The 59,900-nt window shown below is 39.4% G+C and overlaps 2 protein-coding genes across 4 annotated transcripts; one reads left to right on the top strand and one right to left on the bottom strand.

Annotated features, from left to right (window-relative positions):
• The first annotated feature begins 15,316 nt into the window (after positions 1-15,316).
• Positions 15,317-22,162, top strand: PGCKA1 (PDCD10 and GCKIII kinases associated 1). Its single transcript, XM_009992775.2, has 3 exons — positions 15,317-15,397; positions 20,104-20,151; positions 21,208-22,162. Exons 2-3 carry the CDS (start codon positions 20,120-20,122, stop codon positions 22,160-22,162), a joined length of 987 nt encoding a protein of 328 aa, XP_009991077.1. The 5' UTR covers positions 15,317-15,397; positions 20,104-20,119.
• Positions 22,163-40,688: 18,526 nt separating this feature from the next.
• Positions 40,689-59,291, bottom strand: RELL1 (RELT like 1). Of its 3 annotated transcripts, XM_086612241.1 has the most exons (7): positions 59,189-59,291; positions 58,800-58,805; positions 47,578-47,811; positions 45,730-45,801; positions 44,385-44,442; positions 41,521-41,760; positions 40,689-40,869 (listed from the first exon to the last, which is right to left on the bottom strand). In XM_086612241.1, the coding sequence occupies exons 1-7, from the start codon at positions 59,274-59,276 to the stop codon at positions 40,689-40,691; spliced, it is 879 nt and encodes a 292-aa protein (XP_086468367.1). In that variant the 5' UTR covers positions 59,277-59,291. The 3 variants fall into 3 exon arrangements, with proteins under 3 accessions (XP_086468367.1, XP_086468366.1, XP_086468365.1); XM_086612240.1 differs by lacking the exon at positions 58,800-58,805 and having other exon boundaries at positions 59,189-59,276; XM_086612239.1 differs by lacking the exon at positions 58,800-58,805 and having other exon boundaries at positions 47,578-47,820; positions 59,189-59,276.
• Between the last annotated feature and the right edge of the window lie 609 nt (positions 59,292-59,900).

The following is a 59,900-nucleotide window of genomic DNA, read 5'->3' on the forward strand; positions in this document are numbered from 1 at the left end:
AATCAGAGAGATTGGTCAGTTCTCAAAGAATTGTAAAACAGTGTTCATTCAAATGTTAACTGGTGCATGGAGATACCAGTAACCCACTGCATTACTGGTTACTGCGATCTCAGTAACCCACTTATAGAATCATAAAATGATTTAGGTTAGAAGAGGCCTTAAAGATCATGTAGCTCCAGCCCCGCTACCATGAGCAGGGACACCTTCCACTACACCAGGTTGCTCAAAACCTCATCCAACCTGGCCTTGAACACCTCCAGGGACGGGGCATCCACAACTTCTCCAGGCAACCTCTTCCAGTGCTTCATCACCCTCAGAGTGAAGAACTTCTTCCTTAGATCTAATCTAAACCTAACCTCTTTCAATTATGTTCATGTTGTTAATAAGTTCAATATTTATGAGCACAATGACAGAATTCAAGAACTAGTGTACTGATAAACATAAAGGCTTGAAAAACTTTTCAAATTCAAGAAAGACTGATACAATAACTAACCTCAACATCATTCTATTTCCTAGGTACTTTTTGTAAAGAAAACTGACTATTTATTTCTCTTCCTCTTCAATTCCCCCAGTAAACCAAGACAGCTACAATTACCTACATTTTCACTTCTCCTCATGCCTGTAGAGACTAGGGGTGAAGTGTGCAGCTTACAGTTGGAAGATTATCTCTTCACTCCAAATATTCACAGAAACAATTCAGGATTTTAAAATTCAGCTTTGATTTCACAAAACTTCTTCCTTTCATGAGCTTGCAACAGAATCTTACAGGCTTTGATTCCACTCCTAGCAAGGTCAATCACAGTTTTACTACCAACATGCAGTAGGCCTACATTTTATACAGTATTCCTCATACAAAACACATCTCAGCTTGCCTTGCGCCAAGAGCACATTAATATAGCCATATGTAAACAATTATAGTAGTAAAACACAGAAATACAAAAAATGCATGGAAATCAGAGGTTTGTTCCACTGAAATTTGAATTGAGATGAAGAACTGAACTGATCAAAAAAAGACCCCAAAAAAACTACTGGACAACAGAGTCTGCAGCAGAGAAAGTATTTGAATACCACAAAAGCACATATGGGGCAGGGCAAAGGCTATTAGAGAAGAGAAGGAAACTGTGAGGGGACTGCAAACCTCAGGGCACAAATTAAGACTACTGTTGATAGCTCAACATGTTCTGAAACTGTCGGGGACAGCATGGAGTTCTAATACTTTTGACCAACAAAGGAAAAAAAACAGTGTCTCTAACGAACTGATCTTCAGAGCAGCTTGGAAGACCAAGTTACAAGTTCTGGAAAGACAGAGTTAAACCCTGTATTGTTTGAGTAAAACATATGTTAGTTCTCTTTGATCCTTAGAGTGAGGGAGCCTTGTTGATATGAAATGTGCTGGTCTGCTTCACACAACATCAGACAACAGAGAAACTGTGTATAATGCTTGAAAACTTCAGGGTGGGAGCTCCTAATGGAGCAGGACAACAGGTGGATCAGTGTGACAACTGTCCAGTCTGCACAGAGAAAGCAGCACCTCATGCACGCTTTGAGAAGAGGACAAATGCAACTTTAAAAAACAAAAGCCTAGAAAAGGATTCAACAGCAGCACTAGAAGATAAATACGGAAATAACTGCTCAGTGTCCAAAGGGTTCATTTTGTCCAGCACAAAACGCACTCAGGGTCTGAAGTGTACTTGTGGTCTATGCCAAAGCAGGCTGAGGGTACTGCATTTAGATTTTGACTATATGACTTTGAGATAGCATGTTTTTCAGCAACTAAATGAAATGCAAAATGCAAATAAGAACTTCTGAGAGCCTAATGATTTTGTTCAAACTCCAGGTTATTCTGGAATGTGAAAACTACTTCCTGCTTGGATCCATGGCAACCATGTAGATACTATTCACTTGCTTTAACGATCTACACCAACATGGTAAGCCATATTACAAAGATGGGGTCTGAGGTCACTTGTAGTTGTGTCGCGCGAGAAGTTGGAGCGACTGTATGTGTAAGGCTCCATGTTTCCGTCTCAAAAAGAGTAATATAAAAGGTAATGAACAACAGAAGCAAGCAGGATGTGGCAACATTCCTTGATTTACAAACACTGTTTTAAACACCAGACACGTATTAAGTTTCCTAGAACATCTCAAAAGGGATGTTGCTAAGCAAAGATGAGGGTAAAAAGGGTATTTAATTAAGATGTCTGAGTGTAATTTGCAGGACTAACAGCCACATTCCAAACTATCACCAAGCAGAAGAGGAAAAAGCTCCAAATACAACGAAAGGGGATATTTTTAACTCAAGTTTAAGTACAAATATAGAATGGTTTATGCCTGATCCTGTCTGACACAGAGAAAATGAACTATTGGTTCAACTGAAAGTCAGCTTCTGCACATATTCTGTCAAACATCCAGCATTTGAGACTGAGTTTTTAGCACTCATTTTAACATTACAGGCAAATGGTTTCACTAATTCATTGCTTTTCCTTTTCTTTAAAGAAAAAATACACCCTACTTTTGAGTCAAAAGCCAGACACACGCCTCAGACAGAAGTCCACAGTAAAATCAGTTATCACTTGATATGATATAATGGGTAAGCTTATAACTTACCAATAGCTATTATTCCCATCAGCTCCCCTTTATGGCATTTTCATTTTACATTTCCAGGGAATTATAGAAACATATTTCCTAGAAGATAAAACAAGAAAAATAAACAAACAAAATGCAATTATGAATTTAAAGAAAACCCTATAGCTAACTTACTGCTTCAAAATTTGTTAAACAGAAAAAAGCAATTCATAGGAGATGAGAATGCACTGTAAGGCTTAGTTAAACAGGCTACATCTTTTGCACTTGTTAAATAAAATCTGCATCCTTTCAATGTGTGGCAAGAGGCCATGGATTTTATTTTTCATTTTATCTTCATTGTACGCATAAATGTTTAGGCCACGGCTTACGCAGAACAAATAAGGACATCAAGATAGAACTACACTGTAAGTAAGATTAATTACAGATTGGAACAAAAATTAAATGGAAGAATCTACTTGGTAATAAATAATGACAGCTGTATCAAATAAGAATAGAATTAAGGTTAAAAGAGACACAAGACGACCCCAGTAAAAGATTGCATAAAAATAGAAACACACAGTGACTCATCCTTCATAAGCTTTATTATTTACTCCACCTAAAGTACTGACAGCACCTTTAACAGATGCACAGAAACACTCTCAATGCTTTGCAACAGTATAAGAAGACTGAATAGGGCTATAAATCTCCAAAGTGCTGCACGAACATTAAGCTCAGAGAAGGATATGAAATGGTAGCATAAAAGACAAGTTAAGTGACTTGCTGTAGGGCAACAGAGCAATGAAATGAATCAATGGTTCCCAGGCTCTCCTTAGCAATGAGTCACATCAGATATCTGGGCCATCTCAGTTTGCATTTAGTTTTCAGTCATATTTCAGGCTTTTAATAGAAAATCTTCTAAATATCACCTATGGGTCAGACACAATGTATTGTTGTCTTCCTGACGTTGTAGGCCAACATCAACCATGAAGCCACCTATACAGCCAAGGGTACTTTCAGACCTGAAAGCTAGCAGTAAAATTTTATGAGAACCTTTCAGAGTTTACCCATAAATTCTGAAAAGTATAATTGCAAGGAATACGCATGCAAAGACAGTATAGCAAAACCAGCAGTGACAGGTGTCTCTCTCCAGCCCCATTACCTATGGATGCTGAATTCAGGAATGAACTGCCTTGGCTTAGATCCTAGGAAAGTTCTGCTGAAAAGTATCTCAAGGCCAGTAGAAACCTCCCTCTCTTACAAGAAAAGCCTCATAGGTTTCAAGAATGGTGCAAGCACAACTCTATCTGGATTTATAGCTTGTAATGTAAGCTGCACTGAGATTTTTCAAGTTATTTTTTAACTCAAGCAGAGAGATGCCAAGAATGAGAGAAAGCACATGGACCAAATTCTGAAATCCACAGCAAAATACATTGCCCATTTCACAGAGATAAGCTCAACTTGGTGATTAATATTCATTACAGGTTTGCGTGCACACACAGATCCATCCACACGTGGATATGCCCACATTCCACTCACCACAAGAAATACAAAAGATATTAATATTCTAAAGGAGAAAAAGCATCTGCATTGTTTCATTCTATTGTTATCTTATGAATCTGTTTGTGTCTCTGTAAACTCTTCATAGAAAACATTTTGCTGAATTTTCCATTTAGCTGAAGCGCACATATCTGAAGGAACAATAGCTTTACCAATACATAGGATGTTACTGCAATGCCAGAGGCATTTCTTAAGTTTCAAAGTTTGTGAAAATCTGAAGGAGAAAGTTCTGACAAGCATACAGCAAAGTGTTAATTGATACTATAAATATCCTGGCTCCCAGCAAAGAAAAAAAGAAATCCCGTAATACTGCATATTTGAAAATTTTCTAATTTTATTGTTGTCGTTGAAAGTACAAACACTTCACATGAGTACTAATCCACTGTAGCAGGCAAGCTCATGCTCACTTTAAGCAGGTTAGCATTCCAGTTCAGCTCAAGGGGATGAGCATACGACTCAAGTGATTTGTTTGATCATTGCCTAAATTAAAAATTCACAATGGCACGAAGAGGAGGTTGTTATATTTCCACACTGTTTGCAGCAGACAGCCTACACCTCAGAGTATTCTTCTTACTTGTGTGGGCACATGAAGAAACCACTCGCAAAGTGTTTTACTATTGCAGGATCAAGACGTTTAAACCAAACCTTTCAAGCGGTCGATGGGGTACAATCTGAAAGGTAGGATTATCTTTTTTTCATTCTCCTTGTGTAGGTTTAAAACTTACTGGCCATTCACTATTGTAACTTCAGCACTTCACAACAGAGAACATCATGGGATTATTTTTATCTCTGCAGTACTCCACCATATTTTCTAATGATGATGCTTTGCTGCTACAAGCACTGGTGACGGAACAGCTTCTGAACTGTCTTTCTTTCCATACCCCAGTATTTCCGAGGTAACAAACAAAAGCTTGCCAGTTTCCACTTTGAAATTTAGGAAAAGATACTATATGGAAGAAATACAGGAATACAAAGTTGACTCATTCTAAGTCAGTTAACACAGGTGAAAAACGGTAGGAGAAAATGTGGAAATGCAGGTACAGGAAGAGCAAGGTAAGGCAAGGGGGGAAAGAAAGAGGGGGATTTGAGGAAGGAAAACAAATTGGAAAATATAAGGACTGATTTGGCTGGAGAGGGAGAGCACACCAACTTCTAACAGTTGCCTTACAAAAAGCTGCGGGTTATTCCATCAAATGGTCAAACACAATATCCTGACAATTTTAAGAAAGCTCCTTGATCCATTTGTTGTTTGGGTTTTTTTGGTTTGGTTTGGTTTTTTGTTGTGTTTTGTGTTGGTTTTGTTTTTTTAACAGAAGAGAGTCATTGACTCATACTAACTGCTTACAGCTTTATCCAATTTTGTTTGTATTAAGAGAGGCTGATGTTCTGAGCAGTACAGCACTACCACAGAACCTGCCACTAGCAATATTTCAGATGATATAAACAAATCAGAAGCATTTGAAATATTCAGGGCAAGATGATTTTTGGGGACACAAAGCCACAATTGAATACCACAGCTGAGAACACATATCCTACCTGGCCTCAATCCTGCCTAAAGGCATATACTCAAAAAAATCCAATACCTATTTGAAGCAATCTCCATAGACATCTGAGCCTACTTTCAGAATATTTGTCTCTTAAGTAAAAACATATGGCAGACTTAAAGGATAAAGGCCTGCTAAACTCCAGCAGTGTCTCTTCATGCCCACTTCCCAAAACTCAACAGGAGAAAACAAAAAGAAACAAAGCAGCACTGAACCTATCCACAAAACTGATGCTGTGCAAACAGAAAAGTTTTCAATAAGCTAGAATGCCAACATTAGGAGTTAACTTACACCATTTAGTGCACTCTACACTTAATTGTTGTTTTCATAGGGTTTATTATTTTCTTAACCTACAAGAATTTTACGACATGTAAAACATAAGGTCTACACCTTCTCTTCTTTCCCGTCTTCATCTGTTCACAAAATGTTTCCCAGATTACGTCAAGATTCAAAGTCTTTCTACAGCAATTTCTAAAGGTTCTGCTATCTGTAGCCGACATATTGCTACAGCAAGTCAATAAATTGTTTCTGGGTTTTCACTGCTGTGCAGAACTCATAGGCAAATACAAGAGGCAACGGCTTCCAGCAGATGAAGGATCAGCGAAGAGCTTGATTTCATAGCAGTGTACAGTGTGCTGCAGTGCCAGAGTACATGGCATAATCACGTGACATAGCTGGGAACCAGTGTGGCTTGCCAAGTTTTTCACACAGACTAAATCCTATGGCAGTAGGCTGTAGCCTTCATGCTCACTGTCTGATGATTTCCATTATCCTAATGTCTCAAGTAGAATTTCTCATTGAAATCAGCATCCATAAAACTCAGAATAAAAATGAAATTATTCCAGGAGGCTACAAAAATAGCCTTTATGTATATTCATATTATATATATAAGTATATATTCAGTTGAGAAACAATCCACATCTAGAAAATACTTCTTTATTTAAGCAGGTTCATAGTCTTCAGCTGATTCTGCAAATGGAAGTCTCAGGAAAAGTGACTTCTGAGCCAGAAGACAGAAAACAAGCATCTCCAGGGCCAGTTGTGCTGACATATAAAATTCAAGTCAAAGGACTTGTTTGCTTTCCTGTCAGTGCTGCAAAGAAAATTGAACTGTGCAGTTTCTGGCTCCTTCAGCCCCAGAGTAATAAATATTCTGAGAGGCAGATTCTGTCCTTATTTGCATTCTCCCAGTCCCCTCTAGTGAGGATGCGGGAAACTAAGGCCTCTTCATGGCCAGGAGAGATTTTGCTTTGTATTCACATTGCCATGTGGATCCCACATTGCTACAGGATCTTAGGGACCACCATGCCAGTTCAAACCAGCGACCTGAGTGACCAGTAATACCCTGATTTTCAATTCAGTACCTGAGTTTAGTGCTACTTCATGTTTAGGTCCCATACAGGTATTGAGATCCCCCAGCTATGCTTCATTAGACGCTCTAATTCATCCGTTTGCTCAGCAACATCTCACACACAGCCACAAGTAAATCTGTCAAGGGCTGGATGCAACTGCAGACCCTGACATGTTGTTGTTTTCTTCAAACGTACCTTTCTGACCTCAGCATCTGCCCTTCCTCAAGTTCAGCTAAAATTTCAATCTCATCTTTCACCAGGGACAGCAACATCTTTCAACTATTGCCGTCTTTAAACAGATGTTTTGACCTCTCAGCAACTGTTGAATTTTCTCAGTCCTCAAAATTTACCAAAGCTTTTAATATATCAATGAATCAAGCTGCATGCTTCTATCTTCAATACTCTTTGAGACCGAAATTTATTGAGTCCTATAGAGTTAAGTCCTTCTTCATTACCTCCTCTTTCATACAAAGGTTGAAATCTCACTTCTTCAGCTAGCCCTGTAAGCAAAACTAGAAGCATCTGTAAGAAAGCTATCACAAGACGTTTAGTTTTTCTCATTTCCTTAATATTTTAAAGATTGGTCTGAGACACCTACCGGGGAAAAAAAAAAATCACCAGATTTTTTTAATTGTATGTAGTTTTTATGCCAGGAGAAATGGTTCAACAACTAGGAAAAAAAAGAAAGTGTAAAGAACAATAATATGCATTTAAAAACCTCAGTGTTTCCTGTGAAATAGACAACCACTCAGATACGAGTCAATGGAGGGACTCGTCAAGATTTTTTTTTTTTAAGTAAACCAAAATGTCTCCACTGATTTCAGCGTATGATTGTTTCTCAAGAAGGCACGCAGAATATGGATGCACTCAGTGTAAAAGGCTCGTGGTCCTTCAAGACGCTCAGACCAGGCCACCGAACAGGGTTGAAAATTACAGAATATCACTGAAGCAGGACAGAGCTGTTCAAACTTAGGTTTGATCCTCCAGCTAATATGACAAGGGGAAATACCTAGGACAGGCATTAGGTAACACCTCAAAGAACATATTTCCAGCAAGAACCAAGAAGCAGCCTATTGCGAATATACTATAGGAACTACATGAGGAGATAGGGAACAGAGGGATATTTTGGAGTATTCAAATATTAGGAAATTATTAGGAGCAAGTAACAACTTTTAACAGCTACACTAAAATGATGTGAACATGGAACAGAATTTCCAAATTACAGCTTTTTATTTTTACTGCAATATCTTTATAAGCTACCTCATACTCTAAAATAAACATTAAAAAATGGAACTTGGACATTTATGGCATACATCAATCACCATGCACTTTTCTTTCAGCAACCTCAAGCAACCAAGTCCTCTATATCATGTCTTCATACTATTGAGAAGTCTCTGAGGCATAAGAGCAATGACTCTGAAATTCATAACCAGGACTTCAGTAGTTGTGTTTCCAAGCTGGGGAGCAAATAATGAGACAATTTTACCAAAAGGAAGAGAAAACTGAACTACCATGGACCTATTCCCTGTTAAAGACTTTTTAATTTATCTACACGTATATATGTATGACACCTAAGGAGAGGTACATGTGTAAATACCTAAGGGGAGATAGATATATATAGAAACACAACCTTACCACCTAACCTGCCATGTCATTTCTTTATCACAAAGTTCATGGCATAAAAATGACAAGCTGTCGCCTCTTGCTGGTTCTGAGCTGGCCCGCAAGACTGGACAAAGGAGGCAAATGAGTCACATTGTTTCTCTTGAAAATATTCACTGCATCATATACATGATGGACATGAAGCCTCCGCCGTCCTCAGGGAAGAAAGTCACAAATCAGCAGCCAGTGTTCAGTTTCTACCTGTACCACTGCTATGCCCGTAGGACCCTGATTCTCTGCAGTGCAATGACTAGCTAGCAGAAAAAGAAGTTATCCACCTGGACAACCTGTCTCCAGACCCTGTTCAAGCTTCCCTAAGACCAGGGCATTTCAAATAATTTGTTATTCCAACTCCATTATTAATCGAGTTCACTCTGATACTTTTAGCATCCTGGTGACACTTTGGTGAATTTTAGGTGCCCAAGCCCAAAACTGAAATCCACAGCACTGTCTGGAAGTCGGCAGACACTGCATTTCCACTCAGGTGTCTAGCTGACTAAAGCTGTTTTGATGGACATACCAGAGCTCCTACCATCTTGACAGGTCTAAGCAAAATATCTCCTGCCAAGCTTATATGGAAATTGTAAAATAAGCAGACACTTTGTATCAAGAATCAGGAAAGGCTGTCCAGCCAAATACATGATAGAACAGGGAGTCCAAATTAAGAGCAAGGATTTATAATCAAATTTCCACATGTGTCTAAGTTAGGAGGGACAAGGCAGTTCAGCTGGATACCCAGCCAAGTCTGCTGAGAGCTTATGAACCCCTTGCCCTAGGCTGTGACTATACCAATTTCCTGTGTCCTGAAACCACACTGGGTTGCTGAGGCTCCAAAGCCTGGCAGATGCATTAAGGCCACATCTCACACAGACTAAGAGCACAATGTTCAACCTAAAACCCAGCAGTCACAGTAACTCCCAGTCAAAACTACAGGGTTGAAGTGGTGACTATTTTACATAGTATTCAAAGGGTTAGAGAATTCCCTCACAGATTAGGAGCCCCAGTTCCTCAAAGCCGTGTCTCTCAGCTGTCAAAGTCACATCCTTGATGGCACGCTGTGAAGGCGGCTGCTGAAGCCTGCCTCCAGCAAAGCATAAGTGAAGGATTCTGTGAATTGTAGCCCTGCAGCAGCACTACCTCAGCCCCTGATTCGAAGGGTCTTTCTATTTAAGTGTTTTAAAAAGACATTAGATACAACCAAGGTTTTTCAGACCAAAGGTTGGAGCCTGAGAATCCGTTCTCCAAAGTACAAAGTCACACAAGGTTGCAAAGAGACACTTCAACGTCCCGAGAGAGATGAGATTTCGGATACAGTCCCTCTTTGTTGCATAAAAATTGGCTATAGCTATTTTGAGGCTCCAGCTGTGTTCCCAAACACAGATCCCCACTTGGGCCAAGCCTAACACAATTACTGAATCAAATATAGTTTCTCTGCTGATTGCTTCCTTCACGTGTACACAACCATCTGCTTCTACCCATTTTTTTGCTTCGTCACACATTTAGACCATGCACCCCTTGGGAAGGAGCACATTTCTACGTTTGACTTTGCACAATATGGACCGAAACATGATTTGTGGTTTTAGGCCCCACTAGAGTACCAGCTATTTTATTTTATAGGATTAACAATTTTAAAAATCAGGAAATATGAACTTCAGTAACTTAAACACCAGACTGTGATGTAAGCTTGGAAAGACCAGAGTAGGGAATAAGCTGGGCTGAAGAGGAAATGAATGTTTTTATGCTACAAGCTATATTTGTTTTTCCTTTGTGCAAACTGGCTAATGATTGTGAGAGTTTTACCCTTTGCCCCACTCTTCCTTTTAATCATCAAAAATAAAACAAACATTTTGTATGGTAAATAAGGGGAGTAGGGAAATGTTCTGTGACCTAGTGCTATGAGTGATGAGGAACTAGTCAGAATGCATTTCCTCTTAAGCATCTTATAAATATTTAAAATCAATTGCAAAGAGCATAACAGGAAAAAAGGACACATTCAGATCACCTCTAAGTTGTAGCCCGTGTACCCTCTAGGGCACATTACTGCAGTAACAAAGGCCTCACAAAAAGGTCCACCTTCTCTGTGAGCTGGCTTTACTTTCTCAGAGGGGTTTACAAAAAAGCCTACAGCTACCAGAGAGATTAGTTAGTGAATGAAATAGTACAAGAATGACTTTAAAATTAGAAACGTTGGCAGAGGGGAAATAGGAAACTACAGGACTTCATATACCAACTAATACTGTCAGGAAGCCACTGGGGGTAAGTGGAAGATCTGGCTGACCTTACTGGTTTGGAAAGAAGGACATTTTGAGGAGGAGCTAGTAGGACTTAACATAGCTATGCATATTATTACCTTTTTTTTTTGAAGATCAGCTTAGGCAATAACCAACAGTTAGAACTCAAAACAAAACACCTTTTGTAAAACTGATAGCATCTACTTTTCATTATTTTCATTACCTTCCCCTTCCGCCAGCACACCTGCAAGCAACAAGTGCAGGTGTGCCCAAGCTGAACCGGCAACACTCAAGCTTCCCTGCCTTGAGACCTGCCTGTCACTGCATCTTAGTTTGGTGCAAAACAGCTGCATGAAAAAGCAAGAAGGTGAAGAGGCAAGGTGGGAACAAAAATACAATCAGGATCTGATAAAAACACAGCTAGATGCCTTGAGGCATGGGGAGGGAGCAGCTGTAAAAAGGGGGAGCAGTTTCTGATGCTGCATTTGCTTCAATTCAGATGCTCTCCATTCCAGGTGTTTACACTGGCATGTAACAACTGGCAAATATTGCCATTGCCAACTATACTGGTATAGCTTCTTGGTAGTACAACTATACATATGTAAGATAATTAGCACATATTTTTCTAGTATCAGCAGAATCAGGCTAAATCTGACCTTTTCGCAGCTCTTTGGGTGAGAATATGAATGCAAGCAGATATTTTCATTACTCTGAGCACTCTGACTGCCAGAGTCACTTCTCATCAGTTTGTAGCCGGACATCAAGCTGGCAGGATGCTCTTCCTCAGTGTTGAGAAATGCCACAGCACGCACCCACAATTAGAGGACATAATTGACTCTTGCACAGTAGTCACACCTCTCAGCTAAGAGACTGCACTCTCCCTTGGATGCTGTTATGAATAATCCAAAGAGATAACATGCAGTTCGTACTATTTCATGTACATAGTAATTAGTATTGACTGCTCATGTTGTGATCCTGGGACAAAGACCACAGTAAGTGCAAATTTTTGCCTATTACTATTATTATTATTATTGCAAATTTCCTGAATAAAAACTTAATATACACATAAATTTTTAAATGACACCATACAGATAAAGGGTAAAATAATGGTAATATTACTCCCATACACTGGTTACTCACTGAACAGGCCATAGTTTGGTGATTAGCTGATGCTGTATTGATGGTTCATTGGGCAAGCATAGTGTTTGTTATTTAGATGTTTGATATGAAATCAATTTACTCTAATCTCCTGAAAAGTGTGGTACTAAGCTAATTAGAAACAATTCTGTTTGTCACTTGGTTTGCTTTTCCCCTTGCTATGACTGCTCACATACCTTTGTTGTTTAAGGATTCTGTGATCCTGTCATGTGTTACCTTGCTGAAGCAAAAACATGTGATATCAGAGCTACTTCCTCAATAACAAAAGAACTACTCTATGTCAGAATACAAAGCATCAAAGTTTATGAAGCCATAACTGAGCAAGTCCTATGAATTCCCAGATAACAAGCAACACATGCTTCTGAGGCATGAGAATCTCCAAGTTTGATACCTGCCCTGGTTAAAGCCACTTTTCTCCCTTGAAAAAACTACGATGAGCATAAATCAGTTTCATGACTTCATCAGGAAGAAGCATAAATTATACCCCCAAGGCCCTACACACAAGACCAACCCCATACTTCATGCCTTGAATAGCATACAGAATACATCAAACTCTGCCCTTACTGAAACAAACAGCCATTGTCTTGTACACAGTGCCAGTGTGTAATATCACCCAAAACTTTGCCACTTCAGTCACAGAAGCACATAAAGAATCAGGCCATTGCCTCGAACAACACACAATCCATGGTCTCAATTCAGCCTGGCCAGGGACAAAAAAGGGGAAGAATCATTTTCAAATATATATATAAATGTTATTCTGAGCAGCTGAAGACAGTGTAAGGATTACTTGCATTCATGCAATGATGATGCTTATATGTGATCCTGTAACAGCAGATCCAGTTTGAAAAGGAACAAGCAGAGAGTGGCAATGGGAGCCAAACAGCCGAAGCTGACTACTGTAAGTCACCACTGTACTTAGGCTGTGGCTGAGGAAGTTTTATACGAGTCTTTGATGGGTCCCTCTGTGTCAACTTCTCTTATTTTCACAGTTAGCTGAACTAGAGATGCTTGCAACTCATTCAGTGGGCAAATAAGGCCTCAGTGGAGATTAAAAGCAGCTGGTAGACCTGTGCAGCTCCCCAGCTTTGTTTATAAAGTAAATGAAAAGAGCACATCTGAGGAGGAGTAACAAGGGGAAGGATAGGCAATGATAACCTTGGCAATAACCTTGTGCTGGCAGGATAGCATAAGGCTCTTTCTGGCAGACACGCTGACACTCCTTATTCCCAAATATAGAGCCTGCTTGCCTGAAAACAGGAGTTACAGTAAACCAAGCCGCGCCAGGCAAAACACTTGCAAAGTTCCCTTTCCTTGCGGAGCAATGCAGACAGCAGAGACTGCAGGGTGAGTCAGTCAATCCGCAGGTCACGCTCCATCAGCAGGATGGCACAGCCAGGTATCTCACCAGGGCTAGGCTGCACGATGGCTGTAGCATGGAAATGGCACTTTAAGAAAGTGTGAACAAAGAGAATGAAGTCAAGTCAGCTACAGAAAAACAGACAAAAAGAACCCATGAGGTAGGACTTAATTCCTATAAGGGAGCACATTACGGTATTTTCTCAGGTTAGTCCATTTATTTTAGATTATATATGAGAATTCAGTTGCTCCCTGAAGCACTTTTAAACTAATTTCCAGACTAAGAATCAGTTACAAAAAAAGGAATGTAGACAGATTTCAGTCTAGCTTTAAGCATTGGTCTTAGTTGCAGAGTTGAGCACGGACTAGTTATCAAATCGTCACCTCTGTAACAACTATGGTAAGACAAGAGCTGCCAAAGGCTCTAGACGCTCCCTGAAAAAGTTCAGACATTCTACATGGTTTTATTTTTGACCTATATGCTAAATGTGACTGTTCCAGCCAATTTGGGCTTTAACTTTCAGGTACAGGAGTACAGCTGATCTGCAGTTTTGTGGGAAAATAGTTTGTTTTCAGAAGACATGCATCTGTTAGCTCCAAAGGTTTCATCACTGGCATCAAGTCTCCACAGAGCATTAGCAGGAAAGGATTCTGGGCCCAGGACAGGTGGTTTAGGTTTGGTGGGGTTTTTTTTGGCTTTCTTTTTAAAGGCCCTCTAGTTTTAGAATAGTGACTAAGGTCAGGAAAAAAACCACAGGATTTGAAGAGTTTTCTATATTTTAAGCAAAGTGAGACAGCTCTTACAGAGGATACTCACCCAAAAGTAGTGATCAGCCTGCACAGTGCGTGGCTAATGAAGTTATGTTCCTGCTCCTTCTTCCTTTACAACCTTTTCCCCATTATCCTCCCTCTCCCTCTACCACAGGCGGGTGGGTTTTAATACTGTATGTTTACTAGTTTTCTAAATTTCTAAATATAGCTCTTCTCAGCTCTACCATCTGTCCCACAGTCTTTCTGTGCTTCTTTTATATTATCTGTCATCCAGATCAATTGTTCCTGTGCCTCCAACCCTCAGTAACACATTGTGCTTACCTCCTCCAACCTCGACACACCTGACCCTTTCTCAGACCTTGGCACATGCTGAGGACAGCCTCTGAAATCCGAGAGGTGTGAATGCCTACTTAGCACAGAAGGCAAACCGCATCACTCGCTAAGAGAAGCTTGCCAAGGGCTAAAGCTCTTCAAGATTATTCCCACCCCAAATTCTTTATATTTCTCTGCACATGCTTCTCTGCAGACACTTTCTCTTCCCACATTTGCTTCCATGACTATGCCTCCTAGCTGGTTAGCACTTGGCATCTAGATGAGACCTCACTAGCCAAAAAAGAACCCCAATCACTAAGTAAATTGTGTTTGTGTTAGCAGTGAGGCAGCCAGGCTTAATTTTGACAAGCGAAGGTTTGTGTCCTTTGCAAAGAGACTGGTAGCTCAGGCCAGTACCCTGAGAATGGGCAGGTTTCACTGAGAAGTGCAAAGTGCAGCAGACTGATGGGGAAGACATCGGCAGAGTCCAGTCTGAAAGGTACCTCCACCGGAAAAAGTGAGCAGAAATAAGTGCCCCAGGCCCCTGGGAGATGCATCATTCAGGCTCAGCAGCCCAGATAACACATACATAGGAAAAAATCCTTGCTTTGTAATCTACAGTGGGAAAGGTTGGCGGAGAGAGAAAAGCCAAAGAAACAGCAAAAGCACCAGGGTGTGGGGGAGGAAAAACCCAAACAAAAACACCCAACTGGCTTAAAAAGAATGATCCAGATCAAAAGTTACCAAGCCAGAGTTTATCCATTTGAGACCTACTAGAAAAGCTCTTTTAATATGCTCTCCCCTCACCTTTCTGCCCCTGCTCCTTGAGGATTTAAAAAAGAATAATAACAAAGACAAAAGAAAAAACACATCATGAACAAAAATAAGATTGGCCTTTTTCTGTTTCTGTGTAAACTTGCAAGAATATCAAGAAAGGTTGTCAAACTATTTTTATTTCTCCAAAGTGTTTGCCCTTCCATTTTCATGCCATTATCTTTGCCTTTTGTTTATTCATAACACAGCTACAGTTTAAACAGACAATAGAAGCTATGTTATTACATAATTTAAAATCAGATACGTTGTGTTTCTCAAATCTGATGAATCAAAGCAAGCTTCTCTTAAAGCGCATTGTGGCTTGTAACACAAGGTTATGTTTTTGGAGTTCTCACTATTCTTGTTATCTTCAGCAAGGTCTCACACTTTAAGAAAAGTCCCATTTTGTTCTCTTAGCACGTGCCACCATAAAACTATCTAGTGGCCTCCTCTTTTTCAGCATTTGGTTTACTGATGGAATTGGTGTTCTGCTCTCCTCAAATAAAGTCTTAATTACTACCTGATTTTTCCAACTGATTTTAAAATAGTTGCTCTTCTGTATCATTTTCTTTTAAAGGAAGAAAGTCACTCTTTCATAACATCAGGTCTTCCTTATCTCTCTGCATACACTCATTTAATACCTTGCAAGGACATTATATCTAGATTATCTTCTTCATTGTCAATTAAAGGTCTCCTGGGGTGGCTGGAGGAAACACACTCAGAGCTGGGCCTGTTCTATCTCTTTCACTGAAGAAAAGTATCCTAACTAACCAAAGCAAGCACTGACACTGAATATGCAAGCCACAATGCTATCCTACTCTCTCATGCTGCAAGAATCTGATTATTTTGTAGAAAACGGCACAAGTCCAACCTCAGAGACACACTTCAGAAGATTCAGCAGCTACTCAAAGCTGGAAAGTGAAAGTTAAAAATTAATCTGAGTAAAAAAATTTAATTCTAGGCCTCTCATTCCTCTTATCTGAACAGTTCCATCTCCTTCCTGTAAATGCTCCAAGTGTTCCAGTGCATGTCTAAAAAAAAAATTTTTAAATTTGTACTTAATAATTTAGTAGAGCTTTAGTGCCAGGTGATGTGTTAGTATTCTGGATTAAGTACTGCATAATAACCAGTGACAGAAATTTACAGGCCTTCAGGAATTTCATGATTGAGAAAGAATGACGTCTAGGATTAATGGTAGTTTGATCTGAATTCTGAGGATCCAAATTTTAAGGCTGCTTTAGACAGGCAGCCTTTTTTGGGGTGGGGGAACTAGCCCCCAAAGTGTTCTGCAGGGAAGCATTCCACATCACATCATGTTCATCTGAAATTATCTAATCAATTTAGCAGCACAGAGTATCTAACAGAATAAACACCTTATAAAAAGGCAAGAAAGTTTTAACATAAAAGGATGCAATGTTTCTAAACTCAGCATCAGATAACATATCATTATCCATTGCCTGAGCTCTCTTAACCCTTTTGTGTTACTAGTCTGTAGCATGTGCTTGATTCAAACTGCTTCAGACAGGAGCTTATTAATACTACTTATCTGCTAATGGAACTACAAATATCACACAAGTCTTTAGAGCAAGGTACCTAAAACAAGATAAGTAGGATGAAAGCAGGCCTTTTCATGCTACAAAAGCAATTCGTTCCCCAGACTTATTTTCCAACTTGACTCGAAAAATTATTATAAATATGGAAGGGCAAGGAGGAAAAAAAAAAACACAACAAGCCAGTGTTCAGACAGTGTCACTGTAAAACCATATTCCCATTTCAAGCATGTGAAATAATTTATAAGAAATACAACATCACGTATTTTCGATGTGTAATAGTTTATTCATGCCAGAGGACAGATCCAGTTGTAACTGATCAGTGGAAAAGCTTAATGCAGTAGCTGCAGAGACAATTCAAACAGTAATTGTAATTAAAAAAACTACCAGGAAAGTGCTTCCTATGAAAACAACAGTAATTTCCATTTATAATTGCCTTCTATGATGACCACAAGCATCTTTACAACAGAATAAAGGACAGCAATTAGTACTTCCCAATGGTTAAAACCCATGAGCAAGATTTTGTCATTTAAAAATCGGAAAGAGTTATACATAAAAGCATTGAGTAGGAAATTTGTCAGATAAAAGTGTGACCTGAAGTGACCGCACCCAGCTAGAAGCAGTATTCGTTCTCAGAACTGGTCTGCATACAAAGTGGGACTGGTTTCACCAAACTTACAAACTTTAAAGCCAAGCCAAAGGCTGTGTGAGTGTTTCAGTGGGCTCATGTGGCAACTGACAGCGATTGAAGTTATCATGATTTAGAAGAGCTGAAATAATATTTGCATACTCTTAGCCTATGGCAAGCATGAGGGATGGTAAGAAACTGTATAGAACGAGGTTTAACGTAAGCCAAGTTACATTGCCTTTCCCATGAAAGGAGACCACACAGTGACTTATCTAACACGTAGCAACCTGCCAACAATTGAGACTTGAAGGTTGATTCTATCAACAGCTGGTCAACTTTATGCAGTTCCTATTCTTTCAGTTTATGAAGCAGGTTTAAGTGAAAACTAAAGATGTCAGTCAACATCTCAAATAAAAGTGTCCACATAGGGCTTAGCTCAACTGAATTAGCTTCAAATCAGTCTTAACCTAAAGAAAGGCTATAGCTAATTCAGCTTTTAACATGGTCAAAACAAACTGTATTAAGAATTCCTCCTTGGCTAGAAAAGATGGCTATGCCAGCCAGCTCAAACAAGCCCCTATATCTAGTCAAACCTGTCCAAACACCTTTGTACTGTAGAGCAACTGCACATAAGGAGGGTCTGTACACATGACCACCTCATCAGCTACTGCATCCTCTTCAGATGAAAAACTCTGTTCAGAATTCCTGCTCTGATGTTGTTGAGGGGTGGAGGACAACACCACACAGCACAAGATCAGCAGAAACGTGGAAGGAAGAACACATTTAAGGAAAAGAGAGAAGCAGCACCAAGACAGAGGAGGCAAAGCAGCTGGCTTACAAGCCTTCCCAACAGGCACCGAGCTCTAAGCTGGCTATTCCTGATGGAAGTTTCTGCTCCAAAACAGTTCACGTGCAGACAAAGACAAAATGCATAGGTCGGAACAGCTATACCCTTAGCTAAAACCAGCTGCTGAATGGCTGCAGCCCCTTAGAGGCTCCAGGAATGAGGGGCTTGACATCAGACATTTTGTTCAGTGTTAACACCAGAGGAAGTCAGATTTTAGAGGAAAAAGTTGAGACGATAAGCCCTACACCACAGAGATTTGATTGTAATTTCTGCTAGCATAATTACTAGTATGCAGTTCAGGCCATGCTTGGTAAGAATATATCAATGCTATTTTCCTTTGGTGATTTGTGAATAAATCACTCTAGAAAATAAGCTGACCTTGCATCATCAATTTCTGTTTATGGGAAGTGAGCTGCTGTCCTTAGGCAATGGCAAAAGTACGCGAGACTGTAGAATGTCTCAAGAGAAAAAGAGTGAGCCTGAATAACGATAGGCAAAACATATTAACAACCTGTCCTGACTTGATTAACTGGAAATAAGATAGTCTCAACTCATAAAGAATAATGTTTTTTTCTAGGATTTTGAGATGTTCAGATCTATGCTTTCACTTTAGGTTCAGAACATAAAAGTTCTCAAGGGTCCAAATTAGCAAACTATTTCTTCCCATAATAAAAGACTTTGGCATATGAACCATGTAATAGATAGCTCTTAGCATGTCACTGGGTCAGGCAGTGACACACACACGCAGAAAGCTTGCAATATACAGAGGTGTAGCAAATCGCAAACACTCTGCTAGCTCTAGTCAAACTCTGAAGAATTTACCACAGCAAAATACGGGTGCAACACACTGCATATAATAAAGTGTCAATCCCAGCAATGTGTCTGTGTCTAAGAGAGAGTTCCACAGAAATGTCACCTCGATGCTCAGTAGCTGTCACAGAGTCAACTGAGTGGAGACAGGAAAGTATGAATCTTTGGTTCCCCACACCTTGAGAACTCTGCATTTGTGGTTTCCGTACCTCATTTAAGAGGGATGTTGAATGCAAAAAATCCAGTGAACCACGACAAGTACAATCTATATACATGAAACATCATTATGGGTAACATTTAAAAAGATAAGCATTCTTCAGTCTGCGTATCAGAACTGAAGGGCAGTACAGGACCTATACTATAGTGACAACAGGACACGATGCTGAAAGTCTGTCCAAATACAAGCACTAGAAGGCATCAAACACCTGCTAGTAAGAATCAAGTTCAAGTCAAACATAATCAGGTAGTTCTTCACATAGGCAAGGCTGTGCTGTGAAACTCCTGACTAGAGGATGCTGTAGATGCTAGCAGTTTACTGGAGTTCAGAAAACAACTGGACAAATTTGTGGAAGAGAAGTCCACCATTAGCTGCCAAATAAAATAAAATAAACACAACACAGAAAAAACCCACCCAAAATAAACCAAAAAGCTACTCTGACTTAGGAGTCTCTGAATCATAAATTTGCCAGAGTGGGAGAACACCACTATCTGTTTAAGAACTGTTAAATTCTTGCCCAGATTCTCCCCCAGCCAAAGGCCACTGTCAATGCAAGATAGCAACCTAGAAAGACCTTGAACTGTCCTCCATCTATTCTCATGCAGGCATCTTTCTTTTAGCTAATAAACCCTTCTAAACATGAGCACCGTTTTCAATGCAATTACCCATACATTTATTTCATAATGTTTCACTCACTTCCCCTCTCCTTTGCCTTCTCTCTCTCTCTTTTCAGATTAAAGAAAATCCAGATGGGGTGCAGGTGCTGCAAAATGATACAAAGGTACAACAACAAGAGCTGCTTAGACTGAATAAAAGAAATGCATTGAAACTTGTGCCTGTGCTCCCCTACACCTGTTGCTTAAATTACGCTTATTTACAAGGTTGGAGCCTTCCCAAAGTTTACAGTATCCTTAAAGTCATGCCAGAGCATAGGCATACTGATTTCCTGTGAATATCCTTTTAATTTACTGTGAGTGCGCTCCGCTTCTATAATTCCTATCACAGAGAAAAATTGTGTGGCATTGAAAACTCATCTTTAGCAAAGCTTTTTCTCATTTAGGTAGCATGAGCTTCCCTCAATTCAGCAGAACAAGGAGGAGACTTTGTCAGATTCTCCCTCTCTCTTAAGCAATGAAAATGAACTACACATTCGTGCTTCCATATAGCTTTTAAATGAAGTTAGTTGTGAGAGCAATTCCCATATTAAAAGTCTCCTGGAGAGGGAGACCAGCTAGTTTTAGAAAGACAATGCTTCAGCCCCACTTGACAGTTACTCCTCCCCTTGGCCACAGCACTGGAACAGGTAAGGAAGTGGGAAAGAAAGAGAAGCTCTGGAAAAAATAGGTCAAGGAAAAGTTAGGGGTGAGAGGAAAAAAGTAAGAAACAAAAAAGGAGGAGACAATAATTTAAAAAGAAAAGGACAAAAAGATAAGAGTTGAAAGGAAGAACACCAGGGAAAGAAAACGCAACTATTTTAGCAACTACATGAGGACATACTGATTAACAGTCTATGTGATGACTACTCACTGGCTAATGTACCCACCAGAGAAAGCAAAAAAATAAAGCTGGAACAACCAGCACAAGATTCTCTGACATCCTCCTCCTGCTCCTGGTGAGTCTCACTACAGGAGCTGGTTACGGTCAATTCCAGGAGACAGCAGCCTCCAGCACAGTTCAGCATTTCCATCTGGTTTAGCTCATTCTCAGGACCCCAGGTAAAGTTTAGTGACACTAGTTCCTTAAGATCTCCAGTTTAAACATTAGGCTTAATCCTTTTTCTAATGATATTGATTACCAGTATAATTAACATTTCCTCTACAAATTTTCCTTACTTCAGCTACATTTTTGATCCAGAAGAAGTACAATCACCTGGATGCATTCATGAAGTAAACAGCTACAAACACAATGAGCAAGGCAACAATAAATCCACATTCAAAGAGAACAGTGATATTCAAGAACACAAAAATGAACCCCAGAAGGATGAGCTAAACAGTACAGAAGATAAAAATCAGGTAAATAGCGCAAGAGAAACTCTCTGGAACCACAGAGGCAATGATTTTCAAGAGGATGGCCTTGTGAAGTGTGTTGCAAAGCTTGATGTCGCAGTCAATGGTGGCAGCTCCTGTGCTGGAGTGCACCCCATCCTCAATCCCAGCACAAACCCAGTGAAAGAAGCCAGTGAACAGGGAACCTCCAGCCTGTCACCAGAGTCTTCTTCAGCCAGCAATAGAGACTTCCACACCAAATCCAATAGGTCTGGCCAAGAACTTGACCTAGAGGCAGGCAGGCAGAGGAATGCAGACTGCAGTGAGCCAAACAGTATTCCAGATGGGAACTCCCCGTCTGCAGAAGATAGCATCTTTGTCAAAGAAAGTGCAATACTGGAGACACAAAACAATGCCATACAACTGCCAGACATTGATTACCCCCAAAATGGCAATCAAACCAGGAACTATGTTGAAAGAGAAAGCTTTTCAGTCGATCGTGCACATTCAGACCAAAACGCTGCACCTTCACTGATACAAGACCAGGACCTTTGTGTGACCCCGCCTTCGCCTACGAAGGAAAGCAGTATTGAACCTTTTAAAACTGACTCCACAAGTTTGAGCGAGGGCTCTCCCAGTGGTATCACTGCTGTGGCTGTTACCAAAGTAGCACAGGCACCCACGCACCCCAACCACAAAGGCATCAATGGAGAAATTGAGGAGGAAGATGCAGAAGTAGCAGCAGCCCTGGCTGCGCTGGAAGCTGCAACTGCAGGAGAAGATTCGGATGATGATGACGAGTACTAGATGGTGGTTTCCTTCTAATAACACTGGGTAAGATCCAGATTTTATTTCTGGATCTGTATGAACACATGTACAGCACATGTGGACTGCTGTTATGAACAGCATATATAAAAGGAGTGGGGACTAAACTTCTGTCCCTTCAGCTGTTTTATACAGCCTTTTAATTTCTACTGCCTAAGGTACAGAAGTGCTCCCTTGGTAATGGTAATACTAATTCTCTTCTCTATGGGGCCAACCAAGAGGGCAAAGCATCATTTCTTCCTCACAGAATATTCTGCTACGTACCCACCTCACCTGGACTCATGTGAACGTTTCCTTTGGTTTTGACCCTCAAGAGGGGAGTCAAAACCACACTGCATGTTCCAGGTTCAGAAAACTTCCATTATTTAAAACAGAACTATAGAAGCCATGGAGTTAGAGACCACGGATTTTCATCATGTTAGCACAAAAAAATAAAACTGACCCAAAGTTCTACAATCTAATGAAGTATGAAATAGGGAAGGCAGCTTGGCTTGCACTTCACTGGTTACAGTCCCATTCCAGATTAAGCCCAAATCTGTGCACATGCAGCTGGCATTAGGATGATAACCTTATCTCTTCCCTTACACCTCCCCTGGACTTTGTCTGATACCCCAAGTGACCTGCTTCAGTTCATTAAAACAGCAGAAACCTGGCCAAATCCGAGGAGCAGGTAACTTTCTGTTGGTTTAAATGAGCTGAAGTATCTCACGTAAGAATTGCACACACACTACCAGAGGTGCTGGACAGGGATCAAAACTCAGTCCTGTCAGTTTGGAAAGATTAAAACTGTTGTGAAACTACAGCCTGAGAACTCTCAACTCTGCCAAATTTTCCAGGCACACACCACTTGCCTTAACAATTCAGATGGTGAACAGGTGGTATCCCAGAGCTCCACAGCAAGATGCGTTTTGTTCATTACAAACAGCAAGAGCCAGCGTGGACCCTTCCCAGGCTCTGCTGCAGTCCTTAAACTTACTACAGGAAAGGGATCAAGCTTCCAAGTTGAATTAAGTGTAAGATCTGAAAATATCAGAGCTGCATTTTTACCCTTTCTCTCATCTTCAGACCAGTATGTTAACCTTTCTTGCAGGAAGCCAAGGATATAGACACCAACTTAGTGCTGCTATTTCATCAAAAGTGAGATCTTAATGGTTGAAATAGAAAGTGCTTGACATTTTATACCAAAATCTTGTGGTTTCTGAGTCTGTTATAAACTCTTAATAAAATTTTTTTAATCATATGAAAAATTAACTGGTGGCTTTTGTGCTTTATGCATTTTCTAATTATGTAACAATTGCATAAACAGAAGTACCATAAGATATATCCGTCATTAGATATATGAAAAGCATCAACAGTATATGCTGAATCCTAGTCTAACCATTAACACCCATAAGGATCAGAATATTAGGAGGTAGCTTTTAAGTAATGTGTAGATATTTAAATTATTTCTGTTTAGATGCAGATTCCTTCTTTTCCTCCAAATACTGAAAGATCAAATCAAAAATTCAATTTCTCAAAATATTAATGATATCACTAAGCAATTACAAAACCTAAAGTCTTAGCTTCAAGAGAACTTAATTCAGCTAAGTCACCACATTGTATCTGTAAAATAAAAAAGCTTTATACATTTTTAAAGAATTGTAGTGCTCTTTATAATTTCTCTACCACTTTCCTACTTTAGGAGGCCCTTCAAGCATTTTCATAAGTGCATCCAAGTTTTACACCCAGATTTGTATACCAAAGATTACTGTAATACTGAATGACAGTGGAAGACTGTTGCATATTTCTGGTTATGGTTACAACAGGACATAGCATATGTCTGATTTTATATTGTGAGAGCCCCGAGGGCATCACAAGGCCTGATTGTCCCTGCCAACCCCCCAGGGCTCCTCCTGCCCTGCCCGGGATCCCATTGCATCCCCCTACAGGGGCATCAGACCGTGCAACAAACACTCCAGGAAACTTGTTCAATTTTTCAATATCCACTCAATCAGATTTTTCTAGCCTAAACTTCAAGCGCAAGTCACAGCAGGTTTTCATCTTGCTCCTCCAGAAATAAAATACACCAGAAGAAAGCACCTGGTCAAGCCCGACCAGTGCCCTGGACACCCCAAACCAGGCGTCTCTTCTAGGGGCAACTGCCAGCAGTCATGGACCACCAGACTTAAACCCTCTGCAAGAGATAGATGGGCTGCAAACATCGTGCTTCTTGCAGCCCAAGTTCTCATTGTCTTACACGTAAGAAAGGCAAAAAACAGTGTAAAGCAAGTATTTTCACTGCATCGGAAATAACCAGTCAATGCTTCTCTTAAAAAAAAAAAAAGTCAGGCACATGCATACCTCAAATCTGCAGGATATTGAAAGCTTCCATAAAACAAATCTACGAGGTATTGCAAACATTCAGACTTTTCTTATCTGTGATCTAAAAGTTGGCTTTTTAAAAAAAAATTTAAATATGGGGTTTATATTTATCACAGCTGAGCATCAGGAATTCTTAGCCATTTCTCAGACCACAATACACTTTTCGCAATAAATGTGAACGAATCGATTATTTCAGAAATAATTTTTAAATACCACACACCATTTCCTCTATAAAAATCAGCTTTTAAATAATTACTTGAGAACCAAATCTTAGTGAGTCCTCTTAGATATTGACACAAAGAAACAAACACCACCACCTTGAACAATCCATTTTGCTCAAATAACTGTAAGAGGAAAATTTAATATCTTGAGAAAAACAGAGAAAGTCACAAGGAAAAAAAAGTTACTGGAATCAGGAGTAAACTGTGTATTTTAAGACTTCTCTCAAAAACTACACAGCTTTTAAAACACCTCTTTACCCCAAACACCATAACTTCAGGTATCAACCATTTACGTTTCCTATCTTCAGAGGGCTCACTTGTGAAGTAGAACTTAAATATTTCAGTTTCCCTCTGATACAAAAGGAACTAATGAGGGAGCTGGTTGGCTAACATCTATTTTTAATGTTTCCATATTTAATGTCATTCTATATAGGTAAGTGTGAAGACACATGTAGCAATAAAGAACAGGTAACAGGATGGGAAGCTATTATGAAAGCTGGAATTTCTATGAAAGACTTTGCATCTTGGAAACAAGGGCATGGAAGTTCACATTTTACTTGTTATTCTCCAAAGCCAGTAATACAGCTTTTAAAGGGAAATTGTAATCTTTCTGTGTGCAAATAGACATTAAGCAAGAGCAAGCTTAGCACCTTGACATTTAGCAGTGAGTCACCATTGAATTATGAAAAAACTTTCAAGTCATTGCAGAGAATCCAGACATGACAACACGAGTGGAAGACGGCCCAGTCCACTCAAGCCAAGGAAGTTATTTCCTAGAGAAAACATCATGGGGGAAATTTATTTACAGAGCAACAGAACTCAAAATTTGATACTGCAGAATTCAATTGAATTCTAACAAGAAATCAGGAACCTGGAAACAGATTTTAAAAAAATAAATAAATCCATGTGGAATTTAAGTTTTAAAGATCAATGGCTACCACAGCTGGGCAAGTGTTGCTATGGAGACTTCCTATTAAAAATTAAAATCCAGAAATAGAAAGTCTATTATTTTCTAAAAGATACTTAAGATTTGATCGCTTTAAAGTAATCTAAAAATACCATTTATCATCATCATTGAAATCATGAAACAAAAAACACTGACCTAAAAATAAAAAAAAAAATCTTGACCTCATGTTGTATTTGTAGTTTCAGTTTCCTAAATATGATTTAATTTTCTAGAAGATTGATTCTTGCCAATGTATCTCATTTTGCTAAATAAGAACAAAATATCTCAACATCTATTAAGGCCTGCATATACAGTATTTCATACATTTATTCAAATGCCTATATTGTGTGGTTTAGCTACATTGAAACAATGAAGCTTAATATATTATTTTTCTTGAATTGTGATTCTTTCCTTGCACGCAGATGAAATCGGACTCCATCTAAATTGTGCAAGAGTATCACTTCAAAATTAAATGTATTAGAACTTCTTTAACATGTTGAATATACAAGTAAATTTATCAAAGTCATTCTACATCAAAAACTAATTTAAAGGAAGCTGTATCAAGAGAATTGTTTCAGACACTGTGTCCTAGGTTTTAAAAGACTTACATCATACAATGTTTAAGAGTAATTGTTAGAAGCAGATTTAAGACTTTTTCATTGGTCTTTCCAACACCAACTGACCTTGGCAAAGACAATTTTTCTTACCATCATGAAATCAAAACAGAAACTCCTCACCTTCTTCCCTGGCCAGGCTTTCCAAATTTCATGCATTCACACACACACAGCTAGAGATCTCAGTCTCAGGACTCCCTTCTCCATTAACAATATGACTTGGCATCTCAGGGATGTTTGTTTTTAAACTTTCCTTCATTTTGAACCTTCACAATCATTTTCTGAACTTCAGATCAGGCAATCCTTGAAATGAACTAGTTGGATAAACAAAAAAGAGGAAATATCGCCTGCACCTAAAAATGATACCACTACTGACTGACCACTTCTGCAAATTCTGTCCCACCTGCTTTGGGACTTTTTGCATTTCAAACAATGAGCTGTTGATATTTTGGAAGAAGCTAAGATTCTAGATTTTATGGGAGACTGAGACAGATTGTAGGCATTTTACGCCTTCACATAGTCATAACTTTCTAAAATTTGTTAAATACAATTTTAACTATGGTAACATGGTTTAATCCAACTTCACAACAGAACTTTATTAAACAGACTTATTCCTCCACTCCCCACCTCTTCCTCTTAGTCAGAGAAAAGTAGTGTTTCCTTGTACAATTTAATTCAGAGAACAGAACTCCCTCAATGAAGTAGGAAAGACAACGGCTGTCTTGATTTTGTTTTTAATCCAATTGCTCAAGTACGGATCCCAAGCAGATCTACAACCATCATGAACAAAACTATGGAGGTTACACCACTCCCCACTCTGAATCGCGATTGAAATTATTAAACAGGACTTAAGAGGTTTCTACTGTACTTAATTCAATTACTGTACATGACCAACTGAAAAAACATTTTAATCTGTAGTGAAACACAAAAAACAAGTCTTTCAGGAAATACAACATCCCAATATTATTACGTTAGATTGCAGATGACTTAAGTACTGAACCAACCCCACAATGAAACCACGTCACATGAAGACTGCAGTTTAATCTGTTTGCTCACTGAGGTCCCTTCTATTTCCTCTGAGCCAGAAAGTAGCCTGATTTTTATGAGGGTGCAGAAGCAGAAAGGAACAAGGCACCCTCGGCTGCTCACCTGAATCTCAAGCATGTCCAGATTTTCAATGATCTGTGATCACACATGCCATCCCTTGCTCTTAACACTTGGAGCTGCACCAAGTGATAGCAACTTACCCAGACTTATCCAAAAGGAAAGGAAGGTAAGTGACAAAGGCAAGATGACTACAGAGCAAACTAAATGTATGAATAAGATTAAAACACTGTTTAAGTATTTAAGGACGAACTGTAGGGAGCTGGCCAAGAATGAATAACCTAGGTTGTTTCCATCTCATGCCTAAAGGTGGGTATCTAAATAAAGCTTTACTTTCCTTTAGTTCTCATTTGAGGATCTCTTCCAGAAACAAGATGATATCAAATGAACTTAGAGACATTCCTCAGATATTTTTTCTTGACGATCATATGGAAAAAACCTAAGATCCATGCATATTTCCATATTTCCAATAAAAAATGTGTTCTATGAAGAGCCTTTGCTAATGGCCAAAAGTGGTACTAGTTTCTCCACAATTCATCTCCACAGCTGAGGAAATATCATATTTTTAATTCCTCAAATTTCCGTTTGGTAGATGAAAGTGACACGGGGGTTAATCTAACAAGCAAATAGCATGCTCTGCCAGAGCGATGCGACTGCCTGATTTTCATTTTTAATGATTAATCTCCTGTTTATGCACACTTAACATACAAAACTCATCCAGTTGGCATCCGCAAAAAAGAACTGTACTAGAGGTCCAAGATTAATCAAAATCAAGACCATTTATGAAAAGCCTTACAAAATAATAGACATACCACACCCTGACTGGAATTACTTTTCCAGAGTCACGCAGGAGCGTTAATTACCAGCCGATGCGCACCGCTATTGTTTTGACATACGCCACACCGATCCTGTTCTTCCTCATCGCTTTGATTAAAAGTTTGGCTTCGGGAGAAGTTGACGCCGCTCCGTTCAATAACGGCCGCCGCTACCCCCAGGCGGCCGGCGGGGCGCGGGGCGGGAGCCGCGCTGCCCGTTCCCGCCGGCGGGGCGCGGCGCTGCCCCAGGCCCGGGGCTGGGGCCTTCGCGCCCACCTCGCCCTTTCCCGGGGCGCGGGAGTCCCGGGCACACGCTTCCAGGGCAGCAAAATGGAATTGCTGAGAAACAGCGAGGCACCTCAGAGCTCCGATTAACTTAGGGAGGGCCTTTTCATTTTATTTTTATTCTTTTTTTTTTTTTTTTCCCCACACACACAGAGTGAGACACTCGGAAAGTTTTAAGCTTCAATCGCTCCCTCTGCTGCCAGCAAATATGTATTTCAGCTGCTCTATGCGAAACGTGCTCGCTGCTGACGGAAAACGCCACCTTCCTGTTCTCTACGCAGGTACGCAGGCAGGTTTGTAGAACCCCTGAAAAATACGTTTCTGGAAATACTATGAGTATTTTAGGGTAACACTCTCCTAAAAGTGCCACTTTTAAGGGATAATTATTTTGACTATAAATCAAAATAACAAAGGCCAGTAGTTACACACTCAGTATTTTCATATTATAATTTCAAAATACTACCTTCTTCAATGCAAAAATCACACCACTTACCTGGGTATCTAGCTGGATATATAGTGACCTCCGTGGAGCAGGTTAATTTTTTAGGACAGTAAGAGACAACGGTTTGTCTCAAACTGCTGCTGCCCTTACTATCACTATTTTTCACTCTTCCTCCTATCTTCCTAAGTCTTTCACGCTCCTGTTGCGGCCTCCTCTCCGTACCTGTCCCTCTGCCATGAGTGCCAGCAGGTATCGGCCGGGTTTGTTAGTTGTTTTGCAACAGCAAAATAGCTGCATGCTGACAGCTATGAAAAGTTCACTGAAGCAAATGCTCTCTCTTCCCCGTGACCACCATTTCAAGATCAGCACAGGTGCCTCCTGTCCACCACTCTGCACGCTCAACAACTCTGCAGCCCAGAAGAAGCAAGGCCGGGATAACTAACTGAACATAGGCAAGGAAACAACAGCTAACAAGGGAAGTAGGGAAGAAAAAAAAAATAATCAGAGGGTTTATGCATATAAAGTGAGTTACATTGATAGAAAAATACCAATATACCCTCTTTCGTGGAAGACAGCTAAACTTCATGCCATTGCATCTCTACAGCCCTAGGGGTTGCACAGATACAATTTGAGAGTTGCTCTTGCAGTTAAGACACAACATGCCTACCCTGCAAAGACTCTACACAGACAAAGACAAAGCAAGCTTGGCTGCTTTTCCAGGAACAGATGGCCAAGCATTGCCTACATCCACCCTGACATCTGTTGGAGAGACAATACGGCAGGGCACAGGCAGTCCAGGAGGTTCCTGGAATGCGTGGATGACAACTTCCTCCTGCAGGTGATAGAGGAGCCAACAAGGAGGGGTGCCATGCTTGACCTTGTGCTCACCAACAGGGAGGGACTGGTGGGCGACGTGAAACTTAAGGACAGCCTTGGCTGCAGTGACCACGACACGGTGGAGTTCAAGATCCATGGGGCAGCAAGGAAACCATTCAGCAAGCTCTGTACCCTAGACTTCAAGAAGGCGGACTTCGGCCTCTTCAAGGACTTGATGGGCAAAGTGCCGTGGGAGGCGGCCCTGGAGGGACGAGGGGCCCAGGAAAGTTGGTCCACATTCAAGGAGCACCTCCTCCAAGCTCAGCAGAGGTGCATCCCGATGAAGAACAAGTCGGGCAAAAAGACCAGGAGGCCTGCATGGATGAGCAAGGAGCTCCTGGACCAACTGAAAATGAAGAGGTTAGCCTACAGAGAGTGGAAGCGGAGACAGATAGCCTGGGAGGAATACAGAGAAGCTGTATGAGTGACCAGGGATCAAGTGAGGAAGGCTAAAGCCCTGAAGGAATTGAATTTGGCAAGGGATATAAAAAGCAGTAAGAAATGCTTCTATAGGTATGTAGGGGACAAAAGGAAGTCCAAGGAGAATGTAGGCCCCCTCCGGAAGGATACTGGTGCTCTGGTCACCCGGGACATAGAGAAGGCTGAGGTACTCAATGAATTTTTTGCCTCAGTCTTCACTGATAAAGCCTCTTGTCTTACCACCCAAGCTGTGGAAAGAACTAGCAGGGACTGTGAGGATGAACCACCACCCACTGTACTTGAAGAGCAGGTTCGGGAACATCTGAGGCACTTGAAGGTGCACAAGTCCATGGGACCTGATGAGATCCATCCGCGGGTCCTGAAGGAACTGGCGGATGAAGTTGCCAAGCCACTAGCCATTGTATTTGAGAAGTCGTGGCGGTCTGGCGAGGTCCCCGATGACTGGAAGAGAGGGAACATAACCCCCATTTTTAAAAAGGGGAACAAGGAGGACCCGGGCAACTACAGGCCGGTCAGCCTCACCTCTGTGCCTGGCAAGGTCATGGAGCAGATTCTCCTGGGAACCATGCTAAGGCACATGGAGAGCAAGGAGGTGGTGGGTGACAGCCAACATGGCTTCACCAAAGGCAGATCGTGCCTGACCAACTTGGTGGCCTTTTACGATGGGGTGACAGCATCGGTGGACAAGGGTCGACCAACGGATGTCATCTACCTGGACTTGTGCAAAGCTTTTGACACTGTCCTGCACGACATTCTTCTCTCTAAACTAGAGAGGCATGGGTTTGATGGATGGACCACTCGGTGGATAAGGAATTGGCTCAATGGCCGCACTCAGAGAGTAGTGGTCAACAGCTCAATGTCCAAGTGGAGACCGGTCACGAGTGGCGTCCCTCAGGGGTCCGTGTTGGGCCCGGCCCTCTTCAACATCTTTGTCGGTGACGTGGACAGTGGCATGGAGTGCACCCTCAGCAAGTTCGCCGATGACACCAAGCTGTGTGGTGCCGTCGACATGCTGGAAGGGAGGGATGCCATCCAGAGGGACCTCGACAGGCTGGAGAGGTGGGCCCATACCAACCTCATGAAGTTTAACCAGGCCAAGTGCAAGGTCCTACATCTGGGTCGTGGCAATCCCAGGCACAAATACAGACTGGGCGGAGAATGGATCAAGAGCAGCCCTGAGGAGAAGGACTTGGGAGTACTGGTGGACGAGAAGCTCAATATGAGCCGGCAATGTGCTCTTGCGGCCCAGAAGGCCAACCGCGTCCTGGGCTGCATCAAGAGGAGCGTGGCCAGCAGGTCGAGGGAGGTGATTCTTCCCCTCTACTCTGCCCTCGTGAGACCTCACTTGGAGTATTGCGTCCAGTTCTGGAGTCCCCAACATAAGAAGGACATGGACCAGTTGGAGAGGGTCCAGAGGAGGGCCACAAAGATGATAAGAGGGCTGGAGCACCTTTCCTATGAGGACAGGCTGAAAGAGTTGGGGCTGTTCAACCTGGAGAAGAGGAGGCTCCGGGGTGACCTTATAGCGGTCTTCCAGTACCTCAAGGGGGCCTACAAGAAAGATGGGGAGAGGCTGTTCAGGAGGACCTGTTGTGATAGGACAAGGGGTAATGGTTTTAAAATAGAGGGAGGTAGATTCAGGTTGGATATTAGGAAAAAATTTTTTACCATGAGAGTTGTAGAACACTGGAACAGGTTGCCCAGAGAGGTGGTGGATGCTCCATCCCTGGAGACGTTCAAGGCCCGGTTGGATGAGGCCCTGAGCAACCTGATCTAGTTGAAGATATCCCTGTTCCTTGCAGGGGGATTGGACTAGATGACCTTTGAAGGTCCCTTCCAGCCCTAACGATTCTATGATTCTATGATTCTACATCACTGGCTCTGGACTAAGGCCCATCCATGTGTCGTGGTTTAGGCAACACCAAATCACTGATGACTTGGTGTCTCTTCTTACCTAAACTTACTAGAAAACATACCAGCAACCCACTGATCTCCTGGTCACGGATCATTCCAAGGTCACTTGTTTTAACAGCTTTTCAGGCCGTGCCAGTACATCTCTTTGCAGGGCTTTCACCATCTCACGCTTCCAGTACTAGGGACCTGGGGGCTCTCCTACCTTCTTTTCTGAGAGTTTGAGACTCCTAACTTTCCCAAACTGTCAGTTTCCTTTTCCTCAGTTTCCTCCAGCCTCTAGTGTCTGCCAGTAGTTTGAGCCTAACTGCAAAGCTCCCTCAAACAAAATTCCCAAATACAGGACTTCACAAAACACTGACGAAAAAATTAAATTTAAATTTAAATCCATCTTTATCTGGCCAAGCCTTACATGTTGCTCATTAGTATTAGATAGCCAAGGCTAAACCACTGCTTCCTTGTTTACTCATTAGCAGTAGTACTACACACTTAGCAGGAAAAAGGAAAGAACAGGCCTGAAGTGCACAGAAATGTGAGTTTAATAGATAAAAATCTATTTCCTTTTCAGACTACACCTGGGTCACAGGTAGGCATATTCAAGACACATTAAACAACCAGGAAACCCAATTCCTTAAGACAGACAGTCTCACATTCAAACTCAGTAGGTACTTTCAGCATTGCCAAACCAGACCAGACCATATGTCCTCCTCTCATCATGAGATGAATAATCTCAGAAAAAGGCACTTTTTAAACCCACATCATTTGGTATTAGTATGGAGCAACTACAAGCTCAATTCATTTCCAGGGGGAAAAAAATAAAACAAACCAACAACTGAAAACCAACCCCAGATTTATCTGACACCCTTTTCCGCTGTTTGCTCCCATCATGCTTTCAGTGCCCATCTCCACTCTTCTGTGTCCCAGCTGGGCTCTGCTACGCGGCACCACAAGCTGAAGCATCTCTCCCACCAGCTCACAAGAGCCCCTGCTCCGAGCTGTACATGCACACGCTGCAGCAACGCTGGAGCCTGGTTCATTTCTACACAAAGGGCGTAGATGTAACATCTATTCACTGTCTTTTCTGTCATCCAAGTTTGTTGATACGGTTGTATTTGCATTCAGTTTTAACTTCAATATAACCCGAAATTGTTACTGAAAGCATTACAAAGTCAAGGGAAAGGTGGCATGGAGAAAACATGCTAAGGGAACAAGTAGTAGTATAATACATTAATCTCATGTTATTTTGTTATGTAGAGAAAAAAAGGACCAAAACAAATCCCTGGAAATGAGAATCAAAATATGTTCAATTTCCAGAAGCTTCACAATCAGCAATGTCTCGATTCTCTTTGAAAATTATGGCCTGCAGGGATTTTTTTTTTTATTATTTTATTTTTTAGTTCTGAATATAAGCCACAGCTGTATATAAATCTCTAAAATTCAGATAGAGACCCCAAAATAGACCTTGTGTGATGCAGCTAAGAACACTGAAATAAAGAACAAAAAAAACACGCAGACAGGATGGTAGACTGATAATTATATCTCAGCTAGCCACAGCTTGCTTTGAGCTTCCTTCACACTATTCACACAGCAAAACTCATTTTTAATGCCATCTACAGATCGTAGCCATCTGTGAGAATGTAATGTAACAAACTAAGCATTGTAGTATCACAGAGGGACATAGGCCGAGAGGAAACAACTGCAGAGAGCTTCCTGTCATTTGTAATTTTTCGTTCTATAACTTACGAAAGCAATGGAGAATAATGTTGTGTATTTTTAAAAGCTCAGTGTCAAATATAATAAAAAGTTAGCAGCTTGAATTAAAGCATAGATTTTCTTCTCATATAAAATATGGAACTAAAGCAATATTTGCAATTGCTCTTTCTCAAGAAAATAAAACTCCTCTGAAGTATACCACACCACAGCCTTTCTCATTACCTCCATAAACAAAAACTTAAGATGCCAAGAGATTGCATTATACATTAAGACTGTGCAAAGGTTAAATTGTACACAATGGATGAAGGCCTAAGGAAGTCAGAAGCAAGCTTAAGAATCAATATTTTTTATTTACTGCTTGGTAGTACAAAAGTTGTATATAAACTATTTTGTTAAAAATACATATGACATGCAAATTTAAGAAAGGCTGACTAATATGGCAATATCCACACCCCTACAAAATAACAGAGTGTAGTGTTAAATGCAATGAAAAAGGCAGAGTTTCTAAATCCTCTTATTGAAGTAGCAATGCACAAATTAACTTCTTGCACGTATCAGGTCTTATAATACCTTATGTAAATATTTTATACAGTTAAACAATGTTTTACATATCCAACATTTTCATTTCTTTTATTCTACATATTTCCAATGGAATCAAAATAGAAACTACTTCGAAAGTAAAAAAATACATATTTCTGTTTAAATTTTCTTCCATCCTTTTGGCAAATTTACTTGAAGTACTGACCCATCATGTATCAAAACCACAGTATTATCAAAATACTACCCCCTCCCTTTTTTTAAAAAAAGCTTTTGGAACAGTCTATAACTGTGTATCTCCTTTCTGCAAATTATTTCAAACTGTTTGGTTTTTCCCAATACTCCCTTTTTCCAGTAACATTTTATACTGCTAGCTCTCAACCTCTTGGAAACTGACAGCTAACTACTACAACCAATACTAATTAAATTCTTCCAGAAACATTAGCTCTTCATACAAACAATGAAGTGAAGCTTGAAGAAGAAAAAAATTCAAGAATATTAAATGTATGCCTGTAAGGTGAGCTTGATGTTTATGTTATATTTAAATAATGGAAAGATTTCGTAAGTCAGGTTTAAATTAATGGGAGCAGGGATACTAAGCACTCAAGTTCCAGTCCTACCCAAACAGTTACTTTGGGTTCTCAAGGATGGACAATCATGTCTAAAATATCCATTTTAAAAGGAACAATAAATCATTAATTCTTGTCAGAGCTTTGTTGAGTAGTGGTGGGGTTTCTTTTGGCAAATATAGCATCAGTGAAAAGTATATATTGATAGGTCCACTCAGTATCTCTTAGATACAAATAGAAGGAAGACCATCAGCAGCACATACTTTCAGCAAAAGTGAAATAAATTTGATGTTTCCTGACAAGACGTGAGAGTATTAATATATAGGCAAGAAGATTAATTTTTTTCTTTGTACGTGTTGATTTTTAACAGTGCATAAACTTAAGAAACCCGATTCTCAGATCTGAAGGAGAAACAGTTTAGGCCATTTGGACTAAAACAATTAAAAGTACAAATTTAAAATAAATTAATTCCAAATCAAACAGATTTTCACTGAGTTCATAAAGCAGACTAAGTTACTCTATAGTTCTCAGAATATAGTGCAATCCCTACTGAAATGCTTTACATTAGAGCTTATATTCTTAGGCACTCAGAACAAATGTTATTTTTCAGTTTTTATTACTCAGTAAAGTTTGCTGAAGTATTGCAAAGATTTCTCTCCCAAACACAAGTAACAGAAGAAAGTAGAGATAATTATAAGTAGACATAAAACAATTAACATCACAAAACCATCACTGGTATTTTTAGCAGTAAGTCACACTTAAAATATGAAGAGAGTGACACTGGCTTAAGATTTTGGTGCCAATGAAAACAGACACCCTCAGTCCAATAAAGCCACTTTGAAGTACTTTAGTATATACTCCATAAATTTTTAATGCCAAATATTCCATATCCTTATCTAATGGTTGAAATATGTTGCCTTAGCTTAATAAGGAACCTGTGGGCAAAAACAAAAGAGAAAGGCAAAACTATTAGGCATTCTTCAAACACGAGTGAGTAGTTACAAAAAAAAAGAGGGAGAACAAGTGGCCTTGAGGAAAGTAACCTTCCCAAGAGCTCTCTCAACTGCATAGAAAAAGATGCTTTTCTGCCTATGTTAAGAGAGAAGTAAGGCAGGGAAGACAACAATTAAATTCAACATCTACATACAGCTGAAGCACTCTATACTGTGAAGTACCCTTCACAGAGTCCGAGGGCTTATGTACTAAAGGCACATCTACAGATTTTGGCTGACGTAACTATTTCCTTGTGTGTTCTGCTTGGCTACTAGCAGTTAGATTAAAAGAACATTTTTGCCTTCCAAAGGCTGGCTTTTATCTTCAGCAAACACTTGCCAATTTCGGAGGAGAAGAACGGAGAAAAGTCCAGACAGACCAGAAGGCTGAATACAGTTTATCCATAGTGTAATCACATTACTCCTAATATTGAGCTCATTAAAAATGCTTAAGTAAAAAAAAAAAAAGATTATTTAATAAGGCTTTTACCTTTCCTGACCAAAAACTTAAATGTATTTTTCATTTCCAAGATGAAGCCCAACATTTAAGGTTCATGAGGTCCACACAGCTCAACAGTATCTAAGGGTCTAAATCTTACCAATTTCACTAGTGAAAAACCAGTAATTGTTTAACCTTGCATGGATGCCATCACAGAACTTGTAAAATGCTACAGTGACATATATACACGTTTCCTTAAATAGTATGCATCTCTTGAGTTTTCAGTTTTCTCCAAAGTGCTAGCAGACAAGCTTCTTTTAAAGGTTCCACCTGCAAGAAAAGAAAACAATTCTAAAAGTAAGTCTAAATAGCAAAATTAGTTCTAGGATGAACATACCAATTAAAAAGTTAGCACATGCTCTGAAATGGAGAAAAAAAAAAATGCCAGAATCGCATGAAGTGGTTAACATGCATTGCAAGTTTAGCATGTGAAACCCTAAAGGAGAGGAACTAAAAAATCAGTTGGTACTCATGAAAAGGTTGGACACATACAGACAAACTGACAAATCACATCATAATGCAAAACACACAACTTTGAAAAGGATACTAGGAATGGTAAGTGTTACATAGCTTCAGTGCACCAGTACCTTAAGTTTTTGTTTACCCAGTAGCTTAAAATGGATGTGCAAGAGCTAAACTTAAAAATTTTTACTTCACTATCAGCTGTATACCTACTCGAAAGAGTTGGAGTTGTTCAGTCTGGAGAAGAGAAGGCTCTGGGGTGATCTTATTGCAGCCTTCCAGTACCTGAAGGGGGCCTACAAGAAAGCTGAAGAGGGACTTTTTACAAGGATGTGTAGGGATAGGACAAGGGGCAATGGCTTTAAACTGAAAGAGGATAGATTTAGATGAGATACAAGGAAGTGTTTTACAATGAGGGTGGTGAGGCACTGGAACAGGTTTCCCAGAGAATGTGTGCATGTCTCATCCCTGAAAGTGTCCAAGGCCAGGTTGGATGAAGCTTTAAGCAACCTGGTGTAGTGGAAGGTGTCTCTGCCCATGACAGGGGGGTTGGAACTAGATGATCTTTGAAGTTCCTTCCAACCCTAACCATTCTATGATTCTATGATTTACTTTTTTATGTGCCACTAAGCATATTTTAAATAAACTTAACTGGTGAAATGGAGTCTGCTGACAACATGGACCTTGGAGACATGGAGAAGGCATGCTACAACTTCAAATGATGAAGCCAGCAAGACACTAGGATAAGCTGAAACACTGTAGAGGTCACTTCAAGAAAATACTAATAGCATATCAGTTTAGGGGAAAAAAACCCTGAACTTGAGTAGCAGTGAACACAAGCAACTAGCAATACTGTGTCATTCAGGTACTGCCCAACTCAGGAATTCCATCTCATACAGGAACTCTCAGGAACAACAGTTAAAGTCAGGCCACAAAGCACAAGCCAACTGCCCCCAAATGCCAGAACACACCTTTTCTGGCAGCAGTTAAACACACATCTGTATCTGCCTTCTTCCTCTGTATCTGAAGATCTGAGACAAATTCTCCAAAACTATATGCTTTTTATCACAAGTTCATTGGCTAGAGACACAGAAGTCTTAAGTGCTGCTTATCTGTTTGGTTTCAGTAAATTATAATAATTTATTAGAAGTCTGAAATAAGTAATTGAAGTAAAGGTCTAACTACTGTTTATATGTGAACAGCTGTTCAAGGCAGTTCAAGACATTATCATGGTCTTTCAAGCAAGATGTGTTTATTTTTCATAGTGCACAAACAGGCCTGGGTAGTTTCCCAGATGATTTGCAAAAGAGTTCAGTTGGACTGGAGAGACCTTTACAAGAGATTCCACAGAGCCATTTCTCTGCTATTAGAACATTTGTTTTCAGAAAGGGCAAGACTTTAATCCTAAGGGAGGTTCTACAATAAAAAGCTGCCATAGATGGCCATTTAAATTTTTTATAGCTATACTATCATACCTCTAGAGAACAGCTTATTTTTATATTAAAGTAGTAATAGTTTAAATTTAGAGAACAACTTTTGGGTAATTACAGGGAGCAGCTTTCTTATTTAGGAGAGAAAAGAACAAATTAGAAAACTGGACTACAAAACATTTCTAGAGTGATTTCAAAAGACTTTTTTTTTCCATTTTTAATCAAACTGCACTGGAATTAACTTTATTTTCATATATGCCCTTTTCTTTCTATTTCTAATGTTTAAAGAGAACATAACTAGTCTAAGTCAAAAACCATCTTACTAACAGTCTGATCATGCTACCATTAGAGGGAGAGAAAAGAGAAAAAAAATAGTGACAGGAGTAACAAAACAATTAGCTGGGCATGAAAATGCCAATGCAGCCAGTGAAGGAAGAGGTTATCTCCTGTTGCATTTAGCTAATACTGGTCTTTAAAAAAGGAAGAAAGGAAAAAGAAACCACATCAACTAAAAAAACCCTGAGCACCAGGACATAATTCTGTACCAGAAAATAAGAGTAAAGTTTGTCTTTCACTGGCACCTGTAGATCCTTCACAGATTCCAGAGCGGCAATGAGATAGCAGCCACTAGAAAGCTATGATTTGCCAAAATTTGCCATTAAAAAAAAAAAAAACCAAAAAAAACCACACAAAAAAACCACAACCATCCTTACAGTCTATCACCTATCTCCAAGGAAGGGCCAGCTGTATTTACACTAGCTTTGACAAGCATTTGTCCAGTCTGGCCTTACAACTGTCCAGCAATAAAGACAGGACAGCTTATTCCAACCTCTTAATTTTTGAAACCTGAACTCCACCTCCTTGCGAGTTTACCTATTTACGTTCTTACCCACTGAGCAAAACGAACAGTTCACTTCATTACCCTCCACAGCTTTTTAAACATTTGGAAACACATCACATCTCCAAGTCTTTCTTCCTCTATGTTAATGGTTCAAAAAATTCTGTATAACTTAATGATGAGGCACAGAGTCCAGACAAACACATTCTGCTTAGTTCAACACTCACACCTGTGCTGCCAGTAAAGGTTGGAAGTATCCCATTGCATATCAGCTCTCTACTCTGTCTTCCTTTCTACATTGACACAATTACAGAATTTTTTCTTAATGAGTAAACAATGGATAGAAAGAAAGGTCACATCTTGCACCTCAGCCTTTTAGAAGTTAACCTCAAGACACTTCAGAGGTTTTGGGTCTTACATTTTAAACATAACCAATTTCCACTTGTGCATTTCCCTCTTGTATTTGAAGTGAGAGTTTGAAACTGGACTGAGCTGACACAACATGACTTCATCCTCTCTCTCACCATACAGAGTTCTGCATTGTGCACTTTGTTCATTCTCTTCAAGCCCAGTGCCTTTAGTTTTTCACCTCAGAATCCCTTTCCTCCTCAAGGGTCAAGCTCTGTATTTTCCATCGCATTTGTGTAAAATTACCTTTCCCATTCAGATAATCAGTGTGTCATCAGTTAGAAGCAAACCACATTGAATTACAGGTTTTTTTTTCCCCCAACGTTAACTGTTAAAAAAAACCCAACAATAACAACGTAGTCAGGAGGTGCATTCCAAAACCATGCCAGACACGTTTTTGACATGCTTAATGGGGTACCTCAAGCAATTCACTGAAGTTTAATGACCCACAGGAAAACCCCGAACTCTTGGGTTAGTAACCTACCATAGATCCCTGCGATGTGAGCATTTTCATGTGTCTCCATTCTTATTAGGCAAAGCTCCACTGATCTATCAGAGAAGTTATCTAGTAAGCAGTCACCTAGTAAGCACACAGTACAGGGCAGCAAGCACAAGGAAGAAGCACCGCAGTTATTCCAGTGATGCAGCTGTCAGCAGAGTTTGTTTCTTTTGGGTAATAAGCACATACCCACTAAATCTGAACCATCGTTTCTTGCCAAAAATTAATATGTAGATGTTTTATTTTATGGACCAGTGATGCCACCTCCACAAAGTAGGTTTCATTTCAACATCTACTCTAATTACAAAGTCAAAATAAACAATTAGATAAGTATTTGGTGGATAATTTAGCCTTCACCAATTTATCGTTAACTGAGTCATCAAATATAGTCTAGCAGACTTCTGTAGAAACTTTTGTAACTGAAAGATGAGTTCTCACACAAAACTGATATATTATCAGCTCCATTTCTCCTTACTGATTACCTTCATTTATTTCACAACATACATCACTTTCAACATGAGTTTCCGATGTGTGATACCTGCAGTTTACTCTGAGCTTCTCCTCTCTTGCATCTCCTGTTTCACAGGCATGGCAGGTGCTTCACTGGCTTCCTGTTTCACAGGTGTGGCAGGCATATCACCATTGACACTCTCCACCCCAGTAACAGACATCAAGCTTTTCCGTTCTTTGGCATTTGATTTGTGCTCCACTTTTGTGACTCTAAATCTGAGGCAAGCAAAAGAACGATTCATTTTTATTTCCCCCAGAGGTTTGTTAGATCGCTCTCAGTACCCAGTGTATGGATGGGACCTGAAAACCTGTTCCTAAGACAGAGACATCAGACACCCACACAGACCCAGCTTCACTTCAGAGCAATCTTCCCTCCTATGACCTACATGTAGTTTTAATACTCACTGCCACTGAATCACACTTTCTCAGGGAATTGTGTTTTAAAGCAGAACCCACAGATTGCATACTACTACTTAGAATAATATTTTCTAAGACAACTACAACATAACCTAGGAATTAAAAATAACAAGACAGAATGAAGTGGTTTCTATAGCTCACACTTCCTTGAGAAATATGAAATTCAGAAACAGAGGAATTAGTGTGCAATCTTTGTTTCTTTTTAGACAGTATCAATAGAACAATAGCTTTGGATTTATACACACGGTAAATCCCCATCTATTTACATAGTTCTAAAAGAAGACTAATAAATACCAGATTTACTTCCTCCAGAAATAACTTCAGTCTAACATGGTTACAAAAAACAATCACTGATGCTATAAACTGAGTAGAATCAATGGACATCTTAACCAACATGGGCTACTGTAGTGTCTCTAAGTAAAGTATCCAATAAAACGACCTAAGCCTTACCTTCCCACAGAAAGCACTGTAACTTCTCCAAGACGGCTTCTTCTGTGCTCTTTAGATTTGTGAGCTGGCTTTATAAGGTGCCATCGTTTGTGGCTACAACGAGTACAAACATCCTTTTCTACTACTCCTCCAACAGTATGGAAGTGATGGCCTTTGCAGTTGTGTTTAAACGGAACAGCACCAGGTGACAAAGGAGACCCTGGACTCGTTGGACTCCCAGGAGAGGTAGGAGATAAAGGGCTGTAGGAAAAAGCATAAAGAAAATTGAATGTTTACTATAAAATTCTGTTTCTTAAAGAGGGAAAAAAAGGATAAAATATAACCTTCAGTTATGTCTAGTGAATAGCTGGGGTTTTTTCAGGGATCATTTATTTGTGACGATGCCTGTTTTAAGGTTCCATCCAATATCATATTTTTGCAGCTAAAAATCAGTTCCACAAATTAATTCAACTGCAGTCATGTGGTTAAGGTAACAAACACCAAGCAAGGAAACAAACAAAAAAAAATCCAACATCAGGCTAAATCAGAAGAGAACAGGTACATGAGCTTATACTGATCAAGATATCTAATTAGCTGATTAAATTCACACTTGCAGAACTACAGAAAGTATTTCAGAATTGTTACAGTGTCTCTAACAACTCACAGAAGAGCATACTGCCACAATAGTGCAAAAAGGCAAAACTAACATGTCTACCATGAAGAGAAGAAGAATCAACAGATAATTCAGCTTAAGCTTCAGGAAAATGTTTTTTTTTAAATTACCTAGAAAAGAAGAAGAAGCAGTACCAGAAGACACTTATTGAGTGTATCTAATCAACTCTTATCTAATTTTCCTCTAAAACAGAAAAGCATATAGCATAGATAGAAGCCAGAAGATGTACTTTTTTGGACTTCAGCATCAATTTTGATACTGTCTTGCAACACGCTCTCCTAAAGCAAGCTAGAGCTCAGTGCATTAAAGGTGAAATTACTGTTGTGCAAGGTAGCATACGCTGTTAAAACAAAGCAAAAAAAAAAAAGACAAAGACATATCAGAAAGTTATATATCAGTAGCTTACTATGACACTGGAAACACATACTAAATGTGATTATTCTGGTCCTGATGATGTTCAGTGTTTTAATTAGTTCCTTGGCTAATGGAACAGAAGAACAGCTAAAGTATCCACAAACTTTGGGTCACCCATAGTAACTGTAGAGGACAAGATGCGAAATGGATGATCAGAAGACAGCATGTGTGTCAAAGACACATACATACATACATAAATCTTATTAAAAATACTGGATGTATTGCAGTAAGGACAACACAAACTCCAGTGCTTTAGCAGCAAAACTTTACAAACCCAGATTAAAAAACAACTAGCCAGATGATCATTCTTCAGAAAAAGAAGGTGAAGATCACAAGCTGAACACGAATCATTATGATGATGTTGCTTAAAAAGGACAAATTTCACAGTGGAAATAAAAGGAGTATAACCTGTGAACTTAAAAGTTACATTACTCAGCATTAGTCATGCCTCAGCTGAATGTTCCATTCAGTTAGAGAAACGTTATTTCATGAAAAATACTTAAAAAATGAAGCAGTTCCAAAGGAGAACAGAAAAAACAAATTAAAGAAATAAAATATGCCGTAAGAGACTGAAGTTACTTGGATGCTTATTTTCAAAACAAAAATATTGACAAGAGACATTTAATGGTTTCCAAATAAAGAAGAGAATGCTATAATGGGAAAAAAAAAAAAAATCTGTTGAACCTCTGAAGCAAAGACAGGTGCTGATGGCTTTAAGTGGCAGAAGTGTAGATTTTACTTAGCCGTTACTACTGCTATCATAAGGAAGCGTTTCACAGTGCACCAAACTTAAAGAAATACAGTGGATTTGCACTCAAGTTACTGAAGCTTTAGGAGTACCTGTCAGAAAAGATGTAAGAGCAAATAATCATTTTTCCTTCCCCTTACACTTTTTGTATTTTAATTTACCACTGAAACAATAGCCTAAAGCTCCCAAAATAACATCACACATCCCTACACAAAAAGATTGAGTTAAAATTCAAACAAATATTTCTGCTGCATCACAAAAGTTTAAAAATAAGTCCTATACTTGAGAAGAAAAATATTGAACTTACAACAGGAGTTCAATAACAAAGCCTCTCACTGTTAAAAGAGGAGATAAGCAATTGCATACTCAACTATTTGTTTTGCTAAAACTATACACTCCCACTTCTTTTACTAGTTACACAGTACTACTGGAACCTTCATCTTCTCTGCCTTGAACACAAACACAAGATTACATATGAAGAGTATTTAAAGTAAAGATATAGTTTAGAGGTACTTACAGCTCTAAGTACTTTTCGAAAATGATGTGTCTACAACTCAAGGGCTGAACTACTTTCTCTAAATAATTCTCTAAACAGGTGTGTAGTGAAAAAAGTAGTAAGAGGGAGGTCAGCCAGTGTGTATTATTACCACAATTATAAAGAAAAAAGTAAACCAGAAGGAAATACAGAAAGAGATGTCTATTTTAAGGTAGGACCCATACAAATTAAAGAAGTGCTGCTTCTGTTCTTTCAAGTCAGAGTAGCTTTGTATTAAGCCAACTTGAAAGTAACTTCATCCTAAAGTAAACAAGTATTCGCAGCCTCTGCAAATCTTTAGCCCGAAAAGCAGTAAGTCTGTGTTACACACTTAGAACACATAACCAGAAGAGCCAGTTACTAACCCAGGGCATTCATCCAAATTTAGTGACTCAGACACCACAAGGAAATCAAAGTATTATCGTCTTAGCTGATAACTCAGAAAATAAAACCCTTTGAAAGGGTACTTTTTTTGGTTGCCTCAGGAAACATGCATTAAAAAGATGAGTAATTACCTTTCAGGTTCAAAGACACTGCTATCTGCTACCATGGCCTTTAACACATCAGCATTTGCTGCAATGAGAATAAATAGAATTCTTCAAAAGTGTACAGCTCTAACTTCAGAAAAAATAAATGGCAAAATTAAAGGTCCTCAAAGAAATTCAGTCTAAAAGAAAGATGACTGCATTATGTATATCTCCAAAAAGGCATGCAAGAAAATCATGAAAAAAAAAAGTTACTGTAATTCTATGGGATTTTCTTAACATGAGCTACTAAAATTACAGTTCATATTGCACTCAAAGCTCTGCCCCAATGAAAGCCATATATTGTAGCCATCTGCACAACACTCCCAAACAAGGTCTTTAAAAATCTTAAAACATCCATTTGACCACAGGAGCATCATTATCTCACATGTATAAAGCAATACACCATTAAACACACTAGTCTGAGAGCACCTTACAAAATGCAAATTAATTATCAGCCAAAAACTACTAATTAATCACATATATTAAAAAACACGAGGTAATCCAAGCCTTGAGGAAAAATACACAAGCTCAAAGCCCTAATAGTTAAAGAAAAAAAAAAAAACAAAAAAACACCAACCCACAACACACCACCAAACAACAAACCCAACACAAAATTACAGCTTTTCCAGACTGATCTTCATTCAGAAGTAAATCAAAGCAAGTTCAATGCTTAGGAGAACTTCGATTCATACAAATGTGAAATTAAAAGGCTAAAGGTTCTTGTAGTATAAAAGCATGCAGTCTCCTAAATGTTTCTTCTAACTGGGCAAACACGTTCCAAACTAATCAAGCATTCCATGGACTGCTTAAGTGTGATTTTATTTTTCTAGTCATATCTTCTTTATTTTTACTTTGCATACACAGCGCATGAAGATACCACATCCAAAATTCAACGTTAGCACTAGGCTACCCTGTTGTCTCAGTTATGCACAAACTTTTCATCAGACAACTGCTCCAAGAATGCTTTCAAGACAGAAAGTTTCATCTAGTCAAAACAAAAACTTCACATGCTTTAAACACTGCCATTAAGGAAACCTTGAGCTTTTACTTCACAAACAAACAAAAAGATGAACAAAAAGAAACAAAACAACAAAATAGCTAAAATATCAGAACGTATACGAACCCAACTTACCATATAAACTAGTTTTCAGGTAAGCTAAAAACTTTCCTATTTTCTTTGAAGTTACTGCCTTAAGACAAATCTCAGACTTAAGCACGTACAAAATGGTTATTAAATAAAAACACATGAAAATACAATTTTTTCAGATATTCTGAAGTACAGTGTTATAGAACACCGTCAAAGGTTCCTAACTTCAATATCGCAATACTATACCTTCGTTTTTCATAATGTAGTTAACAATTTGTCCCACAGTGTCACTATTCTCATGTATAGTTTCATTCATTTCTGTGCAAGGAAAGAAATATGTTGTCAATATCCTGGCATTCCAAATCAAGAATTGATTTATTTTAAAACAAAGTAAAACCAAACAAACAAGTCAAAACAAAAACCTAACACACACCAGAAAAAGTTACATTAAAAAAGACAAGATCTATTATCACTTTGGAGAGAAAGCTTAGATGAGACTTTTGAGTCCTTATGCAGGAGAAAATATAAACACAAGCTATGGAATCTACACATGGGCTCTAAGATTTTCATTTAAGACTTGAATAAACCCAAGATTTTCACAAGCGTACATTGAAGTTCCTTCTGTAGCTTGTAAGACGACAAACAAGAGATCAGTATTTCTAATCCTAACAATGGAGAGGGAAAAAAAAACAGAAAATGAACAAACAAATCAAACTGTCTCAAGTCACTGTTTTAAAAAATGGGTATTATTGGCTTCTAGTATAAGAGGGATTCAATTTAAGCCTTTCACCATAACTACAAGGACATAAAATTTGATTTTTTTTTTAAATTTAAAAAAAAATTTCATACAACTACAGAAGTAAGAGGTTTGAGAAAGAAATCTCATGACTATACTTTTGGAATCGATTGCAACCACTAACAATACTAGAGGCTTCCCCAGAATAACCTCAGAAGGCAGAGAAACACTGGGGGGAGAAATAGAACAATTCAGAGACACAGCTCCACCATTCCCTAATAATTGTTATGACTAGCTTTAAAAACAAGTAAATAAATAAAAATCACAACATTTAGGCAAATCTGATAGGTGAAGCCCATATTTTGTCTTAAAGTCATAAATTAAGGGCTTCCCCATGTCTTTACCCATCCTTCATCTTTGTCCTCACACCTGCAACTTTGCAATACAGCTTAAAGACAGCTGCTTCCCCAGACTAACATCTAAAAGTTGTCCTCCTTCCATTACCACTCATCCCAGTGTTACCACTCAGGTGGACTGACAGACCAGATAGTCCCACTCACTGCATACATGCCCCAGGCAGTAACTGCTTAAGAACATACTGACACGTTATTACTGCACCCTTACCACAGAGCACTGTCGAGCTACGGACAGCAGTTAGTTGGGAGAAAGGAAGAGGTCCAAAGTATTTACAGATGCTACACTGGGTGACTATAGTCCTTCCTGAGTGATAACACTTTTCTTGTTTGTTTGGGGTTTTTTTAAGTAAGAGAAGATGGGAGTAAGGAACCATAAAAACAAGAGGACAAATGAACAAACATTAGAACAAAAACAAAGGTGTCTTAAAGAAAAAAATTATAAGCAGCATACAGGACAAAACAGAACATAGTCAGTCTAAAGGCTGAGTTTTATAACGAAAAGGGAGACGAGAATCAGAGCACAACAGGAACAAATTAAGATTCCTACACATAAAACTAAGATTTTTGGCTTTAAACAGGAGCTTTTTGTCACTCCTCAGATAGAATTATGTATAATACTACTTTGTGGCTAACAGCAAGCAGAATGCAGAAAAGCAATCGGGTGACTCTGACTGCAGTATATAATTGCAAACAATATTCTGGATACTTTGATCCCTCTGTAAGCTCTTAATCAATGTTAGAGGACTTGCTTGGAAAGTTGGAAGGCTTCTAGTTTTGACTGACAAAGATCAAAACCCAACAGACATATAACGGTAATAAAAATATTTTTCTTAATATTGTTTTGATATCTAATAGACAGGGAAATGACCAAAGTCTCACAAAGCATTATTCTATAGTAGTAATAAAATAAGTAAAAAGTTGTTTACTAGACTTGTTGATTACCTATTTTTTCATCAAGTTTTTCTTCTTCTGTTTCTTCAGCCTCTGTTGTGCAACGATATCCTTTTTTCTTAAGGACATGACAGATGAGGATCCCCAAGAGCCCCATGATGAAGAAAACAGGAACCAATGCAAAAGCAATATACTCTAGGTGCTCAGCTTTGCCATCATTGCCATTGGTTTTACTTGTCAAAGTAGTTGTCTGTAAGCCATAGCTCGACAAAACCTGGACAGACTCTCCAGAACCTAGGTAAACAAATAAACACAGTTATTACTATACACTGGAAATCACTTCAAAGCATTTAGAAAATAATAAGCATGACCAAATCCCCATAATGTCAATGTGATCTACCTTCTGAGATGACTTGAACAGGCAACACGTAATCTACTGGCTGAGAACTCACACCTGTAACAGTAAATATTCCCTCTCCATAACACAATTACAAAACACCTGACATACAAAAACCCACATGATACTTCTTCAATATAACAGAGAAGAACAAATGATAGGCTTGCTGTTAGCCCCTTTACTCTGCTCTGTGAGACCCCACCTCGAATACTGCGTCCAGTTCTGCTGTCCCCACCATAAGAGAGACACAGATTTGTTGAAGCGTGTTCAGAGGAGGGCCACAAAGATGATTCAGGGGCTGGAGCACCTCTGCTACGCGGACAGGTTGCGGGAGCTGGGATTGTTCAGCCTTGAAAACAGAAGACTTCGGGGGGACCTAATAACTGCCTTCCAATACCTGAAGGGAACCTACAGGAAGGCTGGGGAGGGACTTTTTACAAGAGTGTCCACTGATAGGACAAGGGGAAATGGGTTTAAGTTGAAGGAGAACAGATTTAGATTAGATCTTAGGAAGAAATTCTTCAGTATGAGGGTGGTGAGACTTTGGAATAGATTGCCCAGAGAAGTGGTGGATGCCCCCTCCCTGGAGGTGTTCAAGGCCAGGTTGGACGGAACCTTGAGTAGCCTGATCTAGTTGAGAGGTGTCCCTGCCCATGACAGGGAGGTTGGATTAGATGATCTCTAAGGTCCCTTCCAGCCTATGCCATTCTATGATTCTATGATATTCTAGCCCTATAGGCCAGTAATCTCAACAAGAGGGCTTGCATATTCCACTGAAGAATAACACCATAGTTGCTCCTTCTTCCCATCAGTGAGAAAAATGCCATATCATTCCTTGGAGTCTAACTTCATGCAAAATTGCTAAAAGAAAGCGGATCCTTCCCTAACAGGACAGTTACTACAGGATTTAGTAGTGACCTTTGCAAAGAAAAAGTATCAGGTTTGAGAGAAACAGCCTTGATTTTTTTCTTAACAACGGAATTTCACGGCATGGAAGAATGAACGTTTACTCATCAGCATAAGGTGGGCTCATTCTTCGCTTGTCAAAGGTTTGTAAACCATTTTGTATTTGGACTTGAAACAGGATGGGAGAGAGGCTTTTTTGTTGCTGTTTGCAAACAACGTAAGTTGCAGCATAAGCAAACACTAACCCTATACCCACGATTAAGTATTTTTGTTTCAATTGAACTCTGAATTTAACAAGTGTATTTCCATGTTATAGATCAGCCTTTTGAACTACCAAAAGCATAGAATATTTACATTAGAAGCAACCTCTGAAGTTCATTAGGCCAAATGCTGCTAAAAGCAGCTCTGATCAGATCAGGTTGCTCAGGTACCCATTCAGTCAAGCTCCATCTGAAGGATGGACATCCCACAACATTTCTAGGCAACCTGTTCCACCATTTGACCATTTTTATAGCCCATATATACAGATTAATTAAAATCTCAGTACTTTCTCATATACCAAATAAAGTAGTATACAAGTTCAACTATTCAGCTGAATCCAAAAATACAGACTTGCATACTAAAAAGTCTTCTAAGACTCTACAGTTTATACACACGTCCTCCTCCATATAACAAAGACTTAAATATTACTTTTCCAACATGCAAGAATATTCCTGCATTTCTACCCTCTATTCTTCATCTCCATTTCAGCTGAAAATAATTGTTTGGAATAGGAAAGAATGACAACAAAAAAGTCCAATAAAAAAAGTCTAACACTATTTCAAGATATTTTCCATCTACTTGTACTAAAATGAACAAGGAAATTCACATTCTTTCTATTAATCAAACTGGTTGAAGGAATGAAGGCTTATGAGAAAAACATTTCCATGACAGTGACACTTTCACAACAGAAATGTCTAGAACATTTAAATCCCTCCCTTTAAAAAAAAAAATAACATAAGCCTCCAGAAAGCTGTAGAAAGACTATTATTCCACAAAGAACTCTACTGCATTGGCTGCAAAACTAAGCTGTATTTGAAAAATACCAGTAAAGTGACAGATCGGTAAGAAAATATTTGTAAAACTGCATTTAGAAATTTATCTTAGTTTTTTTAATATCAAAACACAAACCCTTTCATTTTTAAAATATTTCTGAATTTTTCAGGACAGTCCTGAATTGTCAGTTCAGTAGTAATACACAAGACTTGCTCAAAGCGAAAAAATACTGGCACTTCTTAGAAATAACAATAGATAAAATCCCCATCAGAAAAAAAAAAAAGAAAAAAATAAGTGTTAAGCATTTCTCTAAACTACTTTTCTAGACAATAGTAGAAATGCAGAAAAAAAAAAGCAAAAAGAAAGGCAAACAAATTACTGAATAGATCATGAGGCTAAATGTTGAAATAAAATCCTCAGGATGTTTGCTTTGGACAAAGCCGGATGGTCTAGCTTGCTCCCAAAACCAAAAGAGAAAGCTATTCACTTTTAAGAAAGGCCAATAAGCCTACAGATAATTATATGCAGAATTTACTAGATAAGTAACCCTTAGAAGCTTTAACTTAACGCCTGAGTAGGACAATTGAACAATATATACAATTTAACACTAAGACTCCAATTGCTTTACACTACAAGAAAACAAAAGATAGTAAAGGTTAACGGATACAATCATATAACTAAGAATGTTGATCTTAGATAGAGTTTATTTCCTAAAAACTTATAATTAAAGGTTTAATATACCAAAATAAAATGGTTCTAATTTTTGTTTTATTTTTGCTAAACCATTACGTAGCAACAGCTACAAACTCCCCCACTTAATCACGCAAAATAGTTAAATTTACTTCCCAGGTAGGAGAAAAGCTGTACACTAGAGAAGTATTATTTTATGACATCTCGGAATCTAAGAAATCCAGCTTAAATAGTATATATTACAAGCTCAGAAAGTTACTAATAAATAAGCATCCTTCATGTTCAAAGGTAAGACCAAAATAGGCAGATGTTTTGGATTTTGCTGTACATTATCCATTTTAAGAATGATGAGAAAGACCTACTACACTATTTCTAAGACATCAACAGCCACTTACAAGTCATATTACAAGTGGAATGACAAATCAGGACCACAAAAATTAATCTCTGCCTGTACTTTTTAGGTTTTCTACCTTGTTTTGCGGTAAACTTTAACTGCATAGCCCAAACACGTAGCATCTCTTTACATTTCTCTATAACCACAGTAGGTAAATCCCACAATTTAAAATACAAAGCTGATTCACAAAGTTGCATACAATCAACAGAAGAGAACAATTATACAAAAGATATGGGAAAATGGATCCCAAATACTATTAAATGTTCACAGGAAACAAGAAAAAAAACCTTATGTAAGTCTGTGCCAATCTGAAGTTTACAAGCAGCTCCAGTGACAGAGCTACATCACGTTTTCAGGACAGATCATTGCTGAGCAACCACTAAATACCATCCCCACCCTCCAAAAAAAGCAAACCATCAGAAACTACTCAGGTTGATGTTCCCAGCCTACCTAATAAACCACTTGTAAATGTTTGCATGGTAAGAACCATGGTTTGGGTTTTTGTTTTCTGTTTCTTTTTCTACTACATAATCCATTTTGTGATTTAGTTTAGTACTTCTGCTCGTAGACTGCCATCTGAAACACCAATGAGAAAACCTCATCAGCTACAATTTAATCTGCAGTCAAAAGGTAATAAATAAATAAATAATAAAAAGCCAGAACTGTGCCTACACTGGCACTTTTTTCCTGACAGAAGGATGTTGAACAACTCATTGTTTATCAACTGAATACTCTGTAGCATAGATTAGTCCACTAGTTGGATTGAGATTTAAAGAGCTTTTGAACTAAGCAGGAAAACATACTTAAACTATTTTTTTCCATTTAAAAATGCATTAACAAACATAGATACTCCAATATACTAGCCTATATAGATAAGCCTATGTGATTTTTTTCCTTCAGTTGTCCTTAAGATACCTAAAAATCCAATTCTCCCAATAAAATTCATCAAGATACAAACAACTTTGCAAGGTATTTTGCTTATTACTACTAAAAAATTAAATCAATAATATTCCTATATAAATGTATCATTTACACAAAGTCCAGACTGTGTAATATCCTTGTGTAATATCCCGAAAATATCCCAGAAGAAATTAGAAGGATCAAACACTTGGTGCTGTGTAACCTTATAAGCACAGTGAAGCACTCCACTCTCATTATCAAACACCCTACATATATCAAGAAGTCTGCCCTCAAAAACCCCAGCAGCTATGACATAATGCAAATCCAAGGTTTGCCTAGCTAATGAGCAATGTATTTTATGTCCCAAGTCATAGCTGCATCATTCATGCTCCCCAGTACTCTTCCCCAGAGGCACACTATGCTTATTAACAGACTGTTGATAGTCTATGTCATTCTCATGATGTATGATGTTGCTTCACAATCGTTTTTACTGAAAAGTTCAGGCCATAGCAATCTTCCTTGATTCCAGTCAATTCACACAGAAATTTGTTTGCTTCGATGTTTTGCTGTCCTGGCATATATATATATATATACACACACATATATATATATATACACACACCTGTCATTGTATATCAGTCTACATATCAAAATTACTTGAAGATGTGGTTTAAATAAAACACTTAAGAGCAACATTCAGCACTTTAAAGTGATGCTCAAGCTGCAGATCACAGATTGCATTCATGCTACTAATTTGATCTCATGTACTCTTGTCTGCTTAAAAATTAATATATGTTAGTTACTGAATTTGAATATTGTCTGCCCTTACTTAACCCTTATCTAAAAAGTAAAACACAAGGACAGTTGGCCTCAGACAAAGACCAGCCTTTTACACTGGTTCTAATCATTATTAGTCTGACACAAGAATAGTATACTTCCATCTCAGCAACAGCTCAAGAAAATTTTACAGCACCTTTAGGAAATGGAATATAGGAAGAAAAAAGATAGCACATTAATGAGAAAAATATTTCATCCTTCATTAAATTGCAATTTTTACATGGCCTAGACATATCTGTTACCATTCTAGTTAAACAATGTATTCCTTCCATATTAGTAAAATAACATTTGACCACAAAAATATTTCAAGACTACAATGTCTTGAAGGCTGTGATCTGAAGCCAGAGCAGACCAGGCAGGCAAAGGTATTGCTCTGTAAGAAAAAGTTTCTTTCCCCTTAAGGTTTTATAAATTCACAGAAAAAGGGAGATGGGAGCACTTTACAGAGGTCATCCCACTACCAAACAGCAGGATTAGCTGTACCTAGACAACTATCTGGCAAGCACGGCTAAAGATCCTGCAAACGTAACAGCTTGCCCTCCACACCTGCTATTTTCTTTCTCACTGCAAATGGAGGGACAGAACAATTCCTCATTTAATATCTAACACTACAGTATCAGTTCAGCTTGCACTGAGTTACAGAATTACTCTTTCCTTGGTTTTAGCTGCATGTACTTGAAAAGATTTCATACTTGGCATGATCACTAGGATCTCTCCAATGTAAGTCCCAGTTATACCAAAGCTTTGCCTTTAGTATTAACTTACCTAGACAATTCTCAAACTTTTCATTAAGCACAAGAGAAATCTCTAGAAATATCTAATACTGCTTAAAGAACAACTCAGATTCTTGAAAAGTAAACCCTTTTGTAACAAAGATCAAACCTGTTTAGTTGTTATATAAGTAATATAAAACTCATTAAAATAATGCATTATATTTATTTTTCTAAATCGCCTATACTAAACGTAAGAATAATCTACATCTAACTGTTTACTTCAAGCACATTCTAGTTGGTTTTGTACTGTTTAATTTACAAAAAGTAGCCCATAAACAATGACGTAATCTTCTCTCTGCTCTACTAATAAAGAATCCTGCTTAGTTACTCTGGATTTTGCCCATTACACCCATGTAATTTACTTCTTATGGCATGCCTTTTAAATAACTTTGTTTGTATTTTACGAATTTGATTGTGCTAGCAATCTGTCTGCTAAAAATAAGTACATACATATTCACTATCATCTGCTCTATAAAGTTCAAGGAGTCACATGATCCTATTTCCTGCTTGCAGGCACGGAAATGAAACATAGCCACCAATCTCACAGCATAAAAACTATTGTTGGCCTTAATGTTAATTAACATTTAAAGAAATTAAATACAATCAGTGTATAACCTATTTAAGTACAAGACAAATGAAATTCAGATATGGCATATGATATGCTCAAACTTCTCAGCTAAACATAGCTAGAAATCATGTCTCTGTAGCAACATCAGCTTATGTGTTTCTTTCCCTCCTCACCATCAACGTGCCAGTTCACCCACCTGCGGAAAAAGAGCAATCACTTAAGGTTCAAAATAATTTAGACAGAAAAAGGTTTCCTTGGGTGTTTTGAGGGTTTTCTTTGTGGGTGTTTTTTTTTTCTGTAGTTGTTTTCGTTTGTTTTTTCTTTTTTAATTTCTTACCTGGATCACTTCTAGTTCAATTCACCATGTGGACCTACACACTGTTTACAGGGCATTATCAAAGGACTGCTTAAACTAGTAATGCCACAAGGAGGAATAGTCAGGCAGCTGTGACCTCAGTTCACCTTGCAAGGAAAAGACAACTGATGACCATGCCTAGTGCTTCATCCTCTCCTGGCTCCAAGGGAGCATACTTGGAACTGCATTAAACTATAATGACATCTCCTATCTCCAGGCCAGACACCTAAGGTGGATGGATGTAAACTTTGATTTAAAGCATTCAATTTTAAGCATGATTTAAAGTAATTATATTTTTTTTTAAAGTACACACTTAAATCCAGGCATAAAACCCAAGAATCTTGTTTATGAGCTCAGTTTCCTAAATACATGCTAAATACCTCACTCTCAAGAACTTAAGAAAACTAACTTTATTTTAAAAAACTTACTAAGTTAATAGAGCTTTGGTGAACTTCATTAGATGGCAAAACTGGCCAGTTATGTCCCTTGGCATTTCAGAACTGGTGGGTATTTTCTTAAAAGAAACAAGGTCTAAATTAGCTATTTACTCACATTCAGTGTATTCAACTTACTTAGATATAAAATAAAGCATTCTACTAGAGCTGCAGTAGAGATTTCTGTTATCAAAGTCTAGTTTCATTTTTCAGATTCTTAATTTGAGTGCTTAGTAGTGACTGTTTAGAACTCTGATGGTAATTACAGTGATTTAATACAGGGTTTTAGTTACTTTAATGACAGTAAAGGTAGCCAGTACAGTTTGCCATGACTTCAAATGAAGTATTATTTTTTAAGAGTTACCCAATTTAAACAGTATTTATCTATTCTGGACACTACAGTCAAATTCCCATTGCATAACTAAGCATAACAAGCAATTTCAGTCACAAGTCAAAATATATCACTGCCCAAAACAGACACACACGAAGACATTTAGGAACTGTTTGGGTTTCTCTGCCTTACTAGGATGATAGCTACAGATGAGACCAGGCAAACTAGAAATGGCTGCAAAGAACAGGTTCAAAAAAAAAAAAAAGGTGTATTTTCTACAAGATAAAACTCTTAATTGAAGAAAACCTATTGCCTACCATTTGCTTTTCTATTGTTCAAGGAAATTGTACTTTAGGGAATATGTATAAACTGAATAACAAAGGAAAACCACCTATGATAGAAGAGGAACATTCACCAAGTTTGTGAATTCCGCTTAACTTTCAGCTTCCTTGTAGTAATCGGAACCTACAACCAGAAGTGAAATAAGCAGGAAGTCTGATGAGAAAAAGGAAGCCACATGATGAAAGAGCATACTGACAACTATAACAGTACTGCCAGTTACCTTAGAGGTTAAGCAAGGTTGGCTAAGGTCTGCTGTTAAGGACAGAGCTCAAAACCTTCACAAGATTTGTCGGAAGCAGTACTGCAAAGAAATGAGCAGAAAGATCAACCACATTTCTTTAAAGCTCATTCTAACTGCACCTACTTTGAGAATATCAATAATAAGATGCATGCAGCAAGTCTCAGGGATGACCTACTGAACACAGCACCTAATAGCATCTTTACTACCCAACACTGTATTCAAAACCAGAGAACCACAAGTCTTTCATAGTACCTCAAGCTGGAGCCTGCTGTGAGTCCTTAAATTAGAGACCAAGTCTTTCACTCACTGAAGTCATCATGAAAATTGTGATTGTGGGCAAATTTTGCAGTAGGTTTGGAAAGAGCTCTCTACTCTGAAAGATGTCTCCGCTTTTGTGAGTTCTTTCCTAATCCGTATGCATTTCTGAATTATGTGACCTATCAACAGTTTCAGTAAGTTGTCTGCAAAAACTTTTAGGCAGGCTTCCCTGAAAGCCTGGGGGTGGAGATTCACAGAGGAGATACATCCTATGTAAAGACAGGTCCTGTTAACAGGAAATGAACTATAGCTAAAAGCATTACTGTATAACGCACGTAATCCTCAACAATTCTAAACAATTGCAATTTCTACACTTCCAGGTAGAGCTTGTTAGGAACCAAAAAGGAAGATTAAACCTAATAAATAATCTTGTCAGTCTAAACAATCCCACCATGAAGGCATCTGACATTAAGAATTCGACAAGAAAAACAATGAAGAGTATCCAGAACAGTTTTGTCCTGTTGGGAAAGGGCAATATGAAGGGCAGTAACAGAGACTCTATCCATTCCTTGTGTGCAACACACTATGCGGTTCACACTGCTGCAGAAACATATACAGAGACAAAAAGCTCATGTTTCACTGCCTACCAGTGTTAAAATTGCAGAGCTTATGGTGTAATTGCTTTGGTCACTACTTGCACAGCACCTAGCTCCCACTGCAAAAATACACAGAACTGATGCTTCTTTACATGTCTGTAGGAAAATTTTTCCTCAAATTTCAGCTTTCAAATTTGTAGCCTCATGCATACAGCTACCACATGCATCTAAATAAAGCACACTTCACCAGTTTGGCTGTTTAAAAAAAAATAATTTAAAAATCCTTCCTGGACACACCAGATATTTAAAAGTATTCTGTATCACGTGTATATTTACAAGTGCAATCAGCATCTAGCAAGCAGCACTAAGTCAATGCTACCAAACACATCATATCAATGCATTTATGCAAACTAACATCCACACTAGTTTAGATAAGTCACAAAATCAATTTCAATCATAATCAGTATATTTCCTGTGTGAAGACGCTGCAGATAAACTGACAGAAAGCATTTGGCAAACTCAGAGGAAGAAGAAAAAGAAGTCCTATTCTTTCATTGCTTTCGCATTTCCTGCCAGACATGCCAACTTTTAGTTTTTGTAAGTACAGTTCTATTCATTTAGATGTATCAGACTAAATTACTGCTATAGTCATTAAATCCTACCAATGCATATGGCATACTACCAGTCCTCCAGCATAACTGCCTTCAAGCTCAATAAAGCAATCCTGACTATAAACATTTGTAAAAAGTCAGTACAAGACTATGTATACACATCCTTTGGCTTACTAAAACATCTGTTTACACTCTCTTCAAGATGCCAGTAGTAGGTAAACTGTATAGTAATCTCTGCATGTAGAAACATGCGGTAATACACCAAAGTAATAAGCATCAAAGATCAAACTAATTTTTTATCTGTTAAAAAACATTTTAGAATAAAGCAATGGGGGGGAGGGTATCATGATCATGAAGATAAGAAAAATCCACAATTCCTCTCCTCCTCTTACCTTTGCATACAAAAACTGAGGGGGGAAAAAAGAATTAGGGCCTTGGAGAGCACCAACAATCAGTCAACACAAATCTGAAATTCAAGATGCTTAAACTCTTTCAGTTAAATCGATTAGCTGGGGAAGGGGGTGGGGGGCTGGCGGGGCACCAACAAAAACCAAACAGAAGTCTGATAATGGCAGTATCTTTGTCTTTGGCACCATTTCACTGTCCCCACTTGTGCCAAGTGATACTTATTTCCTTCTGCTCTCTTGAAGAAAAGGATAGACTGATGACAAGCCTTTCATTCCTCTTGTTTTCAGAAAACAAATAGCAGGTGGTAGATATCTCAATCCTTTCTGACCAATCTGGCCTGCACCATGTAATAATTACTGATGTACAAAAGTAAGTATAGAAAGACTAGAAACATTTTGTGCCTAATTTTATGCTAATAAATCTGTTCGTGCTAACTGTTTCCACTAAGGGTAAGTTTACTCCCAAACAAGCTGGTGCACTCTTATCAGTCACACACCATTCAAAGGCAATAAAGCTGATCAAGTTGAAATTCATGCCAGGTGAAAGGGAGCATCAGCCTAAATATAAATGTTTAACAAGCATAGAGAACACAAAAAAAAACCCACAACAAACACACTTCAGACAACACAAGCAACAAAATCAGTTTCACTTCAAGATTATTAGTACCATAACATTTGGGTTTAGATATAAACAAAGAAAATGTCATTTAAAACTAACTTCCTCTGGCGCTTGTACGTGTGCGAGCGCTCTTCAGAGATCTTAAGAGATACAGACAACCGAATTTCCAAAACCTAAACGCGAAGTCAAGTTTAACCTCGCAAAAGACAGTGAAACAGAAGCAAATCTTTGACGCATTTCTACCTTGTAAGACATCCGATTCCTGCTTGAAGTGAAATCTACCACGGCAGAGTTACCAGACTCCAGTTTGCGTAGTTCATTAGAGTTTTTTCCTTCGTCTTCTTCCCAACTCACGGCAACACCCGACTAACTTAACAGTCCGGGACGGGGGCTGCCGCGATATTAAGAACCGTTTCATCGCTGAAAGCATTGGCACAGGGAACACGGACAGCACCATCTCTCCCGACCGGCCTGAACGGTGAACGGAACCCGGGACTCCCCGCTCCCGCCCCGAGCGCGCTCCCAGCGCCGCCGCGGACCGCCCGGCTGACAGGCGGGACGGCCGCTGCGACCGCGGACCTCCATCTCCTCCCTGCTGCCTCCCCGCTCGCCCCGGGCTGCCCAGGGAGCAGGGCGGAGAAGGGACATGCCCCTCTCCTGCTACTCTCCAACGGCCCGCGGCGCAGGGACTCACAGGCCGGGTACCCCCGGGTCACCCGCTTCGGCCCCGCGGCAGTGTGAGGGGGAAGCTCCGGGGGAGAAGCAGCGGGGCCAGCCGAGGCACTCGAGCGGCGGGAGAGGCCGGCAGGGCCCGCCGGCTCACAGCCCCGGCCCAGGTCACAGCCGGCGGCGGGAGCCCGCCGGGGCACTCAAGGGCCGCCAGCGGGGAGCGAAGGGCTCCCGGCTTGAAAGTTCCCCTCCGACGGAGCGCCCACCCGCAGCGAAGGACCGAGGCCGCAGCGACCCACCGAGAGCGGAGCGGTTGCCCAGCCAGGCAGCCGTCGGGCCCAGCGAAGGCGCAGCCGGCGGGATCCCACCCGTCGCTGGCGGAGCCATACCGGGCGCTTCGCTCACGCCGCCTCCGCGTTGGCGGCCGCCCTGCCGCCGCCCGGCCCGGCCCGGCCCAGCCCAGCCCACCGGCGGCGGGGCGCGCCCTGCCCGCACGGCGCCTGCGCGGAGCCGGGACCCGCGGCGGTGCCGCCCCGCAGCGTCCCGCCCTCCGTGAGGCGGGTGGTGCTGGCTGCTGTGGCGGGAAGTTGGGTTCGTGCTGTGAGGAGAGGTTCCGCGCGCGGTGACCCGGCCTGGCTTGGAAGAAGGGGCAAGGCGTTCCTCGCGTCTTCCTGTGAGGATTTTTCCGACGTTGCCCTCCACTCTCAGAGCAGTTTAGCATTGCAGCTCCCCGACATGGTTTTCTGAGCCCGGCTCAGAGCTGCTGACTCCCCTGCGAAGACCTTGGCCCGCGTCGTGTTTCAGCGTCTGCAACTGGACTTGTCTACTGGCGTGGAGTGAAACTAAGTCATATTCTTGTATCAAGGCAGAAGCAATTACAGCTTCCCTCTAGTTCCAAATATATTACTGTACTAATGTAAATAATGTATTTACTTGCTTTTACTCATTTTAAGCAAAAACCACCATTCATTTAAAAAGCAATATTGCAATAATTATAAAGGCAGATATATT

Source organism: Tauraco erythrolophus, chromosome 5, assembly GCF_009769465.1.
Source record: "Tauraco erythrolophus isolate bTauEry1 chromosome 5, bTauEry1.pri, whole genome shotgun sequence".
NCBI classification, from domain to species: Eukaryota; Metazoa; Chordata; class Aves; order Musophagiformes; family Musophagidae; genus Tauraco; species Tauraco erythrolophus.

What these genes read in the sequence shown, in the direction of transcription:
- RELL1 (XM_086612239.1), bottom strand. Translation starts at nt 59,276, where the DNA reads ATGGCTCCGCCAGCGACGGGTGGGATCCCGCCGGCTGCGCCTTCGCTG. An exon ending in AAAACTTGATGAAAAAATAG is followed by an intron (nt 45,802 to 47,577) that starts GTAATCAACAAG and finishes TTCCTTGCACAG; the next exon opens with AAATGAATGAAACTATACAT. An exon ending in ACAGTGCTTTCTGTGGGAAG is followed by an intron (nt 40,870 to 41,520) that starts GTAAGGCTTAGG and finishes TGCTTGCCTCAG; the next exon opens with ATTTAGAGTCACAAAAGTGG.
- PGCKA1 (XM_009992775.2), top strand. Translation starts at nt 20,120, where the DNA reads ATGGGGTGCAGGTGCTGCAAAATGATACAAAG. An exon ending in TGCTGCAAAATGATACAAAG is followed by an intron (nt 20,152 to 21,207) that starts GTACAACAACAA and finishes TCCTTACTTCAG; the next exon opens with CTACATTTTTGATCCAGAAG.